This window comes from Pecten maximus, chromosome 5, assembly GCF_902652985.1.
Source record: "Pecten maximus chromosome 5, xPecMax1.1, whole genome shotgun sequence".
In the NCBI taxonomy this organism is placed as follows: domain Eukaryota; kingdom Metazoa; phylum Mollusca; class Bivalvia; order Pectinida; family Pectinidae; genus Pecten; species Pecten maximus.
Window position 1 is genome coordinate 33,356,504 of NC_047019.1, and position 72,089 is coordinate 33,428,592.

Sequence of the window (72,089 nt, forward strand, 5' to 3'; positions counted from 1 at the left end):
ATGCTTTCATTTTTTATGTATGTATAAGCATGTCATTTTGAAATTGTATTAAATTTAATATCGCTCCTAGACCTCTAATGGATGTATAAACCAAATAAGAAGGGTGTGGACTTCCAAGCTTTTCAAAACTAACCCCCAAAATCTTTAAAGTGAGTTTTTGTGTCAAAAAAAGTAAGTCCACTAAATAGTAAAATGCCAAACTGCCAATTTTGTTTCTGTATGATTTGCCACAGCATCACTCCTGGATCTTTAATGAATGTATAAACCAATTAGAAGGGTGATAGGTGTATACTTTTTGACTTACCCCCAAAACTTTGAAGTGAGTTTTGGTGCAAAAAAAGTCCACATAATGATAAAATGCGAAAAAATCATTTTCCGCATGATATTGCCATAACATCATTCCTAGACCTCTAATGAATTCATAAACTAACTTAGAAGGGCCTGAGGTGTATACTTTTGGACTTACAAGCTTTCCAAAAACTTACTCCAAAAACTTTAAAGTGGGTTTTGGTGCCAAAAAAGTTAAGTCCACTACCCAGCCAGCACAGTGACATCGGGCCGATATCGGCTGGAAGGCGGAATGTCGGCAAAATATTCCTTTGTCGGGCCTACATCGGGCCGATGTAAGACCGATATTGAGATGTTTGTGAAAACTTTGATTCAATCATATATCTGTTTAAGAAATATATTTGAAAGAATATCTATATGGATTTTTCAGATAATATTTCGAAATCTGACTATTCATTTTAAAGATGGCAAAATTACATCGGCCCGACTACGGGCCGATATCATCATAACAACCTGCCATCATATAGCCCACTTCATGTAGGTACTAGACATCGGACCAATGTCAGGCCGATATTTGGCCAATGTATGACTGATTAGTATTTTTTACAAAATTACGGATTTAATCACACATCCTCTTCAGGAAATAGTTTCAAGAATGTTTATATGTATATTTTCAGATAACATTCGAAATTTGAATAAAGATGGCAAAATGATATCGGCCCGACAACGGGCCGATATCATGATCAAAACCTGCCATCATAGCTCCATTAAGAAATTGTCTATACATCGGGCCAATGTCGGGCCGATGTTTGGCCGATGTATGACTGATATTGTTATTTTTTGCGAAAACATTGATTTAATGATATATTCGTTTCATAAACAAAGCTAAAAGTTTGTATTATGTAATTTTTCAGATAATATTTGAAAATTGAATATCCATTATAAAGATGGCAAAGTGACATCGGCCCGACCACGGGCCGATATCGTCATAACGATCTAGACTCTAATGATTATAATGACCTCACTTCATACATATGACTAAAATTGATATTTTTGACGAAAATGTCGCTTTATCCCTTACCGTTTCAGAAACTTTATTGGAAGAATGTATAATATGCAACTTTCAGATAATAACCCGAACAACATTGTCATGGTTAGCTCCCCTTGTTGTACATCGGCCCGACGTTGGGCCGATATCGTCAACATGCCAGGATAATCCTATATAATATATCATCGTATTTTGAAAAGCGTATCATATATATATTAATTCGTATCTGCAGACTCACGTCTGTAATTAGGATCGAGTCTGGATGGCAGTACCATTTGGGTTAGAACAGTTTGTATATATTGAAGTGCTTCATGTTATTCTAAAAATAGATTTACTCGCGATCGAAAGATACATAACTCAACACACATATTATAACTAATAACTTATAATATGTTTTAATTTTGATTCCATTTTAACAAATTCTATTTTACATTTCAATTACCCGCGGTAGATCATATAGCCGATTATATTCATAATCATTGAATTTAGTAAGAATCATTTTGTCCGTATTGATTTACTGCGGAGTTACTAGGAAAACGCGCCAAATCCGCTTCAACGTTTACGTACCGCATGATTTGAAACTAGGAGAGAGATCTGCAGATCGGAGGTGTTACCCAGAAAAGGGGCGAATTCAGAATATTTTCTTGGTCAGGCAAAGTCAAGTAAAAGGTGATATTTGAATCAAATGTTTCTAATGCCGAATCATATACTGATTTAGCATTGATCATAATTATTGAATTAAATTCAACTAACGTTCTGCATGCAAACATAACTGAAAGAAAGCGTTGAAATCACCTGGTATTATCAGTTGCCTTCGATATATCAGTAGAGAAATATATATTTGCTAGTCAATGAAAACAATGGCATGTAGGCATATATAGGATCAAATGGTCGTTCGATGTAAACATGGCAGGCTGTGGTCGAGACGCTGACTATTGGAAATCGTATAGAAAAATTAGGGCAAATGTTGTTGATCATATAAATTTCATTTACCAACCAAATACTAGGCCTAGTAATAATCAAGACGATTCAAATATCACCCAGCCGGAATGTGAAAACCGTTCATTTGAAAATGAGCATCATGTAATCAGGAAGATGCATGTATGTTGGATGTAGAATCTGATATCGATGATTTTAATGTTGGGTCCGATACATCTTCAATAACAGAAATATCATCTACAATCGATAGCTCAGAAGAAATTGATGATGATCATGACAGTAGGGCTACATCAAGTTCTGATGAAGACATAGGTCACACAAGCTTAGCTGATGAGTTGGCTAGCTGGGTTTCAAAATTTAATATTGCTCACTCAGCAGTGTATGAACTTCTTCACATTTTGAGTAAATTTCACCAATTCCTTCCAAAAGATCCAAGAACTCTTCTAAACACCAGAAAAACATACGAAATTAGTGAAATTGCTGGTGGGTCATACCACCATTTTGGTCTCAAGATGGGTATCTCTAATATTATTACTAATTCAAAACCAGAACTGTTTAATGGTGCTAATACACTCTTGCTACATATCAACATTGATGGTTTGCCTTTGTTTAAAAGCTCAAATGTGCAGTTCTGGCCAATTCTTGGTAGAATAGTGGACCCATTCCTCTCTGACCCTTTTATTATAGGTCTGTATTTAGGGGATAACAAACCAACAGATGTTCATATATATTTGCAAAATTTTATTGACGAAGTGCAAGATTTGGAGCAGAACCTACTGCACATACCAGATATGGGTCTGGATATACAGGTTTCTATTTCCTGTGTGATATGTGATACGCCTGCACGTTGTTTTGTTAAGAAGACAAAGGGTCATAGTGGATATCATGGTTGTGATAAATGCATGCAAAGAGGTACTTGGGTTGGAAAAATGACTTTCCCAGACATAAATTCAACCTTGAGAACAGACATTGCATTTGATGAAATGGAAGATGAACCCCATCATAAAGGTCCATCTCCATTTAGCAATCTTCAGATTGGTCTTGTCACTCAATTTCCATTGGATTACATGCACTTGGTATGCCTGGGTGTGATGAAAAGACTTTTAATGCTTTGGATAAAAGGCCCACTTGAAAATAGTTGTAGAATGTCTGCTAGGACAATTGGGCTTATTTCTCAAAATTTGGTCAATTTAAGCAAACACCTTCCTCGAGAATTTCTTGGGAAAGGACGTTCTTTGCATTATATTGAGAGGTGGAAGGCATCCGAGTTTCGTCAGTTTTTGTTATACACGGGTCCAATTGTGCTTAAAGATTGTCTACCAAGACTAAAATACCAGCATTTTCTGCTGTTCTTTGTTGCTATCTATTGTCTCAGTAGTCCAGTGTTTTTCAGAGAGTATGGAGAATATGCCCATGATATATTATGTATTTTTGTGAGAGATGTGGGAAGATTGTATGGCAGGGACCAGATTGTTTACAATATTCATGGTTTGACCCACTTAGCAAAGGATGTTGAACGGTTTGGACCCCTGGATAGGTTTTCAGCATTTATTTTTGAAAGTTTTTTAGGTCGATTAAAACGTCTTGTAAGGAAACCAAATTTTCCATTGCAACAGGTAATAAGAAGGCTTTCAGAATGCAATTATCAATTTGAAAAAAAAAGTGAAATTCCTAAATTAGGCATACCTAAAAAGATTCATATACAAGGACCACGGTCAGCTGATGTACAGTTTAGACATTTTTTACAGTTTAAAGACATTCACTTTCAAGATCTATACTTTTCTGTCAGTGAAGGAGATAACTGTATTTTGGTTGGAAACAAAGTTGGTATTATTAAAAACATTATATGTCAAAATGCAGAATCAGAAAAATATGTAATATATAAAGAATTCAGAAACACTTCAGATTTTTTTAGTATTCCATTGAATTCTTCAGATTTAGGGATATACACTGTGTGTGATCTTGCTGGTGAACTGAAAACTGACAAATGCTCTGTGGTCAGTAAATGTGTTCTTATGCCATTTGATGAAAAGTTTGTTGCAATTCCACTGATTCATACATTGTAATTTAAATATATAGGATTTTATTTATAATGAAGGCAGCTGTTACACCAGGATGAAAGAAAAAATGTTGCATTGTTAATGATTTTGATAAATCACCAAAATCTTACTTTGTTCTGAATATCCAGGATGCATGTACTCATTGAATTCACGGATGAGCAATGTCTAGCTATAATTCCTGATACTTGGAAGCTTGGAAAAACTCGTGCTCTTTGGCCAAATACGCAGAATGCAACCAAGCTGCAGAAAATGGTGAAGTCTAAACAAGATCCGGATGACGAGGAATGGGAGTCTTTTCCTATAAGAGTGTTGTATGAAAATGGTTGGTATATTTTTGTGTGATAAAATGATATATTACAGTCGATAAAGTTGAAGTGTATAAACGATCAAACAAATTAACTTTTACATGTACATAGCACAGTGTTTGACATTAATGGACAACCAGTGTGAGATAGCCCCTACAAACTTATTTTATTAGGCCATCAGGTATAATTTTAGGTGGTCCTTGCTTAGATTAAGCACTCATCCACAAGTAGAAATGCCACAGCGCCGGGTAGGTTTGCCCTTGTCACTCGTCTCTGCAACTTCGCTTACCAAGGGTCACTCAATACGATACTCTCCTTGAGACCCTTAGCAGATCTCATGTCAAAATCGAAATTCCCTCAAGTGAATTCAGTTGACCAATCAAAACGCGTGTTTAAATATCAACAACATGCGCCTTTATTCTTGTCTTATTAATCACATGTACATAGAGTTTAACGTCTTCATCTGCATTTAGGAGCATGCAGAATTAAGTGATTGTCTATCCAGGCTTTATGGACGGTCTCACAAGCCAGCTTTTAATTGACCGGAGATGGCAGCGTCCATGGATATATGCGATTATCCAACAGAGAGCGCTGTGCCGGAACTTCGATTTTGACATGATATCGGCCAAGGGTCTCAAGAAGAGTATCGTATTGAGTGACCCTTGACTAGCGAAGTTGTTGTTCCTGTGACAAGCAAACTTTTTATCAAAGACAATGCCTATATATATATAATCCTGTAGATGTGCAAAACAATTCATGTTACAGTAAACTATTGATAGCCAGACTTATGCTAGGCCTATATACCTTGTAGCTAGCTAGTTATCGCAACAAAATAAAGCAAGTGATTTCTCTCGCGATTTCTGCCTGTCACTTCATATTAACGATCGTGATCACTTGTGCGCTTTAACAATTATTATCTAAACGTTGCTATATAGCGCCAATACGATACAGATTTAATTAGGGAATTCCCCCCCATTTCCGCCAATTGAGAACCTGAATCAAAAACAAAAATGAAATGCATAGAAATCTACAAATAGGCCTAAAAATAGCGACAATGAAAGATGGGACAATCATTTTGAAAATGAAAGTAGGTCTGAAAAAAATGAAAGCAAACTACATGTACACTAATTTACAACTAGAAATAATCATTGCAAAGTACCGGTCCAGTCATGACTTTAACATTACAATGTAAGTAATCATGAACATAGAGCTGTTTCAAATTTTCATTTTTTAAAAAAAATATTTAAATAGAAAAATTAATGTTTATATTTATTAATTAATATTTAATATCAAGAAGTGTTGTTGGATGACCTTAGATGTTGATCAGCCGCTGAGAAATTAATATCTTATTGGCTACCTACTTTAAAATACCAAAATGGTGCCAGGTAAAATTTGGGGGCCCGAGTGAGTTATCGGTAGGTACCTAGTGGGAAAAAATGTTAAGCTAAGCCCTGGTGGTCCTTCACAATTTCTAGTGATCCTTCCGAGTCATAAGTGGTAATATAACGATAAAGATGTGTTGATTTGAATACCTGATGTGTCCACATTACTAGTAAGTTGTTTGTATATTTTTAATATCTATAATTTGTGATTCATTTTGGAATAAAGGTGAAGTTATATAATTAGTTGACATGTTATGATTTTAGCTGAGCATTTCTGACATAGATGACATACATAGATAACAATTTCTATACAAACATGCACATGCAGGCAACTATTAGATCAATTTTTGTAAATTATCTTTCTCTTCTCAGAATCTTATGACAAGGTGCGGTCTAAGTTAAAAAGGGCAGAGGAGGAGTCAGACTTGGCAACAGCTGTTTCGGAAGACTCCGGGGATGATGACGCTTCACGGCGATCAAAGAGAAAAAGAAGGTAGTTATATCATCTATTCCAATCAGTTTGTGTCTACTTTATTGCTTTGACAACATACAAGCACACGAAGATTATTTACTAATATTAAAGAAATCCAAATTCAAACAGAAATGACTAAAACAATCGACAGATATATAAAGTATGTGTAATACTAATTTAGCAATGTTTTAGTTAATACTAATTGATTTTGTTCCATTCTATAATGCTATTCTTATTTTTGTTTTAAAAAAACAGAGCACCACAGCAGCTGTCATCTGATGATGACCAACCTGAAATGGGGTATATGTCCTCCCTGCCAAAGCCCCCCGCACAGAGGTCGACACTCCCAAAGAAACAACCACAACAACACAACAAAACCCAGCCTCTGGTATCAAAATCATCAATACCCAAAACTCCTCAGCATCAACGGATTCAGAGCCCCCAATCAGAGACACCAACCCTGACTCGCCCAAGGGACATATCTAATGGTACACAGGCAATAGTATGAAATTAAAAAAACATAAAAAGTTAATTTCATATATGAAAATTTCACATGAATCTTCATTCTTATTTATATTATTACTGTTTACATGCTTGATATTGTGTGACTGCATCACTTAAATTTCACACATAAATTTCATATATGAAATTATACATTTATCTTGTTACTCATTATTTGCATCTCATTTCTTGAAATCGAAGCTTAACCCACTTTTCATTTTTTGCAGCACGTGATGTTCGTCTTTTTACTCTGCTGGAACAGATTAAATCCACGCAGGTAAAACAGCAGACGATCATGGAGACAATTTTAAAAAAAAGTTGACCAGTTGAGCATCTCCGAGCATGGACAGTCAGTAGGACCAACCACAGATATACCGGAGGATGTAGTGTTCCCCCTCAACAACTTGGAGGAGTTGAACGCCCTCGAAGAAAAGCTTGCGGACACCAGTGTCCTAAAATCAGTTGTAAGTATTGAAATCACATTCATTATATTTTAATAGTTTCTTTTAAAACTTCATATTTTAATTACTGGCATTAGAGCTTGAAAAGGTTTGATAACCAAATAAACCATATCCATTTAAGCGTTATGTATGGACTCGTGGCCTTAATTAGTAAAGAGAGAGGGGGCAGGTTAATGAGATGTCCACCCTGTTTGGACGACAGTTGTAGTTTTGATAAAGTGTTAAAATATTATCTTTTCAATAAGCATGTTTGTTTTCAGATCAACCATCTGTCTGTTGTTGGAGGCAAAACAACAAATGATATGACCAGAAGGATCCTGAAGTCCACAGTCCGGTCAGGTCTTGCAACCCAGTACAACTGGTATGGAAAGAAAGGGAAAATGCCCTTTGGAAAGCTGCGACTAGCTACAGTTATACAGAGTAAGTTCCTAGTGTATTTATAATATATTCATAGAATTAATGTAACATTGTTAGTTTGTCTGGGTCTTTGATCATATCTTAGCCATACCTCTGTCATGTTTCGTAATATTTGAATTGTAATAACACATGTTTTACCCTTGATGTTAATTTTCTTTTTACAAATGACCATTACCTTTATTTATCCTCATGTTAGGGTATGGTGTAGCATCTGTATTAAGTTATATTTTTTATGTCATGTTTTGAGGGTATGAGGTCAAGTTTTCCACATTCATATATTCATTCAATATTTGAAAGCGCTTTAGTTTTATTTGGTGTAAAAATGTCCATTTCTTTCATACTGTTTATTTCTGATTTGATTTCAGAGGCTGTTAGGAAAGTAAAGCCAGAAAGCTCTGAATTAGAGGTGGAGCTAGCCACTCGAGAATGGCTTAGAACTGCAGCAGACCGAGATGGTGGTAGAAAGAGGCGCCAGGCTGTATGTGCAATTGTACAGCCAAATACATTACATGGACATTCTGAGAATGATTCAGAAAGTGAACATTCATTGGTGTATGAATAAGTTATGATTATGTTCAGTAATATTTGATAGTTAAAAACATGTATATTTTAAACAAAAAAGTAGTTTTGCATCCGTTTAGAGTTGGAATATATGAAGAAATAAATAACATCAACAACAAACTTCCAGCAACAGCTGCAAAAGCACTTGAAAGTTAGTCGTCAGTATTATTTATTTTTTCATAAATATTATAAAATGAAAATGCTTTTCAAATTATATATATTATGTGCCAAAACAACTACAAGACCTATATACCTAAAACCTTAAGTTTTGTATTTAATTATCATCTGTTTTGCATTTTAATGTTACATTGCTTTTCAATCTCACATGGCTTTTTTCCAATACTTTGAGAATGGGGCTGGCCCATCGCTTTTAGACTAAAACAAAAATCTAGGTTAAAATTAGGAAAAAATTTACATAATGTTAAAAAAAATATGATACAAGTAGACACAAATACATGTAACACACTTATATATATATTATGCTTTATTTATAGCATTATCTCCCTGGCCAATAATTTAGGTCAAGGTAACCAATGAAACGTAAATGACATGGCACTTTCCAGATTTTTCAAAACATTTTTTCATAAATCAATTAATTGAGAAATTTTAATGGTTGCATTGATTGGAAAAAAGCAATTTTTTTTCTGTTTTTCAAATCCAAATTGGCCTCATAGAAAGCCCTGTCACGGTACACTTCTTAAGTGCCTGATTGGTCTATACTGCCTCCCCTTGGGGAGCTCTTGTTGATTTGCATAATATTTGCCTAATACATTTGTAACTCCATGTTATGTTTAATATAAACTTGTTCGATATGAATGTTGCAATATCAATAAGCATAATACATATTTTTCATTTAGATAATCCTTGGTTTGTAAATATCTTTGTGACATCTGTCTTTAATATGTGTGCATTCAAATTGCCCTGCCTATGTGGTCTGTCATCCCTCCGTAAACAATTATTATGATCACTATCTCTCAGAAAGTACAGAAGGGATCTTTTCAAATTTCTTATGATGGGTCCCCTAGGTGTCTAGTTGTACATGTTGCATTTTAGGACCAATCAAACACATGGCCGACAAGACGCTATCTTCGATTGTGACAATTGATGTTTGATTTTTTAGCCCACCATCATGAGATGGTGGGCTATTCAAATTGCCCTGCGTCCGTGGTCCGTGGTCCGTCCCTCCGTCCGTAAACAATTCTTGTTATCGCTATTTCTCAGAAAGTACTGAAGGGATCTTTCTCAAATTTCACATGAATGTTCCCCTTGGTCCTTAGATGTGCATATTGCATTTTGGGACTGATCAGAAAACAAGATGGCCACCAGGCCGCCATCTTGGATTTTGGACATTTGACATTTGTTATTCATGATACTTCTGATATTGAAGTTGATTAAAAGAAGAGAAAAGATCCATCTTTCATTTAACTAATTATGATCGTACAATGGTGGGCGCCAAGATCCCTCTGGGATCTCTTGTTGGTTTATATCGCCCGTGTTAGACTATATCCTCTCCCAGATTCAAACTAAATTAATTTTTAGATTGGAAAAAAGGGTTTTTAATTCTGTTTGGTTGAAATCATGTGCAGTATTACCTTTTGTTAATTTATATATACAGTATATGAATTGATTTGTGAGAAGCTATGCTGTTCTCCGACAGCTCTTGTTTTACATAATTTTCCAATGTTTCAAAGGGAGAGGAAAAGAAGGGATAAGAGAAAAGACCAGTGTTTCATTTGGCTGATATAGATCATTCAATGGTGGGCGCCAAGATCCCTCTGGGATCTCATGTTATGTGCTTCTAGGTGATCTTGTTTTGTTTAGATAATAAGATTGTTATTTAGATTTATATTTTTTGGTATATCTATTCTTGTTTTTATTTTGATAATCTAGTCTTGTTTACAGTTTTTATATGGCCGTCAAAAATTTTGACATGTATTACGGTATGGCGATCTCCTACAGTTTTCAACTGATTTTTCAAACTTTGTATGCTTAATCACCATGGCATGAATTTGTGTTTTCCTGAACGTCAGTTTGATTCGACAATATTGATCAGAATTATGGCCCATTTTTTGTTCTATTTTGGGACTTGTTAAAAAAATGCAGGAAATTTTTTGTTTTTGCTTGAATTCCGCTCAAATTTGGTGAGATTTTCTACAGTTGTCAACCAACTACTTTCAAACTTTGCATGCTTAATAACCATGATATGAAGTTATGTTTTCCTAACGGCAGTTTGATTCAATAATATTTCCTAGGGTTATGGCCCTCTGTGCATTATTTTTGGACTAAAATTGGAAAAAGAAAAACAAGTTCTGCTTGAATTTAGTGTAGTGATAGGTGAAAAGTTTGTTGAATATTAATGCAACAATTGAGGAATAATTTGAATATATTTGATACATTTTATAATAACAAGCAAGGTATGGGCGTGTTGCCTCCGCCCCCCTATTGGGTGGCAAATTACAGTATTTGTCATTGCCTCAAAACTTGCCATTCTGTTACCTAGTAGGTAACTAAATTTGATAATAATATTGTTTATTGAAATGCATATTTCTGGCTTATCTAGTCTTGTTTTTATTTTCATACCTTGTCACATTGACAATTTCATACATCCCTATTGGGTGTGAAGGACAGTATTTTTCCAATATGCCAAACAATGTCAATACATATTTTGATTATTTATTTACAAATATTCTTTACATGTGTATGAATTATTTTCTTGTTCATTGTAATATTGAATTTCATTTTGTTTCCATTCAATAAATAGTTATTTTGGCTTAATATCAATTTTGGTTTTGACATTATAGTTATTTCCAAGTAAAAGTTTGCAACTATTACATAACTGACATTTTACATTTGCAGTTTGTTCATTGCCAGTTCCAGTGAACAATTCACATACACTGCTGATTGTTCCAATACTTTGTTGTCTGATGGACATTATTCTGATGTCTGTTCAACATAAAGGCTGCAACAGTGCTGGTGAAAAAATGTAATTTTGTTGTCGGCTTGACATCGGGCCGATGTCTACCCAACATACAGAACCTGCAAAAGACCTGATGGAATGTCGTTTTGTTGTCGGGTCGACATCGGGCCGATGTCTACCCAACATACAAAACCTGCAAAAGCACTGGTGGAATATCGTTTTGTTGTCGGGTCGACAGCGGGCCGATGTCTACCCAACATACAAAACCTGCAAAAGCACTGGTGGAATATCGTTTTGTTGTCGGGTCGACATCGGGCCGATGTCTGCCCATCATACAGAACCTGCAAAAGTACCGGTGGAATGTCGTATTGTTGTCGGGTCGACATCGGGCCGATATCGACCCAACATAGTATTGTTGTCGGGTCGACATCGGGCCGATATCGACCCAACATACAAATGTTGTACTAGTATCGGGCGAATATGATTTCTATGTCGGGACGATAACGGATGAATATCGGGCCGATATGCTTGCCGATATCGGGCCAACATCAAAACGCGTTGCAAAAGGAAGCTGGCCCGATATCGGGCCGCTTTTGTAACCAATGTTGGGCCGATATACCCGGCTGTACATTTTCCGAGGTTATGGTTGAAATCCAAGGTTTTCCTTGGAATTACCTTAGAAAAACCTTGGAAAATACAAATGTCCGAGGTTTTCCTTGGAAACTGCATTACCTCGGACAAAAAACCTCGGCTATGGCAAACAAAAACTCGGACTTTTTTAGGGTGACTTCGGAAATAACTCGGACAATCAAAATTATTCTAAGTGACCTCGGAAATAACTCGGACAATCAAAATTATTCTAAGTGACCTTGGTAATAACTCGGACCATCAAAAATTATTCTAAGTCCATTTTGGAAATGAATAATTTTGAACAGAGTGGCAATGGACTTAGTAATTATTCTGATCTATGTACTTTGTGTGTCATTATCATCATTTATGTATTATCAGTTTCTTCTTAAAAGAAAACACTTGATCATCACCGGTTTTTGAGTTGTAGCATAACTTAACTTAAACATACACTTTTGATATTATTATATACAAATTCAATGATCAGTCTCTCTCAAAATGATTGGGAAACAGGGATCCATAAAGGGCATCTCGATTCTTGACGATGATCATAGGTTCTTTCAATGAAGTACACTTCAGAACAATTCTCCTGCTGTAAAAGAAAGAAAATATCACTTGCACTCATCTGACATTGAATATTAGGATAATAAATCATTAAATATGATTGGGTAATGTGATGGTGCAGTGGATAACACACTTGCCTTTCACCAAGGTGGCAGGCCGAATTCAATTCCCCAATCAGACATGAAAAGGTATGGAGGCACCTGCCCAAACGAGTGGGTTTCCTCCAGGTACTCTGGTTTCCTCCCACACAGACCTTTTGTGCAATAACATTCGGTCCAACAAGAGTGATTAATTTAAGTTGTATAACTTGCTTCATAATTCTTTTAAAAAGTCATTTTTTTTTAAAGATATGATTAACTGACTTATTTAATTGTACATGTCTCAATTGTCAATAACCAATTACAAATACAATGCAAATCCATGTAGAACTTTTAAATTGATCACCACTAGAGCAAAATCTGTAGTTTTTTAAATTAAGAACATAACAATAGGTTCACATTAAATGAAAAAGAAAAGAAAAGCAGAAACAGAACTTTTCAATTAATTACCTGTATTCAAGGCGTTTCATATGAGAAATATATCCCTCCAATACACTTTCCATTTCTCTCATGAGTTTCCCAACAGCAAAAACCTGTTTTGAACTCTTGTGCAACAAAAACTGTTCAATTTCGATGCCAACTTCTCCATCTTTGGTTGTGGATTCCAAAGCAACAGTATAAGAATTCTGCTTTTTTACCTTGGAACATGATGTACTGTACAGATAGAATCCATTTCTGATCACCTTTGCAACCTTCATAAATGATTCCTCACTTACATCACCTGTCAGATGTTGCAGCTGCTCTTTGACAAATGGCTCAAAATGTGATTCTATTACTGTACATTTTACAGTTCTGCATTGATAGGCCTCCTCTCCAAGAGAACGCTGTCCTTTGCCTTCAAACATGCTCCTTACAAAATCCTTAGCCACACCTTCACCAATGTGATGTTCTGTTTGCATTACTCTCTTCTGAGCCTGAAAGTTCCAAAAAACTTGACGACAAACATTTCCTGTTCCATGGATATTTTTCTTCATCTCTCCATTGAAAGACTCGAAAGGGAAACAAGACCAACACCAAATGGGTCCCCACTGTCTCACATTGTCAAGCATATGAAGTAAGTTGTGCATATTCAAACTCATTATGTTTGGTCCATACAGATCAGAGGCAGTTGATGTGAAGAATTTGAGGAGTGTTTCCGCTCTCTTCATTTGTGACGCAGTTATCCCCTCCGACAACAAAATGTAGATAGCCTCAACAAGAGAGCTGTAGTGTTTCAGGTAAATCAGTTTCAGTTTTCCTTTCAAGCAAGGTACAGAATAAAACAGAAGCCAGTTACGCAGTTCAGATGCTTTCCAATGATTGTAGGTGTTTGTCAGAATTCTTGCTAGTCTATGAATTACATGAGGGGGGCAAATTTCTTTCAATAATTTGTCTATCTCTGTCATTCTGTCTCCAATATAATAATCTTCTGCCTTGTTCTTATCATCAAACCACAGAAACGTTAGCTTCTTTGTGATACCCAGCAAAGTGCCATGCATGTAATCAACCATAATGTTCTTTATCAATGAGAAGTAGGGCAAGTAACTGAAGACACTAAGACCATTAAAGCCAAAATATCGTTGCCCATCCTCCTGTGCTCTTGTTGCATTCTCTTTCACACTTTCATCAGTTCTCAGAGGTGGTTTTTCTGCTCTCACTGGATAGGCACGACAAGATCCAGCTCCACTTGCTACAACTTCGCCAGGTTCTTCACAATACAAACAGCCATTCTCACCATTGTGTTGGGTCATGTTTGTGACATAAGCCCTTGCCTGCAAGTCCATTGTTGCAACAATCAGCATTGCCTTTATTGTGATCACTTGTCCTAGAATTTTAGCTGTAAGACCTGTAGTATACAAATCAAGTAAATCCAGAACGAGAGGTTTAAGGAACATATTCATTTTGGGCTTTCCTTTCCCCTGCCAGAGTCCCCAGAGCATCATATTTTTCCTTGTGAATCTTTCTTTTGCAGGGAGTTCGTTGATCAGAAGATACACTGGCCATATCTGGACACCTGAACTCTGGAATAAAGGGACTCCATCAGTGAACATAGATAAAGTGATATTGTTTTCATTGTGTAAAAGGCAGCCTGGTTGCTGTAGTTCTTTGTATGCTGTTCCAAATCTTATGTCACTCAAAGTTTCATGAGATGCAGGTGCACCCTTCATATCACAGATCTTTTCCCAAATACCATTCCTTAGAACGATTTCTTCAAGTTGTGTTTTCAGATTGCTTGTTACAAAATATTTTCTTGATTCTAAATCTGACTTGCGTCCATTACATCCAGGTGTTTGACAGGTATCTTCATCGTCTGAGAATAACTTCTTGCAGCAATCACAATACAACTGAAATTTCACATAATCTGAACTGAAACCACATTTTTTCTTCAGTTCATATAAGCTTCTCTCTGCAGTGTTGTCTGCTGGAAGATGCATTTGAATTAGTTTTAACAAATCTTTGATTGCCATATCTGACAAATTGTACCTTGCAGCATATGCAGTTGTAGCAAGAACGTGTTCATTGGTAGTAATATCACTGTTATAACTTGAAGAGGAGGCAGGCAGTGCATAGAGTGGAGAATCCTGGATGACCGGTGTACTCTGTGACAGCTGCTGATCATGTGACACACCACTATCATTAGGGCACATTTCCTGGTTTTCTCCTGAACTACAATTATTGTGTTCTGAATCATTAACAACAGATTTGACAATGAAACCTGGATCCGATGCTTCTTCATTATCTATGTCCATATCTTCCATCATGTCAAAGCTTTCCATTCCATCCAAAACATCACTGCTAGTAGAGTTTGTTGCAGTAGCTGAAGTTGAAGAGTGGAAGTTTCCTCTTTGATGTTTTGATACTGACCTGTAAATAAATAAAACAAATTTGTATATAAATAAAATCCATTGTTAGATTGATATATAAAAAATGAACTATTATTTCAATGTGCCATAATAGCTTCATTTTGACAAACAAGAACATGGTTTATTGGTAGTAAAATATTACCAAGTCAATTGATATTAACTTTATAATTTATTTGAGCAAATATTGTGTTATCACACTTGCAAAACCAACAGTCCTGTTTATAAAAATGATTAGCCTTGCATTGAAAATAGATACATACATGTGCATGCCAATGTAACTAACTGAGTGCAGATACATGTAAAGACTTGTTACTTTACTGGTTTTTGATATTCATAATTTTCAGCTGTAATATTTCCATATATATCACAGATACTTTTGGTATAATATTGGAATTCTTCATTTGTGATAGAACTTTTATGTGCACTCATTAGGTGCATGTACTGAAAAGGCTTTTACTTACACAATGTTTGAAATCTTACACTTACTTTATGTTGGATTTGTGTCGCCACCTAGTAGCTTTTGGCACTGGAATTGACTCATCAAGGTTGTATTCCTTGTATCTTTTTCTGACTTTGCACACTGAAAAATAAAATATGTAACATTACAATTATTATGTTGTGCATCAAAATTATTTTGTTAAATCCATCAATATCAATTATCTCACAGTAAAATCCTCCTGAATAATGTGAGAAAAGAAGATCAAAATAAGTGTTTTTTCTTACACTTAACTCCATGTATATTAGAAAGGTGATTTTCCAATGTCTGCTTGCGACTCAAAATCTGTGAACAAGATTCTATTGGACATTTCCACTCTGAAGGAGCAACCTGGCAAGCACTCAGCGCTTCTTCATCCATTGCTGAAAAGACACAATGCAAAACTTGTATTTATGCTGAATTAAATCAAACTGGATTAACAAAAAGTAAATAATTAGAAGGAGTTAAAACATATGGCCTTTGGATGGCAGTACAAATGTGGCTTAAACATATGTACATGTATATCTTTAAAATAATGGTTTGAATTGTCACAGAATTATATAATATATTTAAATGTTGTACGCACCATTCATGAATACATTCATTCATTTGGTTTTCAAATTAAAATCGTTCAACCACTTTTGTTTGACGTCATATCAATTAAAGATGGAAATATATTAATTGATTGACGGCATCATTATTATGGATGTTTTTATACAGATAATTAATTAATGACACAAAACGTGTCACATGGCGTTTTCAGGATATAGAAACCAATTTTACTGGAGGCCGATTTCACTTGGGTAAATCGGGGCCAATTTCACGCGGGACTGTTTTGACCATACATCGCCGGCAGTGGCTAATTACCTAAATAGGCCTAGTTTGTTTTTACCGAAAAGATCGGTAGATCAACTATGTGAACATCGACAATTTATGTTTCTTCAAAATTCTTCACAATGTCAAATATACGAAAACTTACCTGGAGCCCTGAGACCGCGGATCGTGAATCGTGGTCATGGAACAGCGGGAGTTTACAGAAATTTCGTCACCAACACCAACTGTTGCAATATTTGCCATTCATGTAGAATCGACTGCTGTTGATCGCGATCGCAGAGATGCATGGAGACTACTAACTAGGTACCGATGTATTTCAAGAAACTACATAGATCTATATAGATACTAGTTGACGTTAATAATCAAAATTCGATGTAACCCAATATTCAGTCGCCGTCAGTTCCCTCCTTATTCTGAATCAATCAGTCGCTTATATAAAAGCCTCTATCCGATCAAGATCACCGGATGCGGATGCTGAAGATGAGGATCGATGGGAAGGCGCGCCCTTTTGAATGATAGTTATCGTGTCATATTACCTGCATTCGATCTCTTATTTTTAGCGTTTGTTCTCGTCATCTCTTGACAAAATGCCGATCGCACTGATGATATGGGTTAACGACGATCCCATTACAGGATCTGTAATTAGTTTAAGAGAAATTACATCGCCAAGAAAAGAATTCAGCGACTACAAAGTTGGCGATAGAGTCAAGGCTCGGCTGCCAGGATGTGGGATTTTTGAATCCGTGATTGGAAAATTAGGAGGTTGGTAAATCGTGTTTTATATCAATTGTTCAGTTGATGTGTATATGCAGTTTAGTGTAAATTTGTTTGACATGATAACCTTTTTACGCAGGCCTTGTGCCCGGCGCATTATATTTGAACCAGAAATTTATGTGGATGCGGATCGGGACATCAACAATCGATCTTTTATGTAGAAATCTACATCTAGTACTTCTTTTACCTAGAATTTAAAATTTGACCACATCGTTGACTGAAATCGTTTTTAAATATCTTTATAACAATTTGGAATTTGACTCAAAGTGAAAAATAACATTTCAAGGGCATCTTGTGGGATTCAACGCAATACTTTAATGTCATGAGCATTCCACCCAAAGTTGTGTTTTATAAAGCTTTTATTGATAACAAATACTTCATTAATAAGAAAATAGATAATATGCTATTGACCTCATGTAGGGTGGTAGTAGATAGCTAAAGCTTTCCAATTTAACAATCATTTATTAATTTATGATGTTTCATAATGTAACTTATTTCAAATTCAGAACATGCACATGTTTGAAAACAAACAAGTTAAATTATTCAAGATAAACTTGCCTTTATAGGCCTCGTCATTGCCAGTCAAAATAACCTTCCAACAGAACTTTGATACGAAAATGAATCTAGTATGATTTTACATCATGTTTGTAACTTTGTATTGATCTTTCAGATGATTCCGAAAGAAAGGAATTTAAGGCAATTATTGACAGTGCCGAGTTTGTAGAGCTGTTAAAGAAGCTTCAAATTGGGCAGGTGGGAGAACCAGAGCCTACTGTCCGTACTGATCAGGAGGAAGAACAGCCTAACATAGAGGCATCAGCAAAAAAAAGGAAGTCTAACCTCAGTGAAGGCGAGAGGTCAAATAAAAAAATGAAAAATTTAAAGAAAAAGCAGCAGGTTAGTTTTCAAAAACTGTTATTTCAACAAACTGAATTAATCAAATAAAATCATCAATTGGATAATAATTGACATTGTAATTATTAAGATATTTTTAAAGCTGGATCAGAAGCCATATTAAATGGAAAGAACTATATGTTGTTGAAAATGAATATGGATTTATGTTATAAATGCATAGAATATTAGATTCAAATTTATGTTAAAAAGAAATGACTTTTCAGATCCTATTTAACAGCATTTAAACTTAAAATTGATTCCTTTTCTAATACAATTTTAGACGAACATTGAGAAGGCTGCCAGTTGTTTGGAGTTACTTGAGTTAGATTTGCTAACTTCCAGCTGCATCAGTACTGTATCATCATCAAAACAGTCTGATGCAACACCATCCACCCCGCAGCTGGTTGTCATGCCAACGCCCAGTATTGAGACCCAGGAAGTAGCTGTTCATCAGCAATCATGCAGCTCTGTTCCAGAGACTAATTTCAATAGTCTTTCGGATGATCAAGACTTGACACAATCGTCAACTAGGTAAGAATATTATGTAAGCTTAAGTACAATCTGATACTGTTTGACTTAACATAAATCAGTTACGAATATACTTACTAATATACTTTATCTGGCCGTGAGCTGATGGGCAGGGCCAAAATAGTCAAATTGGCTAAAATGACTCAGAACTCATATGACCATTTTGACCCTTTGTTCATTTTTTTTTTTACAGCTACAAATTAATGAAAATAATTTTAAGTCAGTTTCTTTTTTTTTTTTTACTGTTTATTGAGTTAACAACAAACTTGTGTTCAAAATAGCTTTCATCAATTGTTCAAGCAATACAGACTGATCAGTAACAACAGTAAACCAGCATGAAATATACAATATGAAAGATAACAAGTCCAAAATTCCAATTAGCAGGGTTCCTTTTAATTTTTTAATTATTTTGCAGGAGTTCATCTATATTAGGACAATCATTTGATGTCCTGAACAACACGTCATCTTGTGCCACATACAACAGAACTGGTCCAGATGTCCAGTTGCAACAGAGGGTGGAGGCTGTTGAGTTAGAATTGTCAAAGTGCTGGGCCTATATTCATCAGCTTCAGAACCAAGTTTCCTGGCTGTATAATCAACAGCAGGTATATATTACAATACATTTGAGTAGGCTCCATGATAGTGTTATATTGATTATGGATTTATATTGATAATCAATCGATGAGACATCCAATTTAAATTAGTCGCTTGTGAAATCCCACCATCGATTTGTCTTATGTAGTTCTAATAAGTTCTAAGTAATATTTAGATCGCTTGACAGTGTTCGGCACCAAATGCTAAATCCCTTTGGGTTCCCTTTTTCCAGTTTTCTTATCAAAAATTAATATTTATAATTACTTTACAGATGAATACCGTCAACTATGGAAACTAACCTTGCTCTTCAGGTGCAACCACTATCACAGAGGTAAGGTTATTCATCTATTTATATTTCTGGAGCAAAATCAGTGGTCAAGTACATGAATGAATAACTTTGGCAGAGATGAACAGTGTAATATATCTTTAAAAAAAAAAACCACACTTTAAGTAAAAAGTTCCACAGCTTAAATCTTTATTGCGATGTCTTTGTGATGTCTTATGTAAGCAAAATTTTATTAAAGTCACTTGTAGTGTTTACTTTCAATAGCACACCATTTCTTCATCAAGTATCAATGTAACTAAAAAAAAAAGGGGGGGGGGGGGGGGGGGGGGGGGGGGCGGAAACAGGATCTAGACATACAAGCTATCTTACTGAGAATATAACATCGCAGTGCCCTTTTTTACAGTCAACGCCAGTTCAAGATGCTGTAACAACTAACCAAATGGTATGTTGTTTTTATCTTAGCTTTGTAAATTCTAATTGATTTGTCAAGCTTTGACAATTTCAGGGAAACTTAAATACTTGAGTGAATAGATAGACTTAATTTCTTCTAGTGATATTAACTGGTCTGCTCAGATAAACCAGAAGAGGTTATATTAAGTTAATGGTAAAATAAATCTCTTTCAAATGAAAACATGAGAAAAAAATAATAAAAACTCTTAAAAGAATCACTATAATCACTTTTTTTTATATAAAGAAGGCCACATCTTTAGAAAATAGACCAACAAGCCTGGACACAACTACAACTACTGGCCAGATGTCCTACACCAAGGTAATGACAGTAGACAATATTGTAACTTTAATTTTAATTTTTATTTGTAATATTTAGGGAAACATTAGATTTTATGGCCACATTTCAACCATTATAGCTTACTTGCACTAAGGACATCAGAATGTCACATGGGCTAAATATGCTAAAATATTTCTAAAGGTAACTGGTAAATGACTGCTTCTCAACCAAGACCTAACAGAACTGTGAAGGTATAAAATTGTATAGCGAGTTAAGCTGAAGGTTTAATGTATTTTTGGTAGGCCTGTATATGTCATAGATTATGAGTTCAAGGCCAGGTTATAGCACACATCTAAAATTGCCTTTACTTAATGATTTATCTAATTTATATTAATGTATGTAATATATGTTGTCTCGAAGGTTCAAGTTTGAATTTACTGTACATACTATATAGATAAACAAGAGGCCCATGGGCCTTAACGGTCATCTGACAAACACTTACACTTACAGCAGGGACACATCCCTCAATCCAGCATTATTACCATAAATTATTTATCGCAGCCAGTTATGTTTTAGATCAAATTTGGTTTTTATCCATTTAGCTTGTCCAGGAAGAGCAGCATCATAAAGCAAAATTTTAGCCAAGTTCCCATTTTTGGGGCATGCCCCTCTGTCCCAATGGGTCAGACAAGACTCATTTATATCAATTAGGATTGCCTTTCCCCAATGATGTTTCATACTAAATATAGTTGTAATCAATTAAGGCATTAAGGAGGAATTGCATTTTAAAGAAATGTTTAACCTAAGCGCTCCTTTTGCCCCATCTTTTTTTCCCCAGGGGTCAAACCTGTCTCATTAAAAAATATGATTGCCGTCACCTTATGTTTCACATCAAATTAGGTTGTAATCCACCAAAAGGTTAGGGAGGATTAGGATTTAACAGCAAATATTCACCAAAGTTCCCCTTTTGGGGCCCTGCCCCTCAGGCCCCAGGGGTCACACTAGCCTCGTTTATATAAAATATGACCACCCTTCCCAAAGGATGTTTCACACCATATTTCGTATTAATCCACCCAAGGGTTAGAGAGAAGTAGGATTTATAGCAAAAATTCACCAAAGTTCCCCTTTTGGGGCCCCGCCCCTCTGGCCCTAGGGGTCAAACCAGCCTCATTTATATAAAATATGATTGTCCTCCTCCAATGATGTTTCATACCAAATTTGGTAATAATTCACTATGGGGGTTAGGAGGAGTAGTATTTTAAAGCAAAATTTCATCAAAGTTCCCCTTTTGGGGCCCTGCCCTTCTGGCCCCAGGGGCCACACCAGCCTAATTTATATAAAATATGACCACCTTCCCCCAATGATGTTTCACACCATATCTTGTTGAAATCCACCAAAGGGTTAAGGAGGAGTAGGATTTTATAGCAAAATTTCATCAAAGTTCCCCATTTGGGGCCCCGCCCCTCTGGCCCCAGGGGCCACACCAGCCTCATTTATATAAAATATGACCACCCTCCCCCAATGATGTTTCACACAATATCTGGTTGAAATCCACCAAAGGGTTAAGGACGAGTAGGATTTTATAGCAAAATTTCATCAAAGTTCCCTTTTTTGGGCCCGTCACTCTGGCCCCAGGGCTCACACCAGCCTCATTTATATAAAATATGACCACCCTCCCCCAATGATGCTTCACACCAAATTTAGTTGTAATCCACCAAAGGGTAAAGGAGGAGTAGGATTTTATAGCAAATATCCACCAAAGTTCCCTATTTAGGGCCCGCGCAGCCCCTCTGGCCCTAGGGGTCAGACCAGCCTCGTTTATATAAAATATGATTGTCCTCCTCCAACGATGTTCCACACCAAATTTTGTAATAATCTACTTTTGGGTTATGGAGGAGTAGTATTTTAAAGCAAAATTTCATCAAAGTTGCCCTTTTGGGGCCCCGCATCTCTGGCCCCAGGGGTCACACTAGCCTCATTTATATAAAATATGACCACCCTCCCCAAATGATTTTTCACAACATATCTGGTTGAAATCTACTAAAGGGTTAAGGAGGAGTAGGATTTTATAGCAAAATTTCATCAAAGTTCCCCATTTGGGGCCCCGTCCCTCAGGCCCCAGGGGTCACACTAGCCTCATTTATATAAAATATGACCGCCCTCCCCAAATGATGTTTCATACAATATCTGGTTGAAATCCACCAAAGGGTTAAGGAGGAGTAGGATTTTATAGAAAAATTTCATCAAAGTTCCCCTTTTGGGGCCCCGCCCCTCAGGCCCCAGGGGTCACACCAACTTCATTTATATAAAATATGACCGCCCCCCCCCAATGATGTTTCACACCAAATTTAGTTGTAATCCACCCAAGGGTAAAGGAGGAGTAGGATTTTATAGCAATATTCACCTAAGTTCCCTTTTCGGCGCCCCGCCCTTCTGGCCCCAGGGGTCAGACCAGCCTCATTTATATAAAATATGATTGCCCTCCCCCAATGATGCTTAAAACCAAATTTGGAAGTAATCCACCCAAGCGTTAAGGAGGAGTAGCGTTTTGAAAGAAAAAGTTTACGGACGGCGCACGGCGGACGACGACGGACGAAGCACGATGACTATAGGTCATCCTGACCCTTTGGGTCAGATGACCTAACAAGAGGCCCAGAGGGCCTGTATCGCTCACCTGGTTTCATGAGATATTTGCCACTGGTATTGCTATGTCAATATATCATAGGCATTTTATATGGTTACATGAACATTGATTTTATTGTAATTCTAAAAATGTCAATTTAGCCAAATTGATCCCTTTTGGCCCCGCCCCTCAGCTCCCCGGGGGTCAGCCCCACCAATCGTACAATTTTGAATCTCTACCCCAAGGGGATGCTACCAGGCGAATATGAGCGATATATATATATCCATTGCTTAGTTTCAGAGAAGAAGTTGTTTATATCAGTTTAGGCAAATTAACCCCTTCTGGCCCGCCCCTCAGCCCTCGGGGGGGGGGGGGGGGGGGGGGGGGGGGGGGGGGGGTCAGCCATATCATTTGTACAATTTTGAATCCCTACCCCAAGGGGATATTACCAGTCAAATATATGAGATATCCATTGCTAAGTTTTAGAGGAGAAGTCGTTTATATCAATCTAGCCAAACTGGCCCTTTTTGGCCCCGCCCCTAAGACACCCAGGGGGTTAGCCCCACCATTTGTACAATTTTGAATTCCTACCCCAAGTAGGTGCTACAAGGCAAATACGTGAGATATCCATTGCTTAGTTTCAGAGGAGAAGTTGTTTATATCAATTTAGCCAAATTGACCCTGTTTGGCCCCGCCCCTCAGCTCCCCGGGGAGTCAGCCCCACCATTTGTACAATTTTGAGTCCTCACTCAATAGTGATGCTACCAGGCAAATATGAGCGATATCAATTGCTCGGTTTCAGAGAAGAAGTCGTTTATATCAATATAGCCCGATTGACCTCATTTGGCCCCGCCCCAGAGGCCCCCAGGGGGTCAGCCCCATCATTTGTACAATTTTGAATCCCCACTCCATAGTGATGCTACCAAGCAAATATGAGCGATATCCATTGCTCGGTTTCAGAGAAGAAGTCGTTTATATCAAAATAGCTAAATAGACCCCTTTTGGCCCCGCCCCAGAGGCCCCCAGGGGGTCAGCCCCATCATTTGTACAATTTTGAGTTCCCTACCCATAAGGATGCTTCTGACCAAATTTGGTGAAATTCCGATCGGCGGTTATGAAGAAGAAGTTAAATAAGTCAATTGTTGACGGACGGACGGACGACGGACGACAGACGGATGGACGATGGACGACAGACGCCACGGTATGGCATAAGCTCACCTTGGTCCTTCAGACCAGGTGAGCTAATAAATGGAATACCCTATTTTTTATTTTTTTTCTCTTTAACAGGAACAATTGAAGTCACTATGCCAAGGCATAGATGATTATTCAAAGGCAGGAAAGCGTTTGTTTTTAAGGCTGTTCAAAAGAGAGGAATATGTAGGGAGGAGCCTGACTGGGAAAGCGCCAAACAGAAGCACTCCAGCAAAGCCCCGGATTGAGGACAGAGAAAAATTACAACTTCTGTATGGTAATTGGTTTTTATGCTCAGTGAAATGAATGAAGTCAGTAATGTCATTGCACTCAGTCCATGACATCTGTCTTGACATATTTTCTTGACACCTGTCTTCATATGACTATAACTTGCAAGGATGTTAAGCCCCTAAAAACAAACAATTGAATTGCATTTGATTCCAAAATCAAACTCGTTTCATAATATTTTAAAGGAATGTAAATATTCATAGGTCAATGGGGCCTCTGAAAAGGGCCGCACATACTCTAAATTAAAGATTTTAAATAAAACCTCTCCATTTTCCATTTCTTTGTGTTTTAGATGTGGTTGCTGAACTCTATGGTGTCAGGAAGGAGTCACACATCAACCGGGAGCTTGCTGACCTCCTCAAGCCAAGCCGATGCCGATGAGGAAAATTAGCTGGTTTTATAGTTCATGAACAGTTTTCTGTAGTGTTGGGAGGAAAGCAAATTAACAATCAATTATTGAAAGGAATACAGTGAACAATTAATTGATCAATCCAAATAGTATATATCTTCACTACTTTAAGAACATGTAATTTATAGCATTTCATATAGCACTTTGGACTTCATTTATCATCTGCCATTTTGACAAGGTGCTGTTATGCAGTATTTTCGTACAATAGTCAAAATCTAGTTATCTTGATTTAAGAGTATACTTTCCTTTTCTCAAAATAAGTGATGACTCTAATTTTTGTTGAAGTGGTCGATTTTTGACTATCAGAACACCACTAGTTTTCTGAATTAATAAAATAACAGCAATAGGAATAATTGTTTTATAATAGACTTTCGCCTTTTTATTGTTCCAAACTTTTCACCTGAAAACCGTGTTTTTAATCTTTAATTTCCAGATTTATTATTGATATATTTGTACAAGACAACAACAAACATCATGTGGTGCTAAAACTGGAAGGGGAGGACCACTGTGCACTGAGAGTACTGAATTATCTAATATTTCTTTTGAATTCTCAATTCACTTCCGAGGTCATGTCCAAGGTATTTCCGAGGTTACCCCAAGAATTGTCCAAGGTAGTGTTGTTCTGTTAAGCCGAGGTCATGTCCGAGGTAGCATTCCAAAAGCCGAGGTAGCGTTCTGAAAGCCGAGGTCATGTCCGAGGTAGCGTTCTGAAAGCCGAGGTCATGTCCGAGGTAGCGGTCTGAAAGCCGAGGTCATGTCCGAGGTAGCGTTCAGAAAGCCGAGGTCATGTCCGAGTTTTCATTCTCAATTCCGAGGTATTTCCGAGATTATTACTTTGTTGAATCTCTTTCATTCGTTTTTTAAAACTCGGAAAAAACATGGAAACCAGGTTTCAATACTCCGAGGTCAATGATTTCCATGGTTTTTCCGAGGTAGTCCTTGGAAAATGTACAGCCGGGTGTAACAGCTCAGGAATTGACATGTACATTGATACTACATCTGTGGACCTGCTGACCTTGACAATGACCTTTGAGCTATGTCAGTTTATGCTTATTCCTAATTGCAACCCACCACACAAGCTATCTCGTAAGTCTTCGGACAAATCTTGTGATTTGCTACACAATTATAATCAACAATGTGCTTTTTAATGTATTTATTTCCTCTACATTTTTCAGCCTTCCAACAGTACTGAAGATAGTGCAACAGTGGGGGGATTCACAGATGTGAGTTTTGTTTTTTATATACAGTGTATATATCAAATAAAATTAAGTCTCTTAAATGAATTTTCAAAGTAATGTATTTTTACATGCCTGTCAAAATTTGATTGGAGTTATGATTATGGTTTGGTTTAGTGTTTTCCATCTAGAGATCTCTTCAATTTTCAACCAATCTTTTTTAAACTTTGTAGGGTTTATCATTATTTGACATGATATAATCTGTAGATGTTTTTCTGTCAGAGTAACAGTTGCATGTTGATTTAACATTTTGAGCAAAAGTTATTTCCCTTTATTATTTTAAGTATATGAAGGATTTTTAAGGTTACCTGAGCAGGTGACTAATTCTAATTGCCTTTTGTCCATCTTGGTGCATCCGTTAACACTCAACCGAAATTTTGAATTACATGGTCTCCTTCCCTCAGGGGCCTGAAGGGGTCGGTCAATAAGGGTAAAATTGATGAAAATTGAAAATGGACTTTTATATCTATAATCTTAAGTATTGCTGAAACAAGAATTAAAATGACATTAAAGAAAAACTTTTTTTTCCATTTTAGAGTCAATTGGAATGGAAATCCTCCCACTGCAGCACTTATTCTAAAATGAGTGCTGTGCTGTTCCGGACGCTTTTTCGTGAAGAAGAGTACTTGGGACGCACATTAGCGGGGGGAGGAAACAAACCCCAGGTTGACCCTGTAAAAATGCAGGCCATATACAGTATGTATACATATACACGACAGTATTAATTAATGTCTTACATTTGGTTTTGGTTTTATTTGCTTTAAAACGTCCTAGCAACAGCTAAGGTCATAAATGGTTAAGAATATTAAGAAAACGTGACAGATTTTTAGTTATTCAAACAAAATAATTTCATTCTTGTTGATTACACTACCCAATATGACACTATCAGAGAGGCTTTTTAAGATACAAATGTAGTAAGATATTAATGAAAGTATAAGATTGCTCTTTCTAACAAGCTAAAAAGTGACATATACATTACTAAAATATTTGTTTAAATATTTCTTTCAGGAGTGGTGGCTAAAAAGTTCCCTGGATCAACACCGGTTATGATCCGGGAGAAGTTGAGGGACCTGGTTAAACCTTGCAGGGTGAAGAACAGGAGAGCAACACCACAAAAATGAATTCGAGAATCTCTATTTTTTTCCTCTTTTGTTTTTGTTAGTGAAACATGAAGTGTTTTAGCAAATAGAAACCTCCATATGTTTTTAGAAGTATGTTTCAGCCTTCTGTGACATGTTACAAGTTTCAAGCAAAGAAGACTTGCAGACCTGCTGCATACTGATTTCAAAGGAAGACAGAGTATAATAGAATTTGTCTATGGAACTTTTCCATGTATTCCATGGAATATGTCCATGGAACTTTTCCATGGAGTATTGAAACCTTTTTCCATGGAACTTTTCCATGGATTCCATGGAATATGTCCATGGAACTTTTCCATGGAGTATTGAAACCTTTTTCCATGGAACTTTTCCATGGATTCCATGGAATATGTCCATGGAACTTTTCCATGGAGTATTGAAACCATTTTCCATTGAAATTTTTCATGGATTCCATGGAATATGTCCATGGATGCGTTTTTATTGGTTCCAATACTCCATGGATGTTTTCCATGGATTTCTATGGAAAAAATCCATGGATTCCGTGGAAAATCTACAGCCAGGGACCAATGTGCCTGCACAAGCAGGATACAGAGGTTGGAACAGGAGGTCTGGCATCTTAACCAGAAGGTCCTCAGTCAGGAATCTAATATTTCCTGGCTGTGGAATCAAGTGCAGCAACTACAACAGGTTGTTAATTTAATTTTTTACATTTCAGACCACTTTTTTCTCAAAATGATTGTTCCTTGTAGTTAACTTGTTACTAAAATAAAGGGATTTTTTTTTTTTGTAGTTAGTAAGATTCAGATACAAATACAATCACTTCTTTATTTTCCAATTAACAAAATAAATTATATGTTCCACTGTGCACAAGTAGATACCATTTTAAGGCTACCACAATGGTGTGTTTGCATTTAAATATATCTTTGTGAAACTTTTTCAGACTCGAGCAACCCCTGTTCACACTGCTCATGTGTCTGGTAGTGGGATTCCTTCTGTTGAGATGGCTCCTCCTGATCTGGTGGCTCCTAACTAAGTTTCATCTGCAGTTGAGGCTCCAGAAGAGACCAATGTAAGGCAATATATATGCAAAACATGTATAGCTACCTTCTGGAAGTTTGAGACATAAATGTTTCCTTTTTTTTAACTGATAATATTATGTCATGGTTTAAAGAACTATTACTAGAATGAATTGGATTTGATAAAATTTTGTCTAGAGTATTAACAGTAGAAAAGGAAACTTAGTGTTGTAATGTTTTGTAACTGGGTCACCCAGATTTGGCTAAATGTGTATAGTTATTGATTCATAAGTATACTGGATTATGACTAAATTTTAGAGTTGGGTAATTTTATAATTAGCTTACCAGATGTAGTCCAGGGGAACAATTGCTTTACCACTGGCATCAGCATTGCCCGTAGACAGGTTAAAGGTTTTTATAATAGGGTGTTGTCAATACAAATGAAGGTACAGCTCAGGAATTGACATGTACATTGATACTACATCCAGGGACTTTCCTGCCTATATAAATGGTACCGAATATCGGCACCGTTCCCAATTAGAAAAAACAATAAAAATTCCCAATCCGGAAAAAAAAAATCCCAATCTTGCTGCCGATTTTCTCAAATCCGGATTTTATTACTTTCGTTTTGTTTGTTATAAATCACCGAAATCTGTATCGCTTGAGCGTTTGAATAAGAAAGGAACATAGTATTGTTATTTACAAGCGTTCAAATGATGTATCCGCTAGAAACAAAATGTCTCACAACGGGAAGTATTATGTGAGGAAGGTTCCGAAAAATAAGCCAAGTTCGACGCTTATATCAGCGTTTTTTTCAAAACGACAAAAACTTGATGTTAGTGTCGATGCACCAAGTAATGACGAGACAGAGTGCAAACCGACTGACGTCGGTGATAATAACATTAACAAATTGTGTGATGAAATAAAATCCGTTACTGGCGATAGCGACGGCGCAAATATCTGCAAACAAAGTGAAACAGTTTCAGTGGAAGTAGCTGTACAGACTCCAGTCGCTATGGTTGCCTCCACGACTACCACGCCACTTCAAAAGAAAGTTCAACTCAGGGAGACACGGGCCGAGATTGATTTTAAGCCAGCTCACAGTAACATAGATCGGCGGCGATTTGACATGAACAGATATACTGTCAACTATCCTTGGCTTTACCACACCTCGGAAAAAGGATACCTTTGTAAGTTGTGTGAATTAACATATGGCAGTAACTGTTCAGATTCAAGCTCTATGAGTGTGATAAGTGTTACGTCTCCATTTATCTCCCCAGGCCTTGAGACATTGGGTACACATCCATCTCGATTATTAGATAAGCATGCAAACAGTACCCCACATCTGAAGGCATCCAAAATAAATGCAGAAGTGAAAGTGAAAATTGGTTTGAAACAAAAAATGTCTGTACTGGAACAGTTGTCAATGAAAAATGAGTCTGATCTTAAAGCTGAAAAAGAAAGGAATGCAAGTGTGTTGAAAAAACTGTTTCAATCAATATACTTTATCATCAGGAAGAAATGGGCCCAAACAAATTTTGAAGATTTTGTGAGATTTGTTGCAAGTTTAGGTGTAGAGGATATTGCCAGGCATATTGAAATCGCACCACCACAGGCTACTTACCTATCAGTTAAAACTGCCACAGAATTAATTGAATTAATAGGGGAGAACATTGAGCAAAGCCTACTGGACTCTCTACGCAAAGCCCCATTTTACAGTTTGCTAGCTGATGAGAGCACCGACGAGGCCAACAAAACACAATTATCTGTGTTTTGCCGCTGGTACCATGAAAGTCACTCCAATTTCACAGACCACTTCATGGGTTTGGTTGAAGTTCAAAAGACAGACAGTGCCACCCTGATGGATGTCCTCCACGGTTTTCTCATAGCAAAAGGGATACCCATTGAAAAATGTCGGTTTGTTGCCTTTGATGGCACCAACTCGATGAGTGGCATTCGTACTGGTAAGTATACTATTCAATAAAAAATGAACTTGTAAAAATAATAACATGAGAAAGAGAAATAAAAACAACAACATTAGATTAAGTCAAAGATGAGCACTTTTAAGATTACTGCCTATATCCTCAAACTGTCTCCATGATCAAGTTAATAATTTATTATTATTAGTTACAGTGGGATTCACTCTGTCACTATGACTGTGTTGAAATATTAATTGATTATTTAAATTATATTGTAAATATTGTTAAATAGTATACATGCTCATTTATCAATATTTTTCTACATATCTGAAACATTTCATTTCCAATTTTGTAGGTCTTCAAAGACGATTTAGGAACTATGCACCAAAGAGCCTGTACATCAACTGTCGCTGTCATCGCCTTGCCCTCTGCCTTAAACATTTGATGAAAACATTTCCTTTACTTGTTGAGGTAGATGAGGCTTTACTTGCGATATGGAAATTGTTCAAGTACTCCCCGCAAAGGTTTGCTGTGCTGCAAGATGTTCAAGTTGTATATGGCATGGACAAGTTGATGTTGATCAGGGCTGCTACAACTAGGTGGTTGTCACATGGCAAAGCATGCGTAAGGTTTATTGAGAGGTACGAGTCGGTGCTTGATGCTCTGGACCAAATATACCAACAAAAACGTGAACCAGAGGTATTTGGATTGAGATCTATTCTTGTACAGAAAAATGTTGTTGCCATGATCTGCGTGTTGAGTGATGTGTTGAAACCACTGAACCATCTCAGCCTCTACCTCCAGAAAACAGATGTTGTACTGTGCAATGTGGAAGAGAAAGTGAAAGCAACAGTAACTGACCTGGAAGTCATTAAAGAGACTTATCTTGAATTTCAAGAGAACAATCAGATTGGGGATCAGTTATATGTCAGTCGTCTTTCAGAGTTGCTTCTCATCATCAATGAAAGAACTGATCTGCAAAGGCGTCACAGAGGTCACCTTGAGAACCTTGACATCAAAGCATTTATTAAAGATGTTGCTGTTCCATTTATAGACAGTTTGATTGGAGAAATCAATGATGCTTTCTACATGCACCCTGTGTTTGATGCTTTTCGGAAGGCTCTGGATCCTAGTATGATCGAAGCCAATGCCAGTGCTGTTGATCTTCAAAACCATGGAAAGGTACTATAAATATCAAGTAGGCCTATATTCACTCCAGTTATGCTCTAGAATTAGAAAGAATTGAACTTGTTGATTTTTTAAATCTTTATTTATTGGAGACCAACACAGTCCTTGTTCAATTTAAATACAATAACTGATCCTTCAATGATAGTTTTTGATTCATTATTAATATAATCATTAACAATAAGTCAGACATTCACAGCTGTTTTGACAAGTATTAAAATGTTAATCATAATTAAACGCAGTTACCTCGACTCATCCTAGACATTTTCTGTTTATTGACTTAAGTTTTTTTTACCTTAGGAGGCATTGACTGTACTTTGTGGACACTATGGGGAACCTGGAGAGGACATTTTCCAAGGTCATGTGACAAGATGTGAGAGGGATCTTGATCCAGATGCAACTGAAGCTGAATACTGTGCCTTCAAGCATCAAATCAAAATCATGAAAAGGTCAGTACTAATCGAATAGGAAAGTTAAAAAAATAAAAAAGATTAATAATTAAGTATAATCAACATCATTTCATTACAATAACTCTTCATATGATAATAAATTTCCTGAACTACCAAAGACTTTACTGCTGAGTTTGATTAATAAAGACTATGAACCTGATCTTCACTAAAGGTTTATTAATCTGAAATAAAGTAGTTCTGTATTTGCTACATCACTTCAAAAATATTTTGTATAGGCTAATATAAAATTAATTTAATTAAATCATTTGTTCATTGACATGATCCATAATCATACATGTATTGCACATTGCAGAATTTTTGCAAAAATCATGAAATAATTTTTTTACAGAATGAAAGCCAGAAATCCACAGCCTTCCAATAGTAATGAGGGTGACCAGGTTAACAATCTGCTGTCAATGTTTTTAAAAGTCTCTGGGGATCCTGTACTCCAAGAATCTTTTCCAATGATGTGCAAGCTTCTGTACCTGGTGAACATTATTCCAGCATCAACGGCCTCAGTGGAGAGGAGCTTTAGCCAAATGGCTTTGCTAAAAACCCCAATGCGCAGCAGATTGAGTTGCAAGTCAATTAATGCAATAATGCGCATTAACATAGAGGGAGCCAGTACCCTGACGGAATATGAATTAGAACAACTTGTTCAAAACTTCAAACTTGCAAAAGATCGGCACTTGTCCCTGTAAAGTACATTGTACAAGTGTAATATCAGTGATTAAAACATCAAAACAGTATTAATTGGTGTTAAAGTTGTTTATTTTGTAATACAGAAAGTTTTACAAATTTTCCCAATTACCCCCTTTTACGACGTAATTTTCCCAATTTGATGATTTTTGGCGATTCCCAAAATACCCAGGAAAGTCCCTGACATCTGTGGACCTGCTGACCTTGACAATGACCTTTGAGCTATGTCAGTTTATGCTTATTCCTAATTGCAACCCACCACACAAGCTATCTGGTAAGTCTTCTGACAAATCTTGTGATTTGCTACACAATTATAATCAACAATGTGCTTTTTAATGTATTTATTTCCTCTACATTTTTCAGCCTTCCAACAGTACTGAAGATAGTTCAACAGTGGGGGGATTCACAGATGTGAGTTTTGTTTTTTATATACAGTGTATACATCAAATAAAATTAAGTCTCTTAAATGAATTTTCAAAGTAATGTATTTTTACATGCCTGTCAAAATTTGATTGGAGTTATGATTATGGTTTGGTTTAGTGTTTTCCATCTAGAGATCTCTTCAATTTTCAACCAATCTTTTTTAAACTTTGTAGGGTTTATCATTATTTGACATGATATAATCTGTAGATGTTTTTCTGTCAGAGTAACAGTTGCATGTTGATTTAACATTTTGAGCAAAAGTTATTTCCCTTTATTATTTTAAGTATATGAAGGATTTTTAAGGTTACCTGAGCAGGTGACTAATTCTAATTGCCTTTTGTCCATCTTGGTGCATCCGTTAACACTCAACCGAAATTTTGAATTACATGGTCTCCTTCCCTCAGGTGCCTGCTGGGGTCGGTCAATATGGGTAAAATTGATGAAAATTGAAAATGGACTTTTATATCTATAATCTTAAGTATTGCTGAAACAAGAATTAAATTGACATTAAAGAAAAACTTTTTTTTTTCATTTCAGAGTCAATTGGAATGGAAATCCTCCCACTGCAGCACTTATTCAAAAATGAGTGCTGTGCTGTTCCGGACGCTTTTTCGTGAAGAAGAGTACTTGGGACGCACATTAGCGGGTGGAGGAAACAAACCCCAGGTTGACCCTGTAAAAATGCAGGCCATATACAGTATGTATACATATACACGACAGTATTAATTAATGTCTTACATTTGGTTTTGGTTTTATTTGCTTTAAAACGTCCTATCAACAGCAAAGGTCATAAATGGTTAAGAATATTAAGAAAACGTGACAGATTTTTAGTTATTCAAACAAAATAATTTCATTCTTGTTGATTGCACTACCCAATATGACACTATCAGAGAGGCTTTTTAAGATACAAATGTAGTAAGATGTAAGATATTAATGAAAGTATAAGATTTCTCTTTCTAACAAGCTAAAAAGTGACATATACATTACTAAAATATTTGTTTAAATATTTCTTTCAGGAGTGGTGGCTAAAAAGTTTCCTGGATCAACACCGGTTATGATCCGAGAGAAGTTGAGGGACCTGGTTAAACCTTGCAGGGTGAAGAACAGGAGAGCAACACCACAAAAATAAATTCTAGAATCTTTATTTTTTTCCTCTTTTGTTTTTGTTAGTGAAACATGAAGTGTTTTAGCAAATAGAAACCTCCATATGTTTTTAGAAGTATGTTTAAGCCTTCTGTGACATGTTACAAGTTTCAAGCAAAGAAGACTTGCAGACCTGCTGCATACTGATTTCAAAGGAAGCCCTTAATGGACCACAGAGTATAATAGAATTTGTCTATGGAATTTTTCCAGGAGTTCCAGGGAACTTTTCCATGGAGTATTGAAACCTTTTTCCATGGAACTTTTCCATGTCCATGGATGCGTTTTTATTGGTTCCAATACTCCATGGATGTTTTCCATGGATTTCTATGGAAAGAATCCATGGAATTCCATGGATTCCGTGGAAAATCTACAGCTGGGTAGCGTACAACCCACCTACGAAAACATTTCATAAGGACCAGAACGGGTCAGTTGACTCCCACAGCCGCCTCAGAGTGATTCAGGGCAACAAAGAGATATGCAATAACTTCAATGGTGACAGAGGTTGTGCAGCTCCCACGTGTACAAAACTTCATGTGTGTATTGCATTGTATAATAGAGGACTAGTCTGACCAGTATGATGGCATAAAAGCTACCAAGTCCAACAGTCAAAGACAAATGAAGTGAACTGAAAAGATATGGCAACCAATTATTAAAACTGATGTACAGAAGTCTTGTTATCAAATGTTGGTGATAATGTAGAAACATAATTATGTGTCTTGAAGACGAAGTGTGTGTGGACAAGGTTGCCAAGTGTATCAAATGTTTAACAAAGGCAGAGATATATTACCAGGGATTTACACTTAAACAGTAGCACAGCAGCCCTGGGCTGTCTGAAATCTGGTTGAGCTGCCAAAATGTTCACATTCAGCCAAATATATAATGTCCAGCTAAAATTTTCTTTGTTTTCTTCATTAATTTTACTTCAATACCATTTTTTTTTTTAACCTGTTGGTGTAAGATCTAATATTTCTAGGTCACCTGGTCCAAAGAACTAAGGTGAGCTTATGCCATACCGTGGCATCAGGTGTCCGTCGTCCGCCCATCCATGTTTACAATTGGAACTTATGTGGTACAATGTGCATCAGAAGCAGCCCCTAGGAATATAGAGGCCTCAAATATTCTGGCAGAGGCCATAGATAATGATGAATATGTTCCAGAAGTTTTCAAATCTGATCAGGAGGATGATGAAGATGATTATTTTGATGAAGAACATTCGGAAAGAAAACAGAAAACCAGAAAGCCTGCTGTTAAGCGTAAAAAATGGTTGCCTGAAGAAGAAAAGGAGTTAGAAACTCTCTTAAAAAGAGACTTTGAAAGAGACAAAAGTCCATCACAAAAGCATATTGAAATGGGGATGAAGATCAGTTAATCAAATGATGGGGTTATTTACACTAGAAACAAGAGATCCCACCATTGAATGATCTTCATAGGATTCATTTTGATATCTCAGAGATACCTAGCTTGATGTTAATTGTACTCTCATTTATTTTTTTTTTTTTTTTTTTTTAGTGAACGTTGTATCTCGCCAGCATGAAACTCAGAGCTGACGCCATCGTCAGACTCGGAGTCACACAGATCGAGAAGACGTAGAGTCTGTGCCAACCGAAGTATTAACCTCTATGCCCTTCTATCCCCAGGTGCCGAACCATGCCTGTCAGATTCGGTAGGGAAATGCCCCAAACAAGAACTTTCCATCGCCGAGTTTGTAACTGCTTTTGGTATTTAGAAGCGTATCGTGTCAGAGGCTTTCCCCAGCAGACGGGAGGAATTAGATAGATACGAAGCTATCGTCATCAGACTGAATAACATGCATGGTATAGCGGCTTTTAATGAATATCACTAATTATTCTCAAGGGGGAGGTCATCTACACGTAAGGAGCCATGGGATACTTTAAACCCTGCCAACTGGACCAATTCGCAGCTAAGAGAAAAACTTTCCGACATGGGAATGTCCATGCCTACTAACATGGCGAAATCTGTGATGAAAAGTGTATATCTCGAAAATATTGGGAGAGATCGGAGTAGAAGTAGGAGCCGCGTAAGCTCGACTCGAACAATGACTATGCCTCTACGCCCGCCAAATAAAGTGTCTCATGGAAGTAATGTCATGATGGTAAAACTGATTTTTCTTAAATATTCAGACCACCAGGTGACAGATGATACAAAAGAGCTATTGAGTGAAATGAAAATGACAGACAGGGGAAAGCAAACACATGATGATGGACTGGAGATGGTGCACCCTGGGAAGGATATGTTTGATGGTGGAAAGCAAACATATGATGATGGACTGGAGATGGCAGACCCTGGGAAGGATATGTTTGATGGTGGAAAGCAAACACATGATGATGGACAGGAGATGGTGGACCCTGGGAAGGATATGTTTGATGGTGGAAAGCAAACACATGGCTCTTGTAGCGATCACGTTACACCGAGTTGAGCATGTAACTTCAGTCCTCCTCTTCCGGCTCTTGATAGCACCGCTACACTGAGTTGAGGATGGCGTGACTAACCCATCAATTTCATTCGTGGGCATACCCCTCTTCCGGCTCTTGCGGGCATACTACCATATATGGTCTAGACATACAAACATTTGCCTACACCGAGTTGAGAACCATTGAATTTACCCTCTGCAGTGCAACCTTATTCCTCTTAACCATGACGTCATGACTCACCTCATATTGTACTTGTCTTATCAAATTTTAACATGACACTTGTTAAGAGGAATGAGGCTAGCTAAGATACATATAAGTGGGATTAGAACCGAGTTTGCCTCTTGTGCCAAAATAATTGGTTATTATTTTTGTATAATAACTTGTAACTGTATTATGATGTGATGTTTGATGCTAATAAACATGTTGTATATAACGTACATTATGTTCTAGTGATTTGTCAAAAATAAAAGCAAAGCAAACCCACGTAATAATTTAAAATGATCTAAACGTGACAGTATACATGTATCGTAGATCATCGTGTAAATATATAGTTTTGGTTCGTTGTCCGGTCCATTCCTGAATATACTAGTATCCGTTTTGTATAAGAAATTTATTAATTTATAACATAAAAATCGTCTTTCTAGAGCATATTATTGGATATTATGTCATATTTCATGACACAATAGGTAGTATGGGGTAGTATGTGGTATTATGGGGTAAATTGACGCGCCCGTCCCTCCTCCCTACAAAATTTAAAAAAATTTTAAATCTTGGAAAGTAGTAAAAATAGAAATAGATGGCTAGATCTTGATCTACTTGTCATCATACAAAAAAAAAAAAAATAGAAAAAATATATAATATGGCGCAGAAAATGGAGATAGACTATAGGTATATTGCACCTTCATAACAATTGCATTTTTTTATTTCAGAAAATGGAATTACAATGGAAATATTGAACAAATTTACAGAAAATGATGTTGGGGACATATTCAAATCTGCAGATTTTTCTGATCGGTTCCACCGGCGACAATACCTATTCCGAAACAATGGTTCATCGATTACTACACCTGCTAAGAGAATTGATTAAGTACCCATAAGAACTTAACTAACTCCATAATTTTCATAGACCACATTTTATATATGGATTTATGAAAATAGGAACTTAAAAAAACTACATTATATGTCATAAACTACTACTACTACTTCATTTTGTAGTATTGCATTGACTGATATATTGCTTGTAGCCAGATGGAAATCAATTCTCAATCTGATTGTTATTTTCAGACCTTGTTCATGTTGGAGACTCCATATACGGGGTCACAATCCTGAAGAGGGATATGGTGAGGGCAGAGAAATCTGCAAAGACCATTATTAAGTTGGCCCTGAACCTCGTCGAATTTCTGTTGTCAACAGACGAATTGGCCACATGTACCGTGCATGGTAACCGCCAGCATGGGAAGGAGGCAATGCCAGAGGCCAAAAGGAAGGCATTGCGATGTAAGTATGTATTTTTATGATAATTGGTACGTGATATCAGTTTGTTGAGACATTTTAACACATCTTTTGAAATGAGATGTACAAATCATAAGTGGGTTCATTATATCATATCTACTTGAAATCAGAATAAAAACTTGTGCAGTTATTTTATTTTTAAAAATGGTTAGAAATATCAAAATCTAACTAGCATCAATAATGTAACTGACTTAATGTATCATTTGAAAACAAAAGTATTCCTCATTCGATGTCATAATTTCAAACTAATATCAACTTTCTTTATGTTTTTGTCTCTTTTTTTTTCCCCAGCCCACTTATTCAGGAAATTTCCTCAAGCAGCTGGCAAAGAAGAGGAGGCTGGGGGAAAATTGTGAAATGTGTTAATGAAAAGATAAGAAAAATGAAATCCAAAAACTAAATGAAAGATTTTCTCTTAATATTATTGTTTTTGTTTTTTTTTCTTCAGTAGTTTCATTTCATTGAAGGACTTGTGAACAACCAAAGCAGGACACTTGAACGTTAAAGATGGGTTTCAGGTTGTATGGTCTTTATTCCATTTGCAGAGTAGTACCATGTAAGCAGTAGTACCTGCAGTTGTGAATAGAACACCACTGGTAATCAGTGGAATTCCACTGGTAATTGGTGGACATTCACTGGTAATACCACTGGTAATCAGTGGAATTCCACTGGTAATTGGTGGACATTCACTGGTAATACAGACCCTGAAGCATTTAACATTCCCTCAAACGCGTTTACGTTGCGTTTGCGTTCCTTTCGTTTTGTTTCGTTTGCGCTTCGTTTTGTCGAGCGTTTTTCGTTTGCGTTTGCGTTTTGCGCTCATTTCCGTTCGTTTGCGTTTGCGTTTGCGTTTAGGTGCCTTTGCGTTTGCGTGCGTTTGCGTTTTGCGTTTCCTTTCGTTTGCGTTTCGTCTGCCGGATGTAATTCACTGTTAGAATTGACAACAGTTGAGTACGCATGCGCGTGTAAAACTAAAAGTGGAGCCAGCTGCTGGGTGTGGCACGACGATTATCCGTGTTCGGGAAAGCCTCGATATATATATATATTAGCTACCTGTACTTACTTACCGTGAGTGCCGCTATTGTCCTTTTAATTCATTATGGATTCATCGCTGTGTTAATGGTTAATTGACGGAATTGGAAAAATATTAGTCTTAATCTTAGTGAACAAGTTATTTGTTTTGACATAAATATAATACTTTTACAATTTTCTTGTTTCAGGTATCCCATGGCTGTAATACGATTGCAGAAAATCGGACCAAATTTCTAACCAGTTGCTGCAGTTTTCTTACTTGTGTACGGCCTGAGCGAATCTGGCTATTTATCACTTTTGATAAATACTTTATACCTATATCCGTTAACATATTTTGACATATTTACCCGGTAGCGTTCTAATAAATTTCCAAATACGCAGACATATATATATCACATGTACATGTATATCTGATCGATTTCATAAATACGTCTTTGCTAATATAATGGGACACATCAGAGACTCAATTTACGTCCGTAAACAGTTGTGTATCGTACAATATTTTTGTTGAATACAACGAGATACACATTTAATCACACATTTTTATATCGTGTACAGTAGCAGATTGATAATTTTCTGAACAGCAGGTATACATTGTGTAACATTTTGACGATTTTCTAAATATAACCAGAGACTTGTACAAGTCTCTGATATAACTAACTTCTCATCAACAAGATAATTGACATGTAATTAGTGTCATCTTGACCAGCAGAGGTTGTGTATTGTAACTAACTAGGGCAGTGGCAACATCAGATTCTTTCAACAATAACATAGTGCATGAATTTTTGCTTCTTATGAAATTTTCTCTTCACAAATGGACGACGGACATCCAAACGGTAACAAATTCAGGCTGTACCATGGATAATTAGAGTAGTGGATATCCATGGCAAGGACACAACGTCATACATCGACCCCCCAAACAAAATCAAATTAAGAATATCTGTCGAAAGTAACAGTGTTAAATATTATCTTATATTTTTGTATTATTTTGGACCAACGATGTATAACATAATATCAATGATACGTAAGGTGCTGATATCGAGTCTACTGTGTGTGTAATAAATAAGCGTCTTGAGTATTTGTTTGCTCCAAGCCCGGTCCCGTACCTGTACCCGAATCAGATCTAACAGTTTGATAAGGGCTGGAGGCGTTGGTTAGACAGGTACTCTACTTACCTGTCAAGCACTCGTGTTCTGTCAAGACATTATCCACGTTCTGTCAAGACATTATCCACGGGTGGCCCAATTAGCCATGTGCAAGTGTCGGGTATATGTCCGGTAGACATTCCGTTCTGACCAAATGTAATTTTGATAGAGTTGGCGCTTTCGTAAATGCAGCAAGCTATTTATATAACCTCAAATATGATATATAATTGTTAGTTTGGTATTATTTGTAAAAGGGGGTAATTTTACATCCATATCAGACGATTCACTATTAAAATGGGGGACATTATACAACTCACAAACATAATGGTTCTATTTTGCGACATCGATCATATTATACTCGCAAAATGCACGATGTTTATTATCAATTAACAAGGAAGATCAGCAAATTAATATGTGTTCTGATGTTTTTATGTTCTATCCGTCCGTGGGTCCAAGTTTTTAATCTTGATTGAAATTCATAGAAAATCTAGATTTAACCAGAGACCTATATTTATTATATAGGTCTCTGATTTAACTGTGGCTGAAAACTGACGTACAATGAACATCGATACATTAAGACATTCACGATGATATTTACAGCTAGCAAAGCTATAATATTGATTAAATCCAATACGACTAATTTAACAGATGACGGGTATCCTTTCCAACTCGTATCCGTCAACCTATAAAGATGTGGCCACATTTACTCACAAAAATAACAACGTCTGAGTAACTTGTTCCTATTATTTTCAGATTTGGAATATATATGTATTTCAGTTTTTGACAAAGCTATCAAATCATTGTTTTAAATGACACATGCGCAGTCAATATCAAACAACAATGTATTTATCTGCAAGTTATTCATCTGACCGAAATTACATTGTGACTGCTTCCACTCCTTCTACATATTATCTATTTAACAGGTTTTACGTCCTCTGTACTACAACCTCACGATCTTTCAACTGACGAAATTATGACGACATCCTCTTGCTAGTCATGGGTTAATCCAAATTTCTACTTCTGGAATTCTTTCGAGAATTCTATATCCCTGATATATGATTTTACATATTATTACCTAAAATAAAATAACCTTTTGGTTCCCATTCTTTTATATTGGTCTGGAGCTACTACAATTATATCACATATTTAGTCTGTAGTGATATAACAAATTATTGTATCAAGAAAATTGTCAAAATATCACACGATACATATACTGTTATATTAAAAAATATATACATAGTTCAACTACATCATATATGAACCGAAAGAAACCGCAAAATGAACTGTAAAAGGAAATATAACGAAAACGAAAGTGAGAGATTGTGATGTCACAACTCGTAGGTGATCGCAATATGGCAGGCGTAAAAACGCCTCCATAAAAATAGTCCTACGATATGTTCGTCCTGTTCTGTTTAATGAATTATTAGAATGTGACCCACTATTGTATATATACGTCCCGTTATAAAGAGAAAGTTACCAACATGGACAATACAAGTACATCCCGTTTTCTTTATGTTTCACAAACCTATAAACATGCTAACGATACACATGTCTGTTTCTATTCAGGAAATTATCAAAATGGTCCATGATACATATGTGTCTCTGTACGATATTTACGTCCATTTGATTTCGAAAATAATCAAAATGTTACAAGATATCTGTACGTCCTGTTATATTATGAATATTGTCAAAATGTTACATATATCAGTGTGTATGTGTGTAAATCAAACAAGATAGCCAGGCTCGTTACGGCTAGATACAGGTAAGACAACTGCATCTGATTGGATTTTCTGCAGACGTATTTCAGCCACGGGATATCTGAAACAAGAGAATTGAAACACTGTGATATTTACGTAAAACAAATATAACATTATGAATTTGCTCACCAAGACAATCATTTGTCCGGGCAGGCCAGTTAAACAGGATTTTTAAGTCAATCAGACGTGTGGCTACATTGTAGATGAAAATATATACTTCCATCATTTATTAGAACGTCAACACATTATCATTTTATTTCTTGTTCATTGCTAAGGAGTGTGGGAGTTTTTTTCACTCAAAACATACAGTTTTAATACATTTTACTATGACTATTGACTATACATTGTACACGTACATGTACATATACCGACTAAAGTACGCCATCGTCTGATTGTGTACGGTAGTACGTGTGTAGTCTTGTTTAATTAATAATCGAACAGGTAACAGCATCACATGTGTTACGAAAAAGTCCATGTACATGTAGCAACTATATACCATGCAGTAACCAATCAGGAACGATCCTCGTCTCTTGGGCCTTGACTGACACGCTGGTCTTCAGAGCGTTACCAATGAAAAAGTTACGTACGGACAGTCTGATCGGAGAGTGACATCCACGGGAACTGATTAATATTATGAAAAATCCAAAGAAATAATATGATTGTAGACTTATATTTCATGAAGATAGGGAAAAAGTGATAAAAGTTACTGCAGTACTCTTCATGTATTTTTACAAATTTTCAGTGAATTACTGACTTCGCGAGATACAAGTCGGAAGTTTAAAAAAAAAAAAAAATGACCCGTTTATTACTTTTAATGCTACTTTCTCCATGTCTTAAAAAGGTTCAGAGAAGAATTATCCAAATGTTTCTGATGTGTTTTGACCTCATATTTATAATTTTATTATTTTCCCCCCTAAAATGCAGATGCAAAATCACACACTATCCGATTAGATTTTCAGTAGTGCCGCGAAATATATTAAGATAGTGTTTTGGAATAGTAATATATATGTGCAAAACGATAATATGTTATATGAGACGACTTTCAGTTGTAAAAGAAAAAATGAAATGATAACGATATCCGTAGAATCCAAGCACCGATATTATTTGTAAGTGCCGGATCACTTAACGACCGGACTCCGGATCGGTAACTACGATGAAGATTTGCTTTTCCGGTCTCATTCATAACTGTCAGTTTTGGTTTTTCGTTTTGCGCTTTGCGTTTGCGTTTATCGTCGAGCGTTTTGCGTTTTGCGTTTTCCGTTTTGCGTTTACGGAAACGCGTTTTTCGTTTTTCGTTGAGCGTTTTGCATTTGCGTTTAGTAGCGTTTGCGTTTGGTTTTCCCAATTCGTTTTGCGTTTCGTCCGCATTTGGAGGGAACGTTAAATGCTTCAGGGTCTGTACCACTGGTAGACATTGGAATTCCACTGGTAATTGGTGGACATTCACTGGTAATACCACTGGTAGACATTGGAATTCCACTGGTAATTGGTGGACATTCACTGGTAATACCACTGGTAGACATTGGAATTCCACTGGTAATTGGTGGACATTCACTGGTAATACCACTGGTAATCAGTGGAATTCCACTGGTAATTGGTGGACATTCACTGGTAATACCACTGGTAGACATTGGAATTCCACTGGTAATTGGTGGACATTCACTGGTAATACCACTGGTAGACATTGGAATTCCACTGGTAATTGGTGGACATTCACTGGTAATACCACTGGTAGACATTGGAATTCCACTGGTAATTGGTGGACATTCACTGGTAATACCACTGGTAGACATTGGAATTCCACTGGTAATTGGTGGACATTCACTAGTAATACCACTGGTAGACATTGGAATTCCACTGGTAATTGGTGGACATTCACTGGTAATACCACTGGTAGACATTGGAATTCCACTGGTAATTGGTGGACATTCACTGGTAATAACACTGGTAATCAGTGGAATTCCACTGGTAATTGGTGGAAATTCACTGGTAATACCACTGGTAATCAGCGGAATTCCACTGGTAATTGGTGGACATTCACTGGTAATACCACTGGTAGACATTGGAATTCCATTGTTTTCCAGTGGTTTTTCCATTGGAATTCCAGTGGTAAATTTCGCTGGAATTCCAATGGAATACCACTGGAAATTCCAATAATTACCAGTGGAATTCCAATGGAATACTAAAGGGAATTCCACTGGTTTAACCAGTGGTTTATTGGAAAACCAGCGAAATTTACCACTGGGATTCCAATGGAAAAACCACTGGAAAACAATGGAATTCCAATGGAAATTTTCTACGGGGGAGTGATTCAGTGCAACAAAGAGATATGCAATAACTTCAATGGTGACAGAGATTGTACAGCTCCCACGTGTACAAAACTTCATGTGTGTATTGCATTGTATAATAGAGGACTAGTCTGACCAGCATGAGGGCATAAAAGCTACCAAGTCCAACAGTCCAAGACAAATGAAGTGAACTGAAAAGATATGGCAACCAATTATTAAAACTGATGTACAGAAGTCTTGTTATCAAATGTTGGTGATAATGTAGAAACATAATTATGTGTCTTGTGTGTTGACAGGGTTGCCAAGTGTATCATACTTTTAACAAAGGCAGAGATATATTCCATGTTAATTAGAGAATATGCTGAATGTAACAGGTTTTAAATATTACTAATGTAATATAACCTATATTTCATTTTCTTAAGTTTTAAATTTGAAAACATTGCAAAATTACTAATGTAATATAACCTATATTTCATTGTCTTAAGTTTTAAATTTGAAAACATTGCAAAAACTTGGCTGTCACAGTTACCTGTCATAGGTTAAGTAGCTATCTTCTATCTAGACTACAGAAGGGAGGTTTGAATTTGAGTGACCCACATTGATGTATCAGAAAAGGTTGATTGAAATATAATCATATTTATTAGCTAACATCAAAATTCTTACTCCACAGAATTGGTTTTTCTCGGGGCTGCCAGTCGTGGTGTAAGAATTAAAAAAAGGGGACTATGAGAGGTGCCATAAAACCGCAAAGAACGACGAAAAACTGGCGTTGAACATGATAGAATTTCTGGTCACTGCTAGTGTAATGGCAGAAACAACTGTTTATGGCAATCAACAGCACAATAAATTGCCAACGGATCCGGCTAAAGTGGATGCTTTGAAATGTTAGTGCTTATTCTCCATTCTCTTTGATAAAAATGAAATATTGTAATTTGCCAGACCCACTATTGTTTAAGCGTGATACAAGTTTGGTCGATTTTGATCAAACATAGCTGCATGTATAACCAGATTTAGGTCTTAATGTCAAAGGTCGAGATCTCAGTTAAACACGACTTTAAATAGAATTTTGCGCAATATTACACACACATACACCTCGCTTTAAAAGCAATCGATAACTTGCTATATTATGATAAAATACACATATATCCATGTATGTATGCATTAATTATATACATTGTATATGCAACATGCAGCTGATATTGTCAAGTCTTATAAGTATTTTAAGATCAACCTAATTTTAAAATCTTTTTTGAACTATAATTTAATTTCCTCGTGCTGTGATTGTAATTAAAAGCAAGATAATCAAACCTGTGCCTATAAGTTCAATTAATAATACATCTTCTCCAGGATGGCGGGACGGGGGGATCAATCTCTTGAGCAAATGGAGGGAAGGTGGAGGAAGATCGTTGTATCCCTCAATAATAAAATGAGGAAAAGCAATTCAAGCAAGAACATGCAATCTTAATTGATTAAAATATTATATATTTCCTAAATTATAAATAATATCTCGTATATTCAGAAGGTAAAAAAAAAACTGAACATAGAGAAGGGTCTGGGAAGAATTCACAATTTGATCAGAACTGCTTCAATTTCAAATTGTTTATTCTCGTGATTTCACATGGTGAGTAATTTTTTGTACATAACTGTTGAATTATATAAAAAAAAAAAAATGCCAAAATTCTACTTTTACCAGTGGAAATCCAGTGGTAAACTTTGACACTTTTCCACTGGAAAAACAGTGTATTCTCCACTGGTTTACCACTGACTTTCCACTGGAAAATTGTGATTTTTTTCTATAGGGTATAGTTTTTGGACATCACATTAGTATGGACTTTCACTAAAAACAAGAATTTTGGCTATAACACCAATTGGGACATTACTACAAAACAAGAAGACTTTGGATTGATCATCATATTGGATTTATCATCATTTTGGACTTGACTTAAACTAACCAGCGTTTTTTATAATTTACCAAAATGGAGTCAATGGACATTGACATAAAAAAAGTAAAGACATGGGCAATTCAAAAAAAGATAACCATGGAGTCTCTCAAAATACTATTTGGCCTTGGCTCCAATCTATGGAAGCACTATCCTGTTTAAGTCAAGAAGACCTGCCGAAGGTAAAAATACCTGTAGGACAGGCAAAGCTGATCATTAAGGCAGTGAAACAGACCTTCATCTCGGAGCAAGCACGAGACCCCAGCCAACAAGCAACTGATCATGAGAAGGACGACGACAACCAAGTACGTGGACAAGATCCTAACAGGACATTCTCGTGAGGGAAGTCCTATCCAACCTACAAAGAGCAGGAGGACAGCAGGGAGGTGGACCAGTAGTACAAGAGACTCCAGCACAAATATTGCAAGGTGGGTATAATCATACCAGGTCCACCACTTAAAATCTCTAAATCAGACTCGTGATGGTGGGTGTTTGGACAGCACCGATTTTGTAAATGTGGGGTTGCAAACTGAGAAGGTTGTGACTGCAAATGATGATTTTAAATTTGTGTATAAAACTGGATCACTTAAACCCAAAGTTGAAAATATATCTTTGACTCAGTTGTCCAATGCAAATTTGGCAATTTTGGAAAAATTAATCCAGGATGGTATTTCACCCAAAGATCATGTGTTTGACTAACTGTCACACACAACCAGGATCTATCGATTGATATCATTGCTTTCTAGACACAACCTCAAATCTCATTTTCTGTCTGTTCATAGATGGCATTTCACTTTCACAAGTTACTAAAAGCAAAACAAAGGCCATGTTGATTATTGCTACCATGGATTTACAAGCCAGAGCATAGGTTTGCGCCATGACACAGCATAATGGATTAAATGGTTGTCTTTACTGCATGGAGCCAGGAAGAGGCAGTGCCCAGTGGTAAAGCACATTGCAGAGCATACCCAAGTAGAGATCAACCACCTGTTATTCACACAGATGATGTTGCAAGGGCAAGTGCAGTGTTCTGTGATACTTGCCATATTTTTCTTTGACTACTAATGTGGTGATTGATTACATGCATGGATTTTGCTAGGAGTCACCAAAAGAATATAAGATTTTTGGTTCAATTCAAAATGTTCTTCAAAACCATATTTCATTGGTTCAAAAGTCACAGATATTGACAAGATTCTGAGAAATATCAAACCTCCATATATGATCCATCGTCTCCCGAGAACATTGTCCAACAACTATCATAACCTGTACCTGTACATGTATTCATTTTTCTAATCTTGTGCAGATAGCTGGCTGGTAGGGATTGGCCCAACAACTAGGTGCCTGTATTGGACAGAAATTTTATTATCTAATTGATAGGGTCAGAGCTTATTAACAACTATAAATTTATGTGTTATACATAAATGCTGTATATGAACTAAGACGATCTATTGCTTATATCTACGTTCCTTATATCATGTATGTATATATTATAGTAGTAAGACAGTTAGTAGCGAGTAATACCAGAGGATAGTGATTGGTCAGCTTGATAGCAAGTATGTGATCGGTCAGTCTCTTCAGCAGTTTTTCAATGAAGATTGAAGTTTTGCGCCAAAAAATTATTACGACTTTTCTTGTGTTTATGGACGTATTTTACATGACGAGTTACACCAGTTTGACCGAAGTGTTTGTAGCATCTTCGACGAGTGATAAGAGGAGTTTTATGTTGCTAATTTGTGCACAATGGAAGTTATAACGTAATAATTACACCAGTTTGCAGAAGTGCAATGGCCGGACGATCGCGACGCCCTAACAAAAGACTAAGTACCGAGCAATTATATGACATGGAGAACCCAAACAATTGGACAGTGGGTGTTCTGCAAGACTGCAAGACATGGGTATTTGGACACCATCATCCATGTCTAAATCAAATCTTAAAATCTTGTTCATCGAGAATACAAAATAAAGGGACTCACCGGTTTCGACGAATAATCAGCCGAGTTGTAATTCACCGGTTGCACGGACAGAAATAATACAACCTGATACGAACAATGTTGGGGCAGATGACGGAAATTCTGTGTATGAAAATAATTGTAGGGACAATACTTTAACTCGGGCGGAAGTGCGTGTAGCAGATGCCAGTGACAGCAGTGCGTGCGCATCCAATATGGCGGCACCCATAACAAATTCACTGGAACAACTGCAGGCCACGGTAAACCTGTTACTGCAGCGAGATTTGGAGCGTAATACGGCCAGCAAGGATAAAACAGACAACTCCAACAAGCTAGATGCAGCGATGACTCCATTGCAGGGAAACAAAACGGCGACAGACCAACCGGAGAGACGAGAACTCACAATCACTGATGACCCGATTCAAGAGTCCCACCTATCACTACCAAATGCTAAAGTAATTATTTTTCCATGAAAATCCCATGAAAATCCCATGAACCCATTAAAACACACCATTATTTCTTGTTCGAAATGTTTTCATGGTCAAGACAATCTACCTATTAATTATCTCTGCATAACCATTAAAAATGATAAGTATGGCCATTAAACATACATTAATGGACCTTACCAAGTCTGAATTTTCAACAGATAAATCACCATGGACATTAATTCTTGTTCGACTAGAATTTCTGGGCAATGAAAAAGGAAATACCATGGCCATAAATTTATAATTCTGATGCAATCTGAAAACCAATGGCCATGAAACTTTGAAACTTCAAAATAGAAATGTAATGGCCATTATAATGCTAAAATAATATGTTGCCTTCTTCCTAATGTAATTAATTGATGGCCATTAACTTCTCTACATCTATCGTGAATATATTTCAAACCATTACATTTGTTATAATGGCCATTACATGACTTTTAAAATGATCTGTTGCCTTTTACCTAATGTAATTTATGGCAATTATTTTCTCTGTCTATCATGAAATATATTTCATACCATTAAGGCTTTTATAATGGCCATTACTTGACTATGACCTGTGGCTATAGTTAATTAATTATGCAAGCAGCTTGAAGAAAATCAGAGAACATACAATTGTTAAATATGAAGAAAATCAGAGAACATACAATTGTTAAATATGTCTATCTCCTGACATGAATTAATGAAAGCAATTGAAATGCTGTTATAATTATTTATCATGATTTTTTACCGTGATGTGCAAAGTCATCCAGACAAAGACTTCCTAGTTTGGATGCCAGAGCCATCTTTATGTAACGTAATTGGAAAGAAGTCCTTCAGAATAACAATTCAGGATATCAGTCATTCTCGGTTCATTAATGGGGCAAGAAGCGCAGTTCATTAATGGGGCAAGAAGCACAGTTGAGCGCTATTTGGCCTAGCTAGCTAATTACTTAAATGTACATTGGATAAATCTAGAGCATGCTACTGTTCATATTTCTATTTGTTTTAATTTTGATTATTTTGGGATGACATGCATGATTTTTGTAAAATCTAATTTCAATTTCTGGTCAGTTAATTGATGCTGGAGGCACTTGCTTTTGATTTTATTTTCGGTCTTCCGTTTCATTTTATGAGTATGTATACATACTATATACACCATTCAGATGTTTCTGATTGCATGATTGGATTGGAGTTCAAATATATACTTAACAGACATTATATATCATTAGACTATAGTTATCTGATATAGTCTAATTTGGAAGTGTATAGATCTGCAGGTTTACATTAGTAATAAACACATCTTTGTTTTAATTTTTAGAATTTGTGCTTATGTGTTTAATAATTATTAAGTGTAATCTAATGTGCATATATATGTGTGTGTAAAAATAATTACAATTTCAACATTTTGTCATAATATATGATCACCTGCTTATTATAATATAAAATACAACAAACAAGAGATCCCAGAGGGATCTTGGCGCCCACCATTGAATGATCTACATAGGTTCCATGTCAGATTGATCTTTTCTCTACTTTTCCCTTCATTTTACTCTAAACTGTGCAAATTGAGACATCCCTCCAGTACTTTTCAAACAAGGGAATCTTAGCTATACAAGAAATTTGAGATTTAACGATAATGGCTGCTTGTTTGTCAGGTTGTTTTCAGGACAGACTGGTCCAAAAATGCAATACAAGGGACCAAGGGGAACCTACTTATGAAATTTGAGAAAGATCCCTTCAGCACTTTCTCAGAAATAGCGATAACAAACTTCAACTGTCAAAATCCAAGATGGCTGCCTGTCGGCCATGTTGTTTTCAGATTGGTCTCAAAACGCAATATGCATAACTAGGCACCAAGGGAAACTTACATATGCAATTTGAGAAAGATCCCTTAAATACTTTCTCAGAAATAGTGATAACAAACTTCAATTGTCAAAATCCAAGATGGCTGCCTGTCGGCCATGTTGTTTTCAGATCGGTCTCAAAACGCAATATGCATAACTAGGCACCAAAGGAAACCTACATATGAAATTTGAGAAAGATCCCTTCAGTACTTTCTCAGAAATAGTGATAACAAACTTCAATTGTCAAAATCCAAGATGGCTGCCTGTCGGCCATGTTGTTTTCAGATTGGTCTCAAATCGCAATATGCATAACTAGGCACCAAGGGGAGCCTACATATGAAATTTGAGAAAGATCCCTTCAGTACTTTCTCAGAAATAGCGATAACAAACTTCAATTGTCAAAATCCAAGATGGCTGCCTGTCGGCCATGTTGTTATCCGATTGGTCTCAAAATGCAATATGCATAACTAGGCACCAAGGGGAACCTACATATGAAATTTGAGAAAGATCCCTTCAGTACTTTCTCAGAAATAGCGATAACAAACTTCAATTGTCAAAATCCAAGATGGCTGCCTGTCGGCCATGTTGTTATCCGATTGGTCTCAAAATGCAATATGCATAACTAGGCACCAATGGGAACCTTCATATGAAATTTGAGAAAGATCCCTTCAGTACTTTCTCAGAAATAGCGATAACAAACTTCAACTGTCAAAATCCAAGATGGCTGCCTGTCGGCCATATTGTTTTCCGATTAGTCTCAAATCGCAATATGCATAACTAGGCACCAAGGGAAGCCTACATATGAAATTTGAGAAAGATCCCTTCAGTACTTTCTCAGAAATAGCGATAACAAACTTCAATTGTCAAAATCCAAGATGGCTGCCTGTCGGCCATGTTGTTATCCGATTGGTCTCAAAATGCAATATGCATAACTAGGCACCAAGGGGAACCTTCATATGAAATTTGAGAAAGATCCCTTCAGTACTTTCTCAGAAATAGAGATAACAAACTTCAACTGTCAAAATCCAAGATGGCTGCCTGTCGGCCATGTTGTTTTTCGATTGGTCTCAAAACGCAATATGCATAACTAGGGACCAAGGGGAACCTACATATGAAATTTGAGAAAGATCCCTTCAGTACTTTCTGAGAAATAGTGATAACAAGAATTGTTTACGGACGGAGGGACGGACGGACGGACGGACGGACGGACGGACGGACGGACGGACGGACGGACGGACGGACGGACGGACGACGGACCACGGACGCAGGGCGATTTGAATAGCCCACCATCTGATGATGGTGGGCTAAAAATATAATTCATGATCAACTGCTTTATTTAATTTTCAGTGATACATATGCATAATGAAAAGTGTTTCTTTTAATATATGCTCCAATGAAGCAACTATTATATATACATGTATATTGTAATACCAAAGTCTCGAGCAAGGCTAAAAATGAAAAACATGCAGAATAATCTTTGTGAAATATTGATCCTGAAATCATGATCACATGTTTCAATTTCCATCTCTTTCTCAATTGGGCATTACTTTAATTATCGTGGCCGTGAATAAATAGGTTGCATATCTTTTTGAACCATTATTTTTTCTTGTTCATGGCCATGAAAACAGCCTTTAGACTGCCATTAAAATGAAAGTAATGGTCAAAATATTCATGGCACCATAAAAAAACCATACTTTTTGAGCACATGGCCATGGAAATGGCATTACTTTCTAGGTAATGGCTGAAAAGGTTTTAATGCCCATAAAATGTAGCATAATATAATGGCCATTAATGTGCTTACATAGATTTGTTAATGGTCATCATATCGCTATACTAATGGGCAAATAATGACCATTGATTTTTAGCACTTTCATGGATTAATCATGGGTGTTTAATGTTTTTTTCATGGAAATTTCATGGGAAAAAATAATGGATTTTTCACAAGGTCTTAATTATGGCCTCTTCTCCAGTAGTGTATGGAGCTCGAAGCAGTAGCACAGTCTTTGTGGAGCAGTTCAGTGGCACAACGTACAAAGGCAGTATATGAAACAGGATTTAGAACTTATATTAATTTCCTGATAATGCAGGGAATCACTGCTGTCATTTTACCACAGCAAACACATCCAGTCACAGAGAAACTACTTGTTTGTTGCCTATTGCTACCAGGTGTTAAAACTTAGTTATACAACAATCAAATTATACATGTGTGGCATCAGATACATGTGTATGCAGTTCAGTAACCGTCCAGAGTTTTTCTACATATCTCATGTTTCCCCTCGACAGTAGTTCTCAATGGTGTAAAGAAGGTACAAGGATGTACAACAAAAACAAGACTTCCAATTACAGCGGACATTCTGGCACAGCTTTGTGCTAAATGGAGACAAGGTTTTCTCGGAGAATTCACTGATCTCCTGATGGAAACATTATGTACAATAGCCTTTTTCGGATTCCTTAGGTGCAGTGAATTCACGTGGACTCAAAAGATTGATCCTTGAGTGAATTTATGTATAGATGATGTATGTATTAAGGATGATCATTTGGCACTTGAAATCTTCAAAAACAGACCCTTTCCGTAAAGGTGTAGATGTGTGTTTATTCAAAATATTTGGCTTTTACACTTGTTTGACTGCTTAAAGTCAAGGACAACAGAACTCTAGCTCGACCTAAAGTAGGTCACAGTCGCGTCACTTCTCTTAAGCTTAAGAGCAAGGTACGCGATCCCAGGATTCCGTGTATGATGTAACTAAAGATGGCAGCTTTTACGTTTGACCAAAACACTTCTTACGTGTGGTAGTTTAAATCATACTACGACTCTCATATTCCCAAATTTAAGGAACTTGTTTGCAAACTTTTAGCGTATTCTTCGTTATTTAATTCAAGCAGTTATTTAAATTTTTTTAGTCAAGAAATTTAGTTTTGCTATCACAGATGGACAGACTACTTGTTGACATCGTGTCACCAGCCTTGAGGAGAAAAATCATCCAAGGTAAGGGCGTCAATCTCGCCTTGCTTCTTGCTCAAGTTGCAGATCTTCCTAACGACCGCGACTCTCATTCTCCTGCTAATTCTGGCCAACGAAGTCTGAACTTAAAATTTCTGAATTTATTACCGCCTTCGGTATTTACAAACAGGTTGTGACCAAGGCCGTCCCTACTAGAAGAAATGAGCTTGATAGATATGAAACAATTATAATCTGCCTCCACAACACCCATGGTGCTACAGCTTTCAACAAGTATCACTGTATGTTTTCGGCATAGGCAGCTCAGTACATCGAGCAGGACAATTTTGAAATTAAATTGGGTAATCAGGACAAGGACATCTATGATTCGGTAGTAGCTGGACGTCGCCCTATCACTTACAAGATCTGTCGTAGTGTGGAACACTTCACCCAAAGATATGAGCATTCTAAACACAAAATGTCACTGACAGGGATCAGTAAAAAATTGACAAACATAATCGCCCCAACATGTGGCACCATGGGCATTTGCAATAATTTTAATACTAAAGGATGTAGTTGGGCCAATTGCCAGCGTGCACACATCTGTTCTAAATGTTTCAACGACAAGCATATGAAGAAAGCATGTGACAAACGCAACAATACTGAAGCCAGTGGAAACAAAAACAAATGACTAGACTAGATATCGCACACAGGGAACTATCATCTGATGTTTTTAAAGCATCAACCCCCATAGACACGATAAATTACAAACGGACATGATACTTCATCCCGATAGAGAAAGTATTGCTGAAACAAGAATTAAACGACATTAAAGAAAACTTTTTTTTTTCCATTTCAGAGTCAATTGGAATGGAAATCCTCCCACTGCAGCACTTATTCAAAAATGAGTGCTGTGCTGTTCCGGACGCTTTTTCATGAAGAAGAGTACGTAGGACGTACATTAGCGGGTGGAGGAAATAAACCCCAGGTTGACCCTGTAAAAATGCAGGCCATATACAGTATGTATACATATACACGACAGTATTAATTATTATTATACCTCATGTATGTATCCTGATTTGTGATTAGTCAAAATCGTGTCATGTGACTAAAAACATTTCTTATGTCGACCGAAAATTGTGAAAGCTTTCAACATTTGCTGGATATCGCTATGGAAACATCATGTCACCCTCCGGAAATCGTTATGTCACCCTCTCGTGAGCCCCCGAAAATCGTTATGTCACCCTCGCGTGAGCCCCACATTCGGAACTCTCTGTCATTACCTCCGTTTTGTACGGTGAAGTAAAGACCGCACAGTTCCGAACGATTGACAACAACAATGGCGGCTGCTGGGCGCTATCGTCTGCCAACTGAAGAAGAAATGTCAAATTTGGTGAAAGAAATGGATTCGAAGAACACCAAAAGGGTCGTCGATGGGGCGGTAGAATCGTTCCGAAACTTTTTAACAGCAACAGGCCGGTCCCAAGATTTTGAGAGTCTGGATACTGCTACTTTGAACTCTCGACTTGGAGAATTTTATGCCGGAGTACAAAAAGGCGACGGGACGTCTTTGAAGCGTTCGTCAATGAATTGCTTAAAATATGGTCTGAAGAAACACATATTAAAGGAAATGGGTGTTGACATCAGTAAACAAGAGTTTACTTCTAGTTCTGACTTATTTAAGGCCGTGTCAATCAATCTAAAAAGGCGTGGCTATGGTAAAGTTGACCACTACCCCCCAATCGCTGAACAAGATCTGAAGTCACTGTACTCGGGGAAAACACCAGTATTTTACATAAGCTCACCATGCGGACTTCAGAATAAAGTGTGGTTTGAGATCATGTATTACTTATGCAGGCGAGGGAGAGAAAATTCCAGACAGATGACTAAAGATACTTTCCGGATTGGAACTGATGATTCGGGGAAACGTTTTGTGTACCAATTTATTGATGAAATGGACAAAAATCACAGAGAGAACAACACTGCTGGTGTTACAGAGGGGCGCATGTACGAAATTGTTGGTAAGTGATCGAATTGTCAAAATGTTAATATATAAATATAATTTTCACTTTCTTTTTCTGAAAATATTTTGAGAAACATAGAAAAAAGATACATAAAATCAGTTTAATGCATAAAATAGTAGTCTACAGTACATGAATAATGTGTATTTCACAGTTGATTATCTGCATGCAGGAATTCTAATTAATTTGAAATTTCATTTTAATGAAAATATCATTAGAACAGAATACCGCATGAGCTACATGTAACGATCAAGTCTGATTTTTATTCCAGTCATCGAAATGGAAAGTTATTACCGGTAGTAAATGTAATATGTGTTGCTTTTTTAATCAGTATCATATAACCCATATTGTAAGTGTGTGGATCTTGTACAATTTAATGTTTTAAAATATTTTATCCATTCAATATATTTCAGGAGATCACAACTGTCCAGTACTGTCATTTCAATTCTACATATCAAAGCTTCATCCTGGCTGCTCTGCACTATGGCAAAAACCAAGAGATTCAATCAACTTAGGAGATGCAGTGTGGTTTTGTAATAGCCCGCTTGGTAAGAACAGTTTGAGTACTATGATGTCGAAGATCAGTAATATTGGAAAGTTAAGTACAACATATACCAATCATTCAGTACGGGCCACCAGCATTACAGTCATGGATCAAAGTGGGGTCGACTCGAGACACATTATGAAGGTATCTGGACACGCCTCTGAAACATCTCTGAAATCCTACTCGCATACTATCAATGACAGTAAAAAACGGCAGATTTCTTCCATATTGTCAAATTCTCTACAAGGTGGTAGCAGTTCCTGCCCAAAGACCCAACGTTTGTGTATCCCAGAGACAGCAGTCAGTAACTGTCCATCAGCCTCTAGCCCCGTACGTTCTGACAGTTCATCATCTGTACAAGAAACAGTTACCACAGCTTCAACACAGTCAAGTGTTGCTGCAAATGCTGATTACAATGATTTGACATCTGAGATTTTGAACATTTTTGAACAACCATTTGAATTGGTTGAAGCCTTGCCTCAGCCTGTGACACAAGCTCATCTTCTAGAAACAACAAATATTCATCACAACACGTTGAATATACCAGCTACAAATGAACGAAACAACCGTGGTATCATCAGTTTCACTCCAAAATTTGATGCAAATTGCCATGTTACAATCAATTTCAACAATTACTATAAGTGAACTAGCTTGTGGTAAATGAAACATTAGTTGACTACCGTTACTCTAATGATCCTTTAATGTTTATGATTTGTTGATGAAAAAATTGAGGGAATTTGTGACTAAATTATTAAATTACTGTATTTATATGTGTGATCAATCTTTAATGTTTATAATTTCTTGATGAATTAAAATTGATGGAATTTGCTTATAAATTATTAAATTATTGTATTTATTTGTGATGGGTTTTTTTCGGTATAATAAAACAATTACTGCCCTTGATCTGAGTAGACATGAATATTTGCCCACCCTTGAGGTGTTATGTCACCCTCGGGCTACGCCCTCGGGTGACATAACACCTCTCGGGTGGTCAAATATTCATGTCTACCCAGATCAAGGGCAATAATTGTATAATGTCTTACATTTGGTTTTGGTTTTATTTGCTTTAAAACGTCCTATCAACAGCAAAGGTCATAAATGGTTAAGAATATTAAGAAACTGTGACAAATTTTTAGCTATTCAAACAAAATAATTTCATTCCTGTTTATTACACTACCCAGGATGACACTATTAGAGAGACTTTTTAAGATACAGATGTAGTAAGATAAAAAGTGACAGATACTTTACTAAAATATTTGTTAAAATATTTGTTTCAGGAGTGGTAGCAAAAAAGTTTCCCGGAGCAACACCCGTTATGATCCGGGAAAAATTGAGGGACTTGGTAAAACCCTGCAGGGTGAAGAACAGGACAGCAACACACCAAAAATATATTTTTAAATCTTCAGTTTTTTCCTATTTTGATTTTGTTAGCGAAACATGAAATGTTTTAGCAAATAGAAACCTCCATGTTTTTAGAAGTATGTTTAAGCCTTCTGTGACATGTTACAAGTTTCAAGCAAAGAAGACTTGCAGACTTGCTGCATACTGATTTCAAAGGAAGCCCTTATGGACCACAGAGTATAATAGAATTTGTCTATGGAATTTTTCCATGGATTCCCTGGAAAAATTCCACGGAGTACTAAAACCGTTTTCCATGGATTTCATGGAATATGTCCATGGAAATTTCTATGTATTCCATGGAATATGTCCATGGAACTTCACCAAAGACCTCATGTTAGAGACTGTGTGCACTATTGCATTTTTCGGATTACTATGTTGCAGAGATTTTACTGTGTCTGGCCAACAACACAGATATCCACAACGAATGCAAGGAAATGTAAGATAGATTCATATAGAGAGACTATCCTGCACCACTCGTTAACGTCATCACTATGGCTACGTAGCTCAATAAACTGGGACAGCCTCCTGATGAAATTGAAAATAAAAATATAAATATAAATTTGAGGATGCAGGGCTTTTTCACTAGTTTGGGAAGGGTCCTTTTTGTCTCATATTGGTAAATTTTGTGAATTTGGCTTTAAAATGAAATAATTCCAATTGGGAATGGGGCCTTATAATTAACGGCCCCAGAAAGCCCTCAGAAAAAGCCCTGGGATGTGTGCAGTTCTTAATCATTCACTCTTTTCATCTGATACATTTAACAGTGATCACTATGTTGGGCCTCGATAAGTTTTAGAACTTGTGCCCAAATCCTATTTGTCACTATAATTATGAACCAATCAAAGGCAAATAAATATGCTTAAACCAACAGTGATCACACCAATTAGTTTCACATTGTTTTCTTTAAGAGAGGGATTACATAACATAAAATAGGATAAATGATAAAGCTGTTTGATATATTGACATAATATATGCATTAAGGTCCAGCAAAACAGTATGTCTTGTTTGCTAAAAATTGACAACTTAATATCAAAACAGTTATCTTATGTGGTAATTTGTCTGTTTCTTTTCCAAATGAGGAAATAACCATACCTTCAACTAGAAAAAAGAGTGCAGCATAATGGCAGCACTCAATACTGACTGAAAAGAGGAGGCAATCCAAATAACATCTCAAATGCCTATAATTTTCTTTTTTTCAAGGTAGTCCATTCAACACTGCAGGCCGGTATATTGGTCTACGGGAGGCAACTCCGTTCAACACTGCAGACTGGAATACCGGTCTCAGGTAATACCTTAAAATAGTGCTAGCGCCCATTGGTTGGTTAAAATAAGTGAATTCCTAGGGAAATCCCAGTTTGTAAAAAACGAACTCCGAGGATTCAGGCGACAAAATATCGATAATTTTGAGTTAATGTAAATGAACATCAAAGAAGGTAATTAGAAAGGCAGTGGAGGAATATAGTTAGAGATTTTGATGGTTTTGAGGTGGTGGATGTTTAAGAGCCCAGTATTTTCGAAAGTGAAAACTGGAAGAAGGTTGACAACAACAGGGAGATTTCTGTCTTTTTTGAGTGTGTGGGACCAACCAAAGTGTTTGATACACCGACAACAGCTTTAGAATATTTCCAACTATTTTATTCCAACAATGTTTTCAAGAAAATCGTTGATTTTACAAATCTAAATGCAAACACAAAGCGAGCTGCCGATGTCACTCACAAAGGTATGTGACTGATATTACATTGAGTGAATTGAAGGCATTTTACGGACTTCTGTTATTGATGGATATTATGAAATTTATGTCATAAATGCCCACAGCTCTTGCTACAAAGCCTAGCATCAAAAAGTGTCTTATTGGCAGTTAATATGACTTGGGTAAGACTTGGGTAAGTCTTAACGAGTACAAACTCTCAAAGACCCCGAAAGCGATAGATCTAGATCCAACGGTACAAACTCTCAAAGACTAGATTCAGGAATTCTCAGTAATGCAGCTATGACTATTGAACGAGCAGGACAGCGCACTCGGAGTAGTGCTTAGCCCAATGGATCTAGGCCCAGTTCGGATATTAACCCTTTGAGTGCTTATCGCGACAAATGTTGTGCCGAAAACGCAAGTCCCTCAGTGCTTGTCGCGACAATTGTTGATCAACAACACCTCGTGTTTTGACTCCACATTGAAGCTTCCAGAACCGACACATGTTCGTAAAACGATCTCCGATTGGTTAGTTAGAAATACATCAACCAACCAATGCAGCGTTAACACTTCAACTTATTTTCAGTACGAGTTATTGACCTTAGACTGCGCGGGTCACTGATTTCAAAGTCAAACACAACAGCATGGCTACCGGTAATATTTCTGATTCGGATGATGAATATTTCCGACATTTTTTTGAGGAATTTGATTCAGATAATGAAGGGTTTGAGGGGTTTGAACCCGAGGATATAATTTATGATTATGTTGGCGATAATACACTGCCGATGACAGAATTTAGTCCGGTCCATGACATAGAGATCGCGGACGATACTGAAGCGGGGTGGCGGAAGCCATTGGACGACGACGAACCTGTCATCGCCCCATTCACAGTTGAACCAAAATTGAACATTGACATGCCTTCTGACAACCCAATTGACTTCTTTAAGATATTTTTTGATGATGATTTTATTGATTTGTTGGTGTCTGAGACAAATAACTTTGCTCGGAAAAAAATAGGCCTAACGGCACACTTGAAACAACATAGCCGGTTGAGGAAATGGCGACTTGTCACTTCGGCTGAAATGAAAGGGTTTTTTCCGTAACTCTTTCAATGGGATTAGTGCAAAAAAGGGATATTGATGCATACTGGTGTACAAATGATACTGTGTTGATGCCGTTTTTTTCCAAGAATATGTGCTGTGATCGTTACCTGGCGATATTGTCCAACTTACACCTAGTTGACAATGACATACCTGGTGTGACTGATGACCTTTTATATAAGGTATGACCCTTTATAAATAAGGTAATGGACAAGTTTTCTGACGTTTATAGCCCAGATAAAGATCTCAGCTTTGATGAAGCTACCTGACCATGGAAAGGGAGAACTATTACGTACATATCCCAGACCAGCAAACTGTCCATCGTTTAAAACCCTAAGGGTGCATAAAACTGTTTGGAAAAATATGACGCAAGCGGGACACGATACTGATGTGGTGCTCCAATTGTGTCAAACTCATGTCTGTTCAGGCGGCTTTTCCGTTATTAAGATTGATGGACAAACTTAATGCATCAAGGAAGGCCAATTGCCCAATTTATGGTGACAAAATTCAAGAATGCCTCACATATGCCACCAATGCATTCAAGATGACACAATTTCTGTTTTCTGGCTTAAACACAAAACGGAGACAACTGATTCGTGATCAACTGAACCCAGATTTTAGAGAATTGTGCAGTGATGACACCCCGGTCTCTAATGACCTTTTTGGCGATGACTTGCATCAAAGAATAAGGGACATTTCTGCTACTCAACAAATGTGTAAAAAAAAACTGGTTTTATGAGTTGGATTCATATTTTTTCCAACTTTTTTTTTTTTTGAAAAATTGACCTAGGATAAAATCTTACATACATATACTTGTGATAATGTGTGTTTATATATCTGTGGAGAAATTATTTTTGTTTTGACTAAATCATTTGAAGAAAAAAAAGATTTTTCTCTCACTTGCAATATTCATAAATCGATATATATATAGGAAAAAGAAGATGTTCTGGACTGCGTCATGCCAACTCTATCAACAAAGAGAAAATTAGAAGGTAAGTTTAAAAGTTTGAATGTCTTTCGCTGAAATTCTAACAGCAGATATTGTAATAGATAATTTCTTCGTTGCATTCAGTATATACTGTTAATGCGTTGGTATATAAAAATAAAAATGACTTTTGTAGGATCCTTCAGTGGTGACAAATCCAAAAAACAGAAAGAAGAAAGAGCAAGAACAGAGGTGAGTTGTATTACAGTAAGTATGTTGCTTAAATTTTGTATTATGATAGAGACCAATGCAGTGAATCTACCTATAACACACTTGAAGAACACAGTTTTGCATATACATGTACTCCCAAAATGAACAGTTAAATACATATTGTAGCTGTATTACGATGCTTTCTGCATTCATAATTTCCCATATTTCTGAATTATTGTTAAAGTTTTATTGTAGTGATGTGACCTTGCTTTCGATATATATTGCATTATTTTCATATATGCATTCAAGTTTATGTGTTGTAAAGTATTTCCCTGGTAAAACTGAACACTAGACTGATTCCTCAAATTAAGTCGGTGAAAGTAGGAAAAATATCAACTTCCTGTTATGCAAATGAAGCGAACAGCAGCTAACTTTTATTTTAGTGTGAAATTTTACCAATGCCGACCAGAAATGAAGCAGATGTTGCACTCTCAGAGAGGTTAAAGGCAGTAGAAAATAAGGTAGTTGACTTTTCAGTTATTTGATTAAATACCACTTAACATTGTATAAATAAGTACATTTAATTAACAAAATACTTGATTAAGTTGATATATGACAATTCAAACATTATAGCAAAATGTTTATATAATAGTGGTAGTGTTGTATGTGCTCAATTTCATTTTAGGTGGACACTATCCATGATATGCTGGAGAGCTTCTTACATTGCAAAAGCTGCATGAAGAAAGCTTACAAGGTATGCTATTATTTTAACTGTATGATTCCTGTAAAATTGCTACCTAGACATGAAAATAAATATGAAGTATACCTAGCAATTGACTGTTTAATAAACATGAATATAATTTATAAAACATAATTTTTCAATTTGCAAACATTTCATCAAACATACTTTTCATTTTGGGTCATTTTGCCTACATGTACACTGCAAGACAAACATTTCCAATAATTAAAGTACCAAAAGGCAAATACTTTGGACAGAATAAAACTATTTATGCATGAATTGATCCTTTCATTTAGACATTTTTAACTTTATTTTCTGTTTAGTTTCTGCCAGTATTGCTACAAATAATGAGTATTAATTATTTATGAATTATTCAGGCATGAAAGGACACCTACATGTATATATTGTATATTTATTCAAAACTTGAAAGCATTCTCTCCATATTACTGTTCTATTTTGTCTGCATAGACCACAACTTTATTTACACTTGTCAATATATATATATCAGGGTGGCATCATGTTATGTCTTGATTACTTTGTCTGCACCAAAGTCTTGGCAGCACTAAACTTGCTTTTTAAATATAGAATTTTATTTTGACTATGAAGTTCTGTTCATACAATCCAATTTAGGTCCTTGAGATGCAAGATAGTCAAGACAGTTGCCTTTGAAGATGGTAAAAAATCTGAAAAGCTTGTTTAAAACTATACAAGCAGCTATTTATAAGCCTGGTATCTGAAAGTCTTCAATGTTTATTTTTTCTTTTTAACTATCAAATTCTAAAATGAAAAAGTTTGAAACATTAACAGACACTGGATTATAAATCTCCGAGTACTCCACGTGCTTCATTGACTTCGCCAGCTGCAGTATCCTCACCTTCGCCTCTTGTCAATTTGGCTGTACCTGAAGGCATAGTTTCACCAGGTAATTTAATACTTCTTGCTATCTAATAATTTTTGGAATTATTTTGATTTGAGTACATTATATAACATTTTACTATACTTTTATAACATCTCTCCTATACAACTTTTAGCTCTCCTGCCTAAAGGGCAAGTGAGTTTATGCTGTGGTGTGGCATCCGTCGTCTGTCCAGCCGTCCATCCGGCAGCAACTTTTTCAGTTAAACAACTTCTTCTTAGTAACCAAGAGACCCAGAGTCCTGCTGGGGTGAATGGAGGGCTAACTAGTTTGAAAGACCTTGAGCTCCATTCAGGGTCACTGGTGTCAAATGTGCTAAAATCTTTAAAGGGCGGGGATGGGGTATAAAAGGGAGACAACTCAGGAAAATGGAGGAATATACAAAACATTCACTGCCTTCACTTCAGAGAAGGATTTTCTATAAATTCGTGTTTTTCAATAAAGCTGATGTTACTAATTTTGTTGGGGATGAAGATATTCTTTAAGAAATCTGAATATGGTAATGTTTTGAGTTAGTGTTCTTGGAGGAAGGTTAGAGGGTTTGTTAAAATGAATGGCCTTGGTTATAATTTAAGTTTGAAAAAGTTAATTAAAATTGGCAAAAACATTTAAGACACATTTTCAAATAACTGTGATACCCGGAGATCTTGTCTCTGATCAACTTGTTCTTAATTATGTTTATGTACGAAAAGGATAGCAGGTGAGTGATTCAGACCCATTGGGCCTTGTTTGTTGGTTGTACCAGTTAATTTCTTGTCTAAAAAACAACTTCAAAAACGTTGCAGATATTTTGGTGACATTTATGTACACCTATCATTATATGCAATTTCTTTGTGCAGATATAGATCAATGCACTGCTGTTGGGTCACCGTGACCTTGACATACAAGGTCATAATGTTAAGTGCAAGTGTGTCTGATGATGTTTTCATGATGAAAGGTGCTATTTACTTTTATCACCACAGATTAGGTGCATGTAGAACACTATTTACCATAAAGCTGTCTTACAAACTTTATTACCATAATTTCAAATACAGCGAACAGTCAAATCTATCATCAATATACATTTACCTGGTACATTTCTGTAGCAATTAATGACATTTATAACTAATTACCATTCAAAACTTTATATATATAAATTTATATTTTTTCCCCTTCTAATTTTCAGTTGATTTAAACTCTTCCCAACTAGAAACATGTGCAGCAAAGCCAGGGCAGCTAAATGATCATGATGATGGTAATTTTGATTTACTATAAAACAAATTGTGTATGTATACAACCACTGCCGGAATGTTTAAGGAGTTTTTGTCTATAATATAAACACATATATGCTCTGCATCAATTAAAAATAAGTTTTTCAATTGTCATATATATAGATCTGTTTTTTCATGCTTATGAGACAAATATGTTTCTGTCTTCTAAGTCAAATTCATGGCTAAAAAAGTTTATATTTCCACTGTATTAGCATTTGACTAGTCTTGTAACCATGCAAGCTGCTGTTTATTTCCAAATTACATTTAGTGATGGCTCAGAGAGGTTGGTAACTTGGAATCTTGTAGGTGTATATGAATTTGAATGACTAAACACATATATGTCTGTTCTTTTATTTATAACAAAATAGAAGCAGAAACCTGATGCAGCATCACACCCTCCTGCTTCTCAAAGGATATTGTCCTTTACGACTGTGTCCCAAAATTCATCAGCGACATCATCCACTAGTTCTCTGAAAGCGGCTGCTAGATATAAACTTTCAAAAGCACGTGAATTTACTTTAATAATCATGGGACCAAAATGGAAACAAACACAAGCAGAGCCATACAATCTGAATCTACCAGAAAATTGGACTACAAAGAAGTTACGTGAAGAACTAAGTAAACTAGGCGTCTTTCTCGATATTACGTCACGATTCCCAGGATACACTGGTGTCAGACAATCAAGATGGCGGTTTATCATCGGCTTTAACACAACTGTCGGAAACGATGCTTGCAATGAGGGCCGACGTGAAGCTGATGCAGAACCGTATCACACAATTGAGTGGACAAGCTCCTGCTGTAGTGGCAGGGAGTAGCCAGCAAACACCACATGATACAGGTGGCAGTATTTTCACTAGTAGTGAACACCTACAACCGAACTTGGGACCATTCTATATTGCCTTCAGTGACTGCCAATTCCTCTGGCTTCGGGGCGATCGAAAGTTATAATTCAGAGGACCTCCCACATGTAGAGACCATCTCACCTACCATATGCAGACAACTTCTGGAAGGTAAGAACATAAACCTTACTACTCTCTTGATACCTTATTACCAAGGCCCGAATGTCAATGGGGGTACTGATAAGCCTGATCCACATATATAGATACTAGAGTTTTATCTTCAGTCGTAGAGCATGTTACAATTTATAGCGCCATCTACTTTTTCCCATATTGGGCTTTAGGGAAATTCTACTATCATATATATACATGTATGCATCAGACACAAGATTTAGGGTTAAGCGTTTAATCATTATAGTTTTCTACTAATACAAGGCTCACATTATGTTTATTTATAACGTTACATAGTTTATGTTGCATATTTAACAAGAATAAATTGCTATGTGTATGTTTATGTTTATTATCCCTGACAGGAATTTCCATCGTTTTCCAAGATGGAAGACATTGAGAATTGACGATTTTTTTTTCTGTAAAAAAAAAACTTGAAAACATCTGTATAATTTGCGCACCTCTAGGCGCTGTATCTGGAGAATGCTGGACATCCCGTGATGGCGGGCAACTCCAATAATCAGATAGAGAATGTAAGTGACAGTTACAACCGGACTGAGGACACAGACAATATCGACAATTCACGAGAAAATTCTGATGTTCGGCAACAGAACAACGATTCAAACTATACAGATTTACTACGTAATGCTGCAGCATTATCGAACACAACTTCTGAAACTAATGCGCGTCATACAACATAGGAAGTACCTTTATCAGTGACTTCCAATATGAAGGCGCCAAGTGCGATGGAAGTTGTGCTTTCAACCATGCACACAATGACTCAAACCATGATGTCGCTGCAACAAACTGTGCTTCAGTTAATAAGCAACAAAGACGGACAACATCAGCCAGCTAAAGACTATAGGCTTACTACAGCGTACGCATCCCTGAGAAGACATGATCAGACTACGACTAGCGCAGGTGGGTGCCCTATTAATCTTTCAGAGGGCATAGCTTCCGAAAGCATTCCTCACATTGACATAGTTTCAGACGCAAATCGTAGGAAGATTCTTGAGGGTAAATACGTTAATTTAGCCTCCCTGCTGATTCCCAGGTATGAAACTGATAGGCCAGATGACATTCAGAGGAATTTGAATATAAATCTTTATAAAGAATCTGACGATCCCAGACTAAACAAAACTCTATCCATCGCTGAGTTCATCACGGCATTTGGGAAGTTTAAACGTGTTATGTGCGATAAATTTCCAGAACGTAGGGACGAACTTGATATCTATGAGGCCATCATTATTCAGACAAGATTCTGGAGGGTAAATATGTTAATTTAGCCTCCCTGATGATTCCCAGGTATGAAACTGATAGGCCAGAGGACATCCAACATTACCAACAATAATTTCACATTTGAACATATATATATATATATATATAGCGTAGGAATAATTTTACACCACTTCATAGCGACTGGCATACATGGGTTTGCCCAAAACAGACTAAGTACATGAAGGTAATCTACTATAAGTACATAAAGGTAATTTACTATAAGTACGCGAAGGTAATTTACTATAAGTACATGAACTGTAGGACATTGATTTCAATGATTATTCATCGCCAGAAAGTAAAAGTGAGAACGATGCTGGCGAGTACTTGCATGCTATATGGTAAGAGAATTTGTCTCGGATAAAAATTCCACAGTTTACAGCCCGAGTAGGGCCCAATACGATTTTTGATGAAAACAAAGGGGAATTACATTTTCTGTCTCTCATGTTTCCTCCAGAGATATTTGAAAGAATGACTCTTCTTTAATGTGTGTGCTTATTTGGCCATTTTTAAATTTGGGAACATGAGTAACACCAAAAGAACACATTTGGTTTTCAGACAGGATGTGATCAAAGCTCTTGTGAAAGCTGCTGTAGAAAATGATGTCCCTCTTCCAGGTAAGAGAGGACGATGTGCGAAACCTCTTGGACATCTCTTTGAACGTCACTTCCCAGCATTCATCACAGACAAGAAGGGAGCCAAGAGGAAACGACCTTTACGTAATTGTGTTGCGTGTAATCCAAAAACTAAGAGAAAGAGGGTGACCATCACATCTCAGGTGTGAGGAGTGTGATGTGGCGCTATGTGTGCCGGACTGTTTCAGGATATATCATACTGTCCAGAACTACAAAGCTATACTACCCATGTGTGATTCAATAAGTTGGCCAAACATCTAACAGCATCAGGGAAAGTTTTCACGGACACTTTGCTGATATCAGGCAAGAAAACAAATACAAACCAGTGTCACGGCATTTCACGAGTGTCAATCACAGTCAACAAGACATCAGCATTATAGGTTTAGCTAAAATGGAAGCGAACCTGAACATCAGACTACGAACCGAGGAATCGTAAACTGTACATAATATCTGTATTGTCATTATATGTAGAGACTATTATTTTCCTGTTATTTTTTTTCATATTGACACGTAATACGTGGTCTACGGGACTATGATACACAATTGTCCTATATACTTAAAACTGTATGTATCTATTCTTAGTTACCTGTATATTCACTGTACTTTATCTACTCCAAAACAATTATATATTACATTGCATCATGTTTATATTGCTTTGCAACATCGAAATTAAGTTCGCGCCAAAATCACTGATTGTTTATCAATCACATCTACACGCATTTTGTATTATGACGTCATCATTTTCTGATGTGTACACTCGTATCTAAGACGTCACTTTTATGTATTGTTGTTCTGATGACGACTGTCTAACAGTCGAAACATGTAAACAACTGCAGGAATAAATTTTTGGAAGAAACACCGTGTTGGACTCACTCTTGCTATACTTATCATTTTTTTATTATGATAAATAGTGCCCATGTTTTAGGGAAATATGTCAATCCTAAATACCCCCTTCAAACAAAGGTATTATTTAATTTGTGTAATTATACCTCATATTCATTTGGAAACGTAATGGTTGACTGGTCCATAAGGAACAATACTTTTACGTTTCTGACTCACTTCAGTACATGCGTACACAGGCGAATTTCTCATCTGGAATGTTTATTGTTTACATTTGTATGCATTGTGTGCCTCTCCATCTCGGACTAATTCTTCTATTATGGGGCCCAAACGAAGAACTACACGAGCCGTGCCTTATGACCGGAAAAGGTAGAAAACTGGACCATTTCTCGTCTACAAGAGGAACTTAAGACTTTGGGAATTTCATTCAAATCTAGTGACAAGCGTTAAGTTTTGGCTAAGAAATTGAAAGACGCTTGCTCTAGACCTGAGAGTCGTGTGCAAAGCACTAGTGCGCGATCCCATAATTCCACGGGACAAGATGGCGCCGCCCATGAAGTTGTCAATACCGATCGCCTAGTGGATATAGTGTCAAGTCAGGCAGACAGTGTCACTACTTTACAAGAAAGCTATTTGCGTTTGGAACAACGTATATCAACTCCTAGTGTCACCGAAACCAATAGTTCATCGCCTGTCCCTCAAAGAAATCTGCCAGAGTCTAATTTACTGCGCGAGAGGACACGTCGTATTGCACCATCGGCAGCAGCAGGAAGTGAGGGTCAGCTGGTATCTCTTCATGATCCTATATCACATATACCGTCTACGACACCCTCTTCTCTAACAGAGAGAAACTTTACTTTGGAAACAGCATATAGGAGACTGAGCGACGAAACTAGTTCTCAAGGTGAGGTCTTTTCTAAACGTACACGTTTTGGGTTCGCTTCTGAATCTATACCGCTAGTTGAGACTATTTCACCAGCCTTACGACAGCAAATCATTTCCGGCAGAGACGTCAACCTGGCGGCTCTTTTAATACCGTATTTCAATGGCCAAAGCGGCCCCAATTGCCAGTCTGAGAAGCCTGATGCTCGTCTTAACAAAAATCTGACCTTGAGCGTTCGGTGTCTACAAGCAGGTTATGTGCTCAGCTCATCCTTCCAGAAGAATTGAGCTCGACATATATGAGCGTGACATAGTTGATATGGGTATCTGATATTCAACAGGATTTTATGATTACCACCGACAGTTTTCGTTAAGGGCGGCTACTCAACTACGATACAACAACATACCCATTGACTGGTCTATCCGTGACAATATACTATTTTGTAACATTTTTGCTAATCACAAGCCCATTTCATGCGAGCACTGCGAGAGTACTTTACATTCTACAGGATTTTGCCCAGTTATGCGTGATAGACGTCAACCGGGAATGTACCCAAGAACAACAAGGCTAAATCCTCACATAGCCAGAGGACACCAACCACAGACTCACAAGGTCGTTGACTGACCTTATGCTTCAGTGTGCATTCAAAACTGCCTTCTACGGTTTTATGCGATGCGGTGAGTTCACTTGTAAGACTGTTGGTGAAGCTAACTTCATTCGTGTTGGGGATGTCACCATATCATCAGACCTTTCGATATTTCATTTGTGCCTACGTTCTTCTAAAACAGATCCATTCTGAAAGGGAGTCATTTTAAAAAAATTTGAAAACAGTGTTTTTACTCCAGTGTCTACGATGCAAAAAGTATTTGCACCTTCGTTATTCACACTTCGTCTTCTCCCCTTTTCGTTGATTATAATTCAGATTGAGATGTTACTACTTTAATGCGCCATACTTTTATTGCCTATCTTAACTCTTTGCTCCCTGGTCCCGACTACAGGCATGCTATTTATCTACTCCGTACAGGCGAATCCCGACTACAGTCGGTGTAAACACAGTCGCGCAAATGGCGAATCCCGACTAGAGTCGGGCCGACTACCTTGTGTTACAAGATCGATGATTGGTCGAGAACGGAGATTCCTGGGGTTATCCCTGTTTTTGAACCAATCAGAGAAGGTCTAATAAAGTCGATTCAGAATACCTTGTACAGGTAACACGCGGTTTGATTGGTTAAATCGTCATTACAAATGACCTAGACACACGGTTCTTTGTTACTATTTTCATTCATAAATACGATGGCTTCGAGCGACAAAAACGAACTGGATTTTGAAGGTTTTTCTGAACAAGACATCGTTTTAGCTCAGGAACGTATTGATGCTTTATTGGAGAATGCTTCGGACATTGAATTTAGTGATTTGGAAGATGATCAATACGAAAGTGACGACGATATCCCGCTTGCAAGATTGCGAGAATTCCGACATGAAAACAATGACGCGGCATTGTTGATGATGTTGACCATTAGTCATCACAACTTTCAGCGGTGAATTTGGAAGCATTTACAGGAAATCCAGGGCCTGTTACTTTCCTAGATCGTAACCAGAATGAAATGAAATTTTTTCATTTGATTTTTGACGATAGTTTCTATCAATCTGCCGCAGATGAGACTAACAGATACGCACGTACTGAGATCGGGAAAAATGGCCCTGATCCAAAATGGCAGGAAACTAACTTGGCAGAAAGAAGGGCCAACATTGCCTTTCATATAGTCATGGGGATTGTTGTGGCACCCACACAGGATATGTATTTTTCCAAAAATACAATGTTTAGACCATCAGGCATTCATGAAAGAATAACCAACGACAGAATGGATAATCTTCATCAATATTTTCATGTGGTGAATACAAGCATGAATCCTCCAAAGGGGCAACCTGGACATGATAAACTTGCCCATGTCAGACCAATAATCGAAAATGTTAGACAGAAGTTAAAAACACAATACAGGCCACACAAAGAAACATCAGTTGACGAGGCTATGGTGGCCTACACAGGAAGATTGGGATTCAAACAATACATCCCTCTCAAACCGACCAAACGTGGAATCAAAATTTGGATGAGGGCTGATCCGAATAACGGATACGTAAATGACTTTCAAGTCTATACTGGCCGTGAAAACAATGTGGTTGAGAAAGGACTTGGGGAGAGAATCGTGCGTGATTTGACAAGGGACATTTGGGGAAAATACCATATACTCACCAGATTAACCCCACCTACGACGATATACCAGATGGCATTGGGGAGTTTATTCAAGCCTTCGGGATTTATAAGAATATCGTGTTCCGTGCATCCTTCTAGAAGAGACTTACATTCATATCCTGAACACTCAGCAACCGAACGGACTGAATATAATGTCCTAACGAGAACATGGTGAATGTTAAGCAAACTCCAGCTAAACAACGCAAAGGAATCGCTACTAGGATCCCATGCATATTATGCGGACACAGATACGCATCCATGAAAACATTACGGAAGCATGTCAATACAGTACACAGCAACTTAGCCACCTGGTATAGGTGCAAGATTTGTAAGAAAAGGTACGGAAGAGAAGATAACTATGTAAGGCACGTAAAAGCGAAACAACCGGGATATAACATCGGCCCCGAGTGTACAAATGAAAAGATAAAAGAACAGCGCAGAAACCTACCATCAAAAGACAATTTGAAGCACTCACAAAAGAACAATTGCAGAATGCCAAATTCAGAACAATTGCAGCAAAAGGAACGAGAGAACCAGAAACACACACGCCGGAACTACCTGAGAACCACGTAGACCTCCTCCGCGAGGACCTCGCCCTCAGTGACGACGAGTCAGATGGATCGGATGTCACTAGCACAGTTAACGTGGACTACAAACTTTTAGGATATAAATCTATGTCTTCATCCACCATATGTTTAGATGAAAGAGATATTAATGAATAGGAATATGTTATGTTAATACAAAACCAAAGACTTTGTTACTCATATAGAAACGTTTAATTTATTTTAACTAATTACAACTCATACATCATAACGTAATAATGCTATCT

General features: G+C 36.9%; 4 protein-coding genes and 1 long non-coding RNA gene across 6 annotated transcripts; all 5 read left to right on the plus strand.

The window, feature by feature from the left end:
* Positions 1-3,548: 3,548 nt before the first annotated feature.
* Positions 3,549-9,624, plus strand: LOC117327840. 2 transcript variants are annotated; one of them, XR_004532738.1, is made up of 6 exons: positions 3,549-4,657; positions 6,395-6,515; positions 6,750-6,982; positions 7,223-7,459; positions 7,717-7,876; positions 8,239-9,624. XR_004532738.1 is itself a non-coding variant. In XM_033885044.1 (4 exons), exons 1-4 carry the CDS (start codon positions 4,465-4,467, stop codon positions 7,315-7,317), a joined length of 642 nt encoding a protein of 213 aa, XP_033740935.1. In that variant the 5' UTR covers positions 3,549-4,464; the 3' UTR covers positions 7,318-7,512. The 2 variants fall into 2 exon arrangements, 1 of the variants encoding a protein (XP_033740935.1); XM_033885044.1 differs by lacking the exons at positions 7,717-7,876; positions 8,239-9,624 and having other exon boundaries at positions 7,223-7,512.
* Positions 9,625-17,379: 7,755 nt separating this feature from the next.
* LOC117328421 lies at positions 17,380-19,659 on the plus strand. The gene is made up of 4 exons (XM_033885950.1): positions 17,380-17,554; positions 18,237-18,463; positions 18,741-18,991; positions 19,404-19,659. The coding sequence occupies exons 1-4, from the start codon at positions 17,380-17,382 to the stop codon at positions 19,657-19,659; spliced, it is 909 nt and encodes a 302-aa protein (XP_033741841.1).
* A 227-nt stretch (positions 19,660-19,886) lies between these two features.
* Positions 19,887-25,431, plus strand: LOC117327841. Its single transcript, XM_033885045.1, has 5 exons — positions 19,887-19,913; positions 20,272-20,310; positions 20,563-20,637; positions 24,506-24,686; positions 24,990-25,431. Exons 2-5 carry the CDS (start codon positions 20,308-20,310, stop codon positions 25,076-25,078), a joined length of 348 nt encoding a protein of 115 aa, XP_033740936.1. The 5' UTR covers positions 19,887-19,913; positions 20,272-20,307; the 3' UTR covers positions 25,079-25,431.
* A 3,515-nt stretch (positions 25,432-28,946) lies between these two features.
* Positions 28,947-32,763, plus strand: LOC117327842. The gene is made up of 4 exons (XM_033885046.1): positions 28,947-30,421; positions 30,732-31,558; positions 31,862-32,010; positions 32,360-32,763. The coding sequence occupies exons 1-4, from the start codon at positions 29,194-29,196 to the stop codon at positions 32,709-32,711; spliced, it is 2,556 nt and encodes an 851-aa protein (XP_033740937.1). The 5' UTR covers positions 28,947-29,193; the 3' UTR covers positions 32,712-32,763.
* A 28,398-nt stretch (positions 32,764-61,161) lies between these two features.
* On the plus strand, positions 61,162-62,031 carry LOC117327843. The gene is made up of 3 exons (XR_004532739.1): positions 61,162-61,324; positions 61,454-61,509; positions 61,911-62,031. It is a non-coding gene; the product is annotated as an uncharacterized LOC117327843 (long non-coding RNA).
* Positions 62,032-72,089: the final 10,058 nt, after the last annotated feature.

What these genes read in the sequence shown, in the direction of transcription:
- LOC117327840 (XM_033885044.1), top strand. Translation starts at nt 4,465, where the DNA reads ATGCATGTACTCATTGAATTCACGGATGAGCAATGTCTAGCTATAATT. An exon ending in AAGAGTGTTGTATGAAAATG is followed by an intron (nt 4,658 to 6,394) that starts GTTGGTATATTT and finishes TTCTCTTCTCAG; the next exon opens with AATCTTATGACAAGGTGCGG. An exon ending in CCCAAGGGACATATCTAATG is followed by an intron (nt 6,983 to 7,222) that starts GTACACAGGCAA and finishes CATTTTTTGCAG; the next exon opens with CACGTGATGTTCGTCTTTTT.
- LOC117328421 (XM_033885950.1), top strand. Translation starts at nt 17,380, where the DNA reads ATGCCGATCGCACTGATGATATGGGTTAACGACGATCCCATTACAGGA. An exon ending in CGTGATTGGAAAATTAGGAG is followed by an intron (nt 17,555 to 18,236) that starts GTTGGTAAATCG and finishes TTGATCTTTCAG; the next exon opens with ATGATTCCGAAAGAAAGGAA. An exon ending in ATTTAAAGAAAAAGCAGCAG is followed by an intron (nt 18,464 to 18,740) that starts GTTAGTTTTCAA and finishes ATACAATTTTAG; the next exon opens with ACGAACATTGAGAAGGCTGC.
- LOC117327841 (XM_033885045.1), top strand. An exon ending in GCCAGATGTCCTACACCAAG is followed by an intron (nt 20,638 to 24,505) that starts GTAATGACAGTA and finishes TCTCTTTAACAG; the next exon opens with GAACAATTGAAGTCACTATG. An exon ending in AAAATTACAACTTCTGTATG is followed by an intron (nt 24,687 to 24,989) that starts GTAATTGGTTTT and finishes TTTGTGTTTTAG; the next exon opens with ATGTGGTTGCTGAACTCTAT.
- LOC117327842 (XM_033885046.1), top strand. Translation starts at nt 29,194, where the DNA reads ATGTCTCACAACGGGAAGTATTATGTGAGGAAGGTTCCGAAAAATAAG. An exon ending in GATGAGTGGCATTCGTACTG is followed by an intron (nt 30,422 to 30,731) that starts GTAAGTATACTA and finishes CCAATTTTGTAG; the next exon opens with GTCTTCAAAGACGATTTAGG. An exon ending in CAAATCAAAATCATGAAAAG is followed by an intron (nt 32,011 to 32,359) that starts GTCAGTACTAAT and finishes ATTTTTTTACAG; the next exon opens with AATGAAAGCCAGAAATCCAC.